Here is a 72,089-nt window from a genome sequence, read left to right on the forward strand (position 1 = left end):
TTTTTGAAAATGTTATCTAATGTGTGCACATATCTCTAATATATAATACAAAGAATATATAAAAGATTAGTTAATGATGTACATATTAATACAATTATAAACTCATTGAATCTTAGGAGTCCACATTGTGCATAGCATCCTGCTAGGAATACACACCTCCACATTTAAAAATTGTGTTACATAAAGTAGTCAGCCAAGTGCGGTAACTGGTCACATATTGAGCCTCTCCTTGGAGCCAGACCTGAGAGCATCCCTCATTGTTACCATAATCTAGCTGAGCTGCACTTCCCTTTACTGAAAAGTGTAAAGTAGATGGCTACTGTAATCATTTCAAGGATTAAATGGGGCTAATGCATGTGCCTGACACTTCATAGGTCCAATCTTGGTTGGCAAACCTTCCACGTGCAAAGGCCACACAGACACAAGAGTGGGTTTATCACAGGCAAACCAATACTTCAAAGAGCTCAATGAAACTGAAGAAGCTTGTGCACACAAAGGGGCAGTTTAGGTAACTGTGTTTAAATTTCAGTTTCCTTTAAAAGCAGATATATGTGGAATGCAAGGCCAGCAACTGACATAAATACCAATCAAGAGTGAGGAGAGGCTAAAGGAATGTGAGTATGTATTGACAGGAATGAAGTTTGCTGCCTCTGAAGTGCTTTGGTCTTAGCCACTAGCAGGATTGATCGATTGCAGTTAGCAAAGCATTTTCTGTGCAGCCAGTCCAGGCATCTGCTTCTGTACTTCTGTAAAACTGTTGTTCAAATTCACCCTTTTGAGTGAATCAACATCTTTGAAGAGCAAGAGAAACTCCACCCAACCACCCTAAGTATCCTAACACCTCCCAAGGCCTTTAAAGGAGGGTCCTTAACATTTCCATTTACCCCTGCCTGATTCAAACTTCAACTCCCAGGGTTCGCCCAAATCCCTCCCCTTGCTCTGTCATCTAATGAATATGCAAATATCACATAATTGCCAGCCAATGGTGTGGGTTCTGGTCACATGGTGCCGGTGGTAGGTGAGCGAACAGAAGTTATGTGTTGGTGAACGGAGACAGTTCTCAGTCTGGGGCGAGCGCTTGAGTGAGCTTGGACGGATGCTTGGGCAGTAGTCTGCGGCAGCGGTGGCATCGGCGGTGGCTGCAGTACTGGTGGCAGAAGAGAGGAAGGGGAAGGACCCCGAGGGCTACACACGCTCACACTTTCAAGTTCCCTGGGAAGGGGAGGCGGTGGGGCTGCAGAAAGAGGAGGCCAGGAGCAGTTTCATCCTCCCAGTCCCATCTCTTCTCTGGCTCCCTGAGCCCTGGTTCTGCTGGAGTTGAGGGTTCAGGTGGCAGTCGCAGCAGTGAGGGAAAGAGGGCCAGGAGAGTGGGGAGCGAAGCCAGGGGTAAAGGGGGAAGATGCCCATCCTGCTGTTCCTCATAGACACGTCCGCCTCTATGAACCAGCGCACTGACCTGGGCACATCCTATTTGGACATTGCCAAAGGCGCTGTGGAGTTATTTTTGAAGGTAAAAAGAGGGGAAGGAAGAGATGGGAAGAGCTTCTGTGGGAGGTGGGGGTGGATTTAGGTGCTTCTGTAACGTTTGTGTCGCCCCCTCCTCCTCTTCGTGGCCCCCTCCGTCATCCCTCGTCCCGCAGCTGCGCGCCAGGGACCCAGCCAGCCGCGGAGACAGGTACATGCTGGTCACCTACGATGAACCCCCGTACTGCATCAAGGTAAAGGGGCCATCAAGGGGGTGGGGTGGCCAGAAATAGGGAGCCAGTCGGCTAAAGCGGCTTCCCCTTCTTGTCCTGATCCGAGTGGTCCTGCATCGTCCAGAGGGGCGTGCGGGGCTGGAGGGCGCTGAGGGCTGGCGGAGCCGTGCAGAGAGTGGTTTCGAGTCGCTGCGGCGCTGGAGGTCAGGGGAGGGGCAGCCCTGGGGAGAAACCACAGGAGAGCTTGGCCAGTGGTGGCGACAACCACTGCGGCCTCTGAAGATGGCGGACATTTTGCTTTTGTATGAGCTAGAGAGGGAGACTGTGGGCGCTGCTGAGATGGAAAGGAGCGAGAAGAGGGAGGGGAAGAGACCCGCCCCTTCGGGGTACACCCCGGGGCTGCGGCCGAGGGGCAGGGCTAGCCTGCGACTCCGCCCAGGTGCTTAGGCCAGGCGCGGGCTTGCCTTTTGCCTCCGCTCCTCCTCTGGCTCCTCCTTCCACCCCTTCCCAGCTCACAGCCGCTTCTCCTCCCCACTTTCATCCTGCTTCTCCCGCCCCCTTCCTGCTTTGAGCGCGGCAGCGGCTGCCAAAGGCCCTCAAAGATTAGACTATTGCTTTTGCACTTCTGTGGTCTTTAACCCGCCCCCGCCCAATGGAAAATCTGTCCGCTGAGCAAGCCTCTCTACCCGCAGACCAGAGAAACTCTTTTCGTTTCTTCTTCAGAATTGGTTCGGCTGTCGGTTGCCTTAGCTACTGTTAGTGTTTCATTGGAGACAGCCACGGCAGGATGGGGCGGGGAGATGCCCAGTAAGAATCCACACGGGGCAGCACTTTTTATAGGAACCTGGCCTACCTATTTACATCTTAAGTTAGGTTTGTGTTAGCCTTGTAGGGATTTGTCCAGTGAAAAACAATGGAAGGAAGAGAGAACTTGATTATACAAAGTTACAATAATAAAATTGGATGATTTGATCCACAGGATTCAAACCTACAGGCGAAAAGTAGGGAGAACTTACCTCCATGGGGTGGTTAATTATGTTACTAATGGAGAGAAGATAAAGAACCTCTTTGCTGGCAGAGAACCGATGAAATAGAACTCAGACTATGAAATTAACCCGCGTAAGAGTCCTGCTTGCATATTAAACCTTAAAAATGTATATTACCATAATCCTTGAAGTCTTTTGCTAGAAGCCCTCATCTCATAATTATTTTAATAGTGCTGGGGAGGAGCCATCTGGATGTGTTGTAGTTCGTGTCAGCCAAGTAAGGTATTTAAAAGAATGGAACCTACCAAACTGAATAGTTGGTCCAAGAGAGCGTTCCTTCATAAAGAAAACCAAATGGGGGGGGGCACAAAAAAGGGGGAGGCTTTACCTTTGAAACTTGCAGTTTGAACAATTTGATTACTAGATTCTCCTTAAAACTTCTGGTTTTGATACTTTGTTTTCAGTTTTCAATTTGTCCATTTAGAAAAGTGGAGCAAGTAGACATCTTTCAAAATGCCATAATCTTTTTAAAAATGTCAATTTCCCAAAAGGGTGTGACCATTTCTTCCCCCTACAAGAGCAGATGTTTGCACATCCTAAGTCTAAAGGTCTACACCCCTTGAGTACTAATACAGATAAGAACCCATCATTTATACTGTGGGCATTTAAAGTCCTCCTTTATTTGAAATAGTAAAAAGGATAAACTACAAAGAGTGTGCCTTTTATTTTCTTTAAAGGAACCACTTATTAAGCATTTTTCTGAATGTAAAGACTCAATTTAAAAATGGGTTTTGAACAAACAAACTCAGATACAGACAACATTAAAAATTAATAAAAATGGGTTTAATCTATAAAAGTTTTATGGCAATATTTACAGAATTTGGGAGGAAAAGAAAGTTTCATCTGCCCCCATCAACCATTATTACATCTTTTTACCAAGCTTGGTAATCACAGTGTACATATTACTTGGTGTTCTGCTTTTTCCACCTATAATATCCCATGAATTTTTCTGGGCTGCCACATAATCCTTATACTAAAATTTTTAGTAGCTGTGTAATTTACCCATGATATTTTAGAGGCTCAAGATAGTTCTACAGAGGGGGAAACTTGAATATGGTTTTTAGGGGAAATTTCATCTGTTAGCTCTTCTTATTCTGCTGTCTTATACACTGCAGTCTTTCCTGAAGTAAAAAAAGAATTCTTCCCAATTGAGTTTAATTTTTTCCCTTTTGTAGTCCAGGTATGGGAAGATACTTTCTATAATGCCCTTAATTATTAATCATGTTACTTTCTTATTTAGTCTTTATGCTTTCCCAAGGTTATTCAGGTTTTTCATTTTAATCTCACATAATTACATGTGCAGGGCATGGTTAATGATCTTAACGATGTTCTTGTCATGCTGCAATCTATACTTGAATTACTAATGATATGCCATAATATGGGAGCATTTTCTTCTGAATTTTTCAGCTACTCCCTCCTGCTCACCCCAACCCTCCCCTCAGCATGTGGTAACTATTTGTTCTTTTGCTGTTAGGATCTAGCCATTTTGGAAGGTCTGAAATTTTAGAACAGCTGGTGAATTTTCCTTAAAATTTACTCTAGTTTTGCAATTGCTCATCTGAGTTCCTACTTAAGTCTTCACTCTTCATTAGCAGCCTCAAGTCCTTTCAGCAAAATGATGTTAGGGTTTGATTTGTAGCTTGTTTTTCTGCATAATAATGTGAAGTGTATTTTTCAATTTCTTTATGGGTGGAGGGCCTTTGTTTATTTTTTCTCAAAATAAATGCTTATTTCTTGAGTGTTGGTTATATCCAACTCTAAACACTCCAAATGAAAGGTTTTTTTTTTCTACTACACAATTCAGTGTTATTGGTGTTATAGCAGGAATAAGTGGTACATTTGGTTGGGAGGGTTTTTTTTTTTTCCACTAATAGGCATGGAACTATTCCCAGTATATCAACTTACATGCTCTGACAATAAATCTTGTTGTGAAAAGTTACTGTGACTGAAACTTTTCACTAATGTACACTGTTGAGTATATGAATATAGTATTTCACCTAGTACTTAGTAACTTCTTACTGCACATCCCTTAGGACATGGATATGTACTCTTTGAAAATTAGTCATATCTGTTACTTGCATTCAGTTTTGGATAAATGGAATTAAGTTTGATTTGGGGGCCATATAAAATTATACAAAATTCAAGCATTTTGTGCTACATCTGTTTCAAGTATTACTTTGCAGACAAGTTTTTTAAAAAGTTTTTATTTATTTATTTTGGAGAGGGGAAGGGAGGGAGAAAGAGGGCGAGAAACATCAATGTGTGGTTGCCTCACACATGGCCCCCACTAGGGACTTGGCCCACAGCCCAGGCATGTGCCCTGATTGGGAGTCGAACTGGTGACCCTTTGGTTTGCACCCCACACTCAACCCACTGAGCTACACCATCCAGGGCCAGACAAGTTTCATACACAGTGTCACAAGTGTTAACACTATATTTATACAATGGTATCTTTAGTGTACACTAACATGAAGCTATAATATTTTACAATTTCCATTCTATCCTTATAAGACTAAAACATTATTTTTAAAAGTGGGTGTTTTGGTATACTAGTTCTTAATAGTTTTGTCTGTGGTTCTGCTGTCTTGTGTGTTTTGTTTTGCTATAAATCAAAATTTCATCTTATTCAGTGAATAACAAAGGTAAGCTTGTCACTACTACTAACTCTGGGTAAATTAAGGGCATCAAGAAGAAAGTGAGCCATGAGATCGAGGTATATAATAATGGAAAGGTTCAAAGTAGTTTCATGTTTGAAGTTACTTTCTTAAAATGAATTTTTTGTTGAAGGAAATGCTTTTCAAACATAAAACCAAGGCACTTTTCCTCAAATAGCTGAAACACATGTATACATAGTGGACAGAAGGTTTTTTTTTTTAAATAAATAGGAAGAGGTGTTTCAAATAAACATCCCAAGTCTATAATTAGAAAAAAGTGAAAATTTCCCTTGAGTGTTGCTTTTTCACATTCTGTAGCTAACATTTTTTTTTTTTACTGTTATCTGCATGCTTTTGTCAGCATGTATCAGTAAAGGGTAACATTTTGGCATACATATTTAGGGAGTAAACTTATGCTTTTTTCAATTATCTGTGTTCCAAACATAACTTTTTCATGTGCCCATGAGTATATTTTATGGGCTTTATTTTTAAAATTTAGAATGACATTTAGGGGAGACTTGTATTGTGGTTGGAAGCTAAAGAAGTGGTTTTGAGTGAAACAGTAGCAACATGGCCTGTGAGAGCAGCCTAAGACAATAGAAGGGACATTTAAATTTAAAATTCAAAATGCTACAAAGGCAATGCAGTGACTTATGATGAATTATTTCTTCCATGACCTTATTTCCTTTTCACCTTCCTCTTTGGCCATGTGAGGCATATGATGATAGTTATTTTGAAATAAAAGGGGAGATAAGCCATCAAAAAAATTAAAAGGCCCTGGCTGGCATAGCTCAGTGGATTGAGTGCGGGCTGCGAACCAAAGTGTCGCAGGTTTGATTCCCAGTCAGGGCACATGCCTGGGTTGCAGGCCATGGCCCCCAGCAACCGTACATTGTGTTTCTCTCTTTTTCTCTTTCTCCCTCCCTTCCCTATCTAAAAAATAAATAAATAAAATCTTTAAAAAATAAAAAAATAAAAGGCAACCTACTGAATGAAAGAAAATATTTACAAATCATATCTCTGATGAGGGATTAATATTCAAAATATATAAAGAACTCATAAACTCAATGGCAAAAAAAAAAAACAAACACTCTGATTTTAAAAAATGGGCAAAGGATCTGAATAGACATTTTTAAAAGAAGATATATGGATGCCTAACAGGTACATGAAAAGATGCTCCACATCACTAATCATCACAGGCATGCAAATCAAAAAACCACAATGAGATATCATATCACATATGTTAGAAGGGCTACCATCAAAAAGAGCAGAGATGTGTTGGTGAGGATGTGGAGAAAAGGTGCCCCTGTGCATTGTTGGTGGGAAAGTAAATTGGTTCAGCCACTATGGAAAACAGTATGAAGCTTCCTCAAAAAATTAAAAACAAAACTACCGTACAACCCAGGATTTCCACTTTTGGGTATTTATCTGAAGAAAATGAAAACACTAACTTGAAATGTATTTGTACCCCCATGTTCACTGCAGCATTAATCACAATAAACCAAGATATGGAAACAACCTAAGTGTCTACTGGGGAGTAAATGGATAAAGAAAACTTAATTATATTAAAGTTCATCCATGTTTATGTCACTAGGTTGATCATTCTTTTTTTTAAGATTTTATTTATTTATTTTTAGAGAGGGAAGGGAGGGAGAAAGAGAGAGAGAGAAACATCAATGTGCGGTTGCTGGGGGCCATGGCCTGCAACCCAGGCATGTGCCCTGACTGGGAATCGAACCTGCGACACTTTGGTTCACAGTTCACACTCAATCCACTGAGCTATGCCAGCCAGGGCTTGATCATTCTTAAAATATAATAAAGTAAAGTAGAAAGTCACTCCCCTACTAAAAATTCTTCAGTGGCCTTCCATTACACTTCAGAATAAAAGCCAAACTCCTTAACCTGGCTTTCTAGGCCTTCATGATCTTTTATCAGACCTTTCCAACAATGTCTCCCTACTCTCTTCTCTTCTCCTAGACCTCAGGCTCCAGCCACAATGAGAAATTAGGCCATTTCTCCAGACTAAATCTACCCCTTGCTTCTGTGTCATTTCTGTTTTTTCCTCTGCCTGGGACACACTGGTTGGCCTGACATGCCTCACCTCTTCATTCCACATTCTCAGAAGTCATTCTGCTTCTCTGCCCCACCCCTACTCCAGTGTAAGAACTCCTATTGTGGTTTCTTAACACTTTGTCAGACCTTAACTATAGCAGTTAGCATGTTATGTGGTGATAGTGTTCATGTTGGCCTCCCTGATATGAGCTCTTTAAGGACACATATTTGAACTTCTCTTTATTTGACCCCAAGTACCTAAGGAAGTACCTGGATTTTACTAGGTGCTCAATAAATTAGGAGGGGGGAGATTTCAAGTAATGGGTAAATGTGAAATTACCCAGCCCCCCATTCCCCCCATTCCCATTTTCACTACTCTTCTCCAGACGGTGATGACCATTGAAAACTGCATATGTTTAATATTTATTACAGCTAGCATTTTCACTTAGATCCAGGTTTATAATATGGTAGAATCATACTTTTATGAGATCAATGTATTATGTGTCCCCATTCTTTTGTTATCAAAGTATAACTTATATAGTAAAATACATCAATCTGAATGACTTGATGCATTTTTACATCTTTGTACATTCATGAAACCACCACTTCAAGCCAAGATACAGAACATTTCTATCAACTCATAAAATGTCTCTTGCTTCTTTGGGCAATCCCTTTCTCCCCTACTGATAAGTGTTGATCTGACTTTTATCAGCAATGTAGCAATATGATCAAAATGGTGTTTCTGGAAGGTAAGTCTGACAGTGGATTACTACCACAGCAATGTAAGCATTCACTTACCATATGTTCACTGAGCACTCTTTCCGGACCAGGCTTCATTATAGGGGTCTAACGTGACATCAAGAAAGACCTGGCCCTGGAAGAGATCAGAATAGTAATATAGTTCTATTCATCAAGGGTCTTGAGAATACTCATTGCAGAAAGGTGACACGATGTGGATTAAGGTGGGGGAGATGTGAAGAATGGTGGACTTTATTAACCAACAGATTGGAAGTGGGGGAGGATGAGCAGGACCCAGTAAAAATTCAGCTTATCTAGTCAAAATTGTGACGAGCTTAGGACTGGATTACAAAAGGGCTTTGAAACCTACAAGCTATAGTTTGTGCACCTCTCTCGGGTTAAAAGCATTATGATGGATTTGAGGAGAAATAAGGCAAGGCTTGCTGTTTGTGTGCTTGTTTGGTTATTACATAGAAGCCTATGTTGTAGTGAGGTGGGGAGAGGGGATAATGAAATGTCGGGGAGACTCAAAAGATATAGTTGAAATTGTCTAGTTTTGCATTAGTGCTGGCCACTCACTTGAGAGCTTTTGGCCTTGAGTTTGGGATTGGGGTGGGAGGGGGATGGCAGAGGGTTCAAGGCCACACTAAGGAAAGGGAAAATATTGTACTTTTCAGTTTGCCTTTGGTTCAGGAAGATAATTAGAACTGCTCAGGAGATGGAGTTCTTTGTTTCAGGGTGACTAAACATTGCAGCTGTTTCACAACTCAGGGAGAAATGTGCTTTCCAGAGAAGGGCAGATTTGAAGGACCCTCTGTATGGGAGAAGGGAACAGGGATGAAGAAGGGAACCCACTGGTTTAAGTCCTTAAATGAAAAACTGGTAATAATGACTTTCGGTTCCCTTTCACTGAGTTTAAATGAGAGATCCAGGCAGTCCCTCTGTGTCCATACTGGAAGTTTGGAACGCACTCTCTTCTGGATACAGTGTTCTAAATGCTGATTAGGTTCCCAGACCTTCTTCCCCAGGAAAGCTTTTTTAACTCTTAATGTTAGTTAACCATAGAACTATTGTGTTTGTTTTTGTTTCTACTAAGGAATGGATTTGGGTTTCCAAGGTGATTGTTAAAAACACATGCTTCCCCCCTTCCTCCATCAAAGAGGGTGAAAGGTGAGATGGCAGTGAGGGTAGACATGGCTCTTCAAATATACCAGTCATTTATATTTTAGATTGGCTGTGTTTACACTGTTTGGTACAGCATCCACTAGACACGAGTGTTTATGGAACACTCAAAAATCAGTCTGAATCAGATATTCTGTAAGTGTAAATTAAATACCTGATTTTGAAGACTTAATACAAAACTATATAAAATATTGTTTTAACAATTTCTATATTGATCACAAGTTTAAATAATATTTTTATATATTGTGTTAAATAAAATATATTATTAATTTCACCTGTTTCTTTCTATTTTTTATTGTGGCTACTTGAAAATATAAAATTACCTATGTGGCTTGCATTATATTTCTGTTAGATGGACGTGTCAGTCTATGAAGAAGTTACTTCTGGAGAAGGATCCTTTCTCTCAAAGTTCTGTTTAAAATTAACAATGCCATATATACTCACTTGTGCATAAAAGGTTATCATACAGTTTAGAGTTGATGGGTTGATAACCATTAGCCCTGGGACAAAAATATGAAAGCATCCCCTTCTTATTTGTATTGAAAGCCAGTTTGGGTGCATAGACTTTGGAATGTAGTTGGTGGTCCAACTGGTTGGATTAGAATTTTTTTCCTGGGCTAAGTGCAATAGAAGATATATATGAACTCCTAATGTAATTACAGTAATTCAAGATTCTGTTTGTAATATGTGCTCACCAGTGGCACTAAATGTTTCATGACTTTAATGTTATTAGAAATATATAGCATATCCCTTATTAGTTTTGCATAGCTACTTGACTCAAGAATCGCTGGGAACAGTATTTATCAAGAAAAGTAGGCTAAAGGATAAATGATCTAGCCTGGCATAATGTAAAACCTAAAAAACAAAGGGGAGTTTGTACACTGCTGTTATTGAAGGCTTTCTTGATGTTCCCTAGCAGAGCCCTTGTCTTATATCATGGGAAGTCATCAGTTGCCTTAAAAGAATGAGAGAGGTTCAGATCCACACAACAGGAGGTCTCCCAGGATTATTACTTTCTCTAAGCTCAGTTCTCTTAATGGGAATTACAGAAGTGACCATGTTATTTTTTTGTTACTGTAATGGCTCCCATTTAAGGAATAATACTGATGTTTCTGAGGCTGGGTGAAAGCAGAGATGTTTTCATGAATAGCATGCATAAGAGGTGAGACCATTTTATAGCCCTAGTTTTGAGGCCTCCTAAGACCCTTCCTATAGTCAAAGGTATTATCTGGCTTTTATAGATATGGTTTGACTTATATCTACCTCCTTGAAATAATTAACAATAATATAATAGCTTTCTAATAATGGCAGCACCTGACATTTATGGAGTAATGCTTATGCATAGAGCAATGTGCCAATGAAAATAAAGTACTTTATTACATTCATCTTCCCAATAAGCCTAAGGTGTAGTTACTATTATTATCCCTATTTAACAGATAAGGAAGCCATGGCCCAGAGAGTTTACATAACACAGCTGAACAGTAACCCAGGTCTGTCTCTATTCCAGAATCTTAAGTAATGAGCCACTTCATTTTCCCCATCAATCATGATACAGCATTCCTTTAATAACATCTCACTGGTATTTTCTAATTATGATATATGCCTCGGAAATATGTTTTTTTAGACAGAATTGTCATGCTATTGTTTATAGTTGCCTTTGGTATAACAGTGCTTGGTATTGTAGCAAGCACTTAATAAATGAAAATTGCTAGCACCAGTGTTACCATTTTTTTATTATTCTCTGGTTACTTCTAGGTGAATATTATGGTGCATTTGTTTGTGAAACACTTTAGCCTTTGATGTCCCACAGTTATTCCCCTGCTCAGGGACAGATGTGGAATTATCGAGATTCTAAACTGATGGAGCTTGAGATAATATGTATATTTTGGGGTTGGAGTTTAAAGACTGGTGGCCTAAGCTAATAGGCCCTATAGGAAGAATGGTAGTAGGTTTAAAAAAGTGACAAAGTAGTCGTTGGCTATCACAGTGCCCCACAGAAACTGATTTGCCATCTTCATTATATCAATCTCTTGATAAATGTTTTTCTTGCATAGAAAAGAAAGACATTCAGTCTACTCCACAGTAACCATTGAGTTTCTCCTAATCTACAAACTGTGGGGGAAGCGGAAGTGGTTACATGAAAGGCCTGAATGCAACATACCATTTTTGCGGATGCTTTTATATAGCAGCTTGTGCCTAACGTAATTCTGTAGTCTTCACTTCATCCATATCTCCCATTCTCCTCAAGCCACACCCTTGCCATGGGCAGATAGCTTTTTTTCCTTCATGCTTAGTTAGATTGGTAAGGGGTGAATTTCAGAGAAGGAATGTAGATGTTGTCAAACCAACCACTGGGGGATAAACCAGAAAGAGTTATCTTAGACTTTTGTGTTGATGTGCCAGATGTTTATAGAAGAAAATAGAGTTCTGCCCTGGTTTGTGTGGCTCAGTGGATTGAGTGCCGGCCTGTGAACCAAAGGGTCATTGGTTCGATTCCCAGTCCAGGCATGTGCCTGGGTTGTGGGCCAGGTCCCCAGTAGGGGGGTGGAAAAGGGGCAACCACACCCTGATGTTTCTCTCCCTTTTTTTCTCCCTTCCTCTCTCTCTGCAAAAGAAATAAAATCTTAAAAAAAAGAAAAGGTAGAGTTCTGTATCTCAAACCATATTCACCTGATTAGATTATTCATTCGTGGCAGTTGCTCTTTCATTATTTATATCCTGCTCTGTAGGGTGAATTCAGTAAACTTAGTACCAAGAGCTAAACTCTGTACTTGAATGCTTTTGGACAAAAGATTTGAAACATTCATGTGTGTACAAATAAGGAATAGTACTAGTGAAAAAAAGAAAATACGATTTACTAAGGTTTTAAGATTAATTATATAGTTACTTGGGCCAATTTACTAATGTTTATTCTTTTTGTCCTTTATGACATTTGAAACTGTTAATTCTTCTGAAACTATTACTCCTTCCTTCGTTCCTTCCTTCCAGAAACTTATCACGTCCTCTATTTTGTTTTTCCATCCTTCTCTGATAAATTGTTCCCTGTCTTTCTGATAAATCCTTTCCCTGTTGAATGCATCCTACTTCATTCATGTTTCAAATAGTCTTTCTACACTGAAGCCTCTCCATCTTCAGCTTCTCACCCAGGCATTTCTAGCTCACTACAGAACATCTCCACCTGGCAATCTCTTCTGCCATCAGCTCATACATAGTTAACATGTCAAGACCACCTATGGCTCTAAAGCCTATCCCCTCTCCCATATTCCCCATCTTTTAGTCACCTAGGATCGAAAGGTAGGCATTATTTAGCATTCATCATGTCCTTCATCTTCTTCTAATACCCATTTATCATCCCTTTGAAATACTTCTTTTGGAGAGAAGGAAAGGGAAGGAGAGAGGGAGAGAAACATCAATGTGTGGTTGCCTCTTGCATGCCCGTTACTGGGGGCCTGGCCTACAAGCCAGGCAAGCGCCCTGACTGGGAATTGAACCAGCAACCCTTTGGTTCACAGGCCCGCACTCAATCCACTGAGCCACACCAGCCAGGGCCCTTTGAAATATTTCTTACATATGTTCCTTCAACACAATTTCTGCTATCACTTGAGTCTGGATCCTGACCTTTTATGCCTTGACCATTATAACAGCCTTATATGTGCTCCCCCAGATACCTCCGAAATTCCTACTCTCTACCCATACCAACAGTCCACTTTCTAAAAATGTTGGTTTCATCATATCACTTCCCTCTCCCAAGCCTTCAAAGACTCCCCGTGGCTATGAATGCCATTCTGAGCTCTCTTGGATCTACTCCATATGTCTATATAAACTTAGTTTCTATCATTTTCCTACAGGAGTCCTGTGCTTAAGCCAGGCCTGTCTCTCCCACCCCATTAGAGTATCAGGTAACATAAGGAAGAGGAGATAGAAAGTCTGGAGAGCTGGAGACCTGGGGGAGGAGAACAAGCAAATCAAAAGCATTCCTTTAAGGGTGTGGTTTGAGTGGGGTGCTATTTCAATGACAAGGAGTTGCAGAAAGAAGAGGGAGGGGCTGGTTATGACCTTTAGTGACTGATTAAACTGAACTACCCCAAAACATTTTGATAGTGATTGGACTGGAGGCACTTCTGCTTAATTAGAAGCCCCAGTCTCTCTTGCATTGTCTCTGCAGAAGGAAACCCACATAACTAGACAGTAGAAATAGGATTCTAGGGAGAGTATCTAAGCTGTAATGCAGCCCTGGCATTGGAAAGCTGGGAACCCCTCTTGTTTTATTTCTTGTAGGAGATTGCTAAAGATATGCGGAGCAAAGTTCTCCATTTTTCTTTCTTTTTTTTTTTGAGATTTTATTTATTTATTTTTAGACAGAGGGGAAGGGAGGGAGAAAGAAAGAGAGAGAAACATCAATGTGTGGTTGCCTCTCGGGTGCCCCTACTGGGGACCTGTCCCACAACCCAGGCATGTGCTCTGACTAGAAATCGAACTGGTGACCCTTTGGTCTGCAGGCCAGCACTTAATCCACTGAGCCACAGCAGCCAGTGCTCCATTTTTCTTAAAAGCTTACATATGCGTATAGACATTATAAACTCCATTTCAGGGTGATGCTTATGAGCTGTATGTCAGAAGTCTGTTTAAGTCTAGGTACTTTTATAAAAATCAAATTAAAAAAAAACTGGTCACAGTACTGCCTGTCTGGGAAATTACACCATCCACTGTCATGTAAAGCTGGCAATTTTTGTCACTTTAGCAGCTCTGTAAAGAATGTTGGGCTGGAAGGCAGGAGAACAGTGCTCTTAGCCAGTCTTCTACTAATCAGATATATACATGGCCCAGGGTAACTCACTTAGCCTTTTTTTAATTTATTGATTGATTTTTATTTATTGATGAGAGAAAGAGAAAAACATTGATCTGCTGTTCCGCCCATCCATGCATTCATTGGATGACTCCTGCATGTGCCCTGACCAGGGATCGAACCCACAACCTTGGTGTATCAGCACGGTGCTCCAACCAACTGAGCTACCCAGCTAGGACTTAATGTTTTTTAGATGTCAGTTTTCTTATCTTTAAAATGAAGGGATTAGACTAGATTATTAACACTATTTCTTCCAAAAAACACAAGAAAGAATTATATAACTGAAAAGCAGGAAGGGGAATAATTGAAGCATGGAGTTCAGAGTGATTTCAAAATTGGTTTAAAGTTTAAAAAATAGTTCCTTTACATGTGTAATGTACTACATCTCACACTGGTTAAATCAGTAAATATCACTCCATCTTATTAACATTTTTGTTTGTTTGTTTTCTGCCAACAGTTTAACATTCAGGACAGAATCCTAGCAATAGTTACCTCTGAAGGGTGGAGCTGAGAGTTTGGTGAAGAGATAGACTGACCTTGTATTTCTGTTGGAATTTTTAACAATGAATGTGTGTTACTTTTATCATATAAAAACAGCTCATAAAATTTTTGAGAGAGTTATTTTTAAAACCTAGCAGGAAGGAGATGCTATATAGTCTTTAGAAAGTAGTGAATGGCCTTTGTGCTATCTTTTATGTTCAGCTCCTTCTGCAATGTTTGGATGACTTAGTCTCATTCTTGTCCTTGTATATTTTTGCAAGACCACCTTTTAAAATTTTTATTTTGTGTGTGTGTTCGGAAAATTCCTTATCAGAGCCCAAAATCTGAATAATTGAACATGAGATCTTCACAATAGCATTTTTTTCTGATAATAGGTATTGGTCAATAGCTACTATTGAAATGGTCTGAGAATGAGAGAGGAAACTCGACATTTTTATCTGAGCAAGTTTGGCAAATTCTTTGCAACTCTAATATATTTTTTCCTGCAATAACAATGCAATTGATTCTAGAACAAAGGAGAATAGTTTCTAAAATTCAGTTTCTACATGTTAGCATTCTCTGGTGAGGATCAAATTTCTTCTTCCTTTTTTTTTGAGGAAAATCATCACTTTGTTCTAATTGATTTACAAACAGTCACATCACAAAAGTTGGTTTAAGAAGGCCACACAAACACTTGCCCAGCCCCAAACTCAGTATCACTTCAATGAACCTCTACACAGGACACTTTTTTCAATTGCAATCCTGATGCAAGGAAACTATTAATGATAGGAGTAGTTTTATACTTTCACTACCAATTATATCTTTATATTAAATTAACTTGGTCATGAGAGATGATTTTCCATTTCTTCAATATGAACTTCTTGATTAGGCTAATCCACTTGCAAAATCTGCAGTTTCAGCACCTCGCTGAAACCCTCACAAAGCTTAAGGTCACACTGTTTCTGTGGACACTCCAAAAACTGTTTCATCTCATAGTGATATGGGTGGGCCAAATTGCTGGTATGTCAGCTGAGTTCCCTGAGGCTCCTGATAAGTGATGTCAGGCCTTGAGGTCTCAGCATTACTTCCTCCACTGAAGCCCGCAGTGATGGCATGACCTAGTATGTGGCCAACAGCAGATCCCACAGCCACACCAGCTGCAGTGGTTGTTATCTGGGCCATGATACCTGGCTGCCAGGGGAAGCAGCAGGTGAACCCACAGCAGATGATGGAGCTGGCACTGGTGGCTGAGCTGCTGGTGCTGGCCTGGGCGCAGCTTTCCTCTGATGTACCCTGCTGTCCTGAGTGACCATGTGGGAGGTGCAGCTTTGGCTTCCACGTGGCAGTGCAACTGCAGCTCTGAGTCTACAAGTCAAATGTCTTTTGATCTTGTCATGCTTTCACAGAGAGATGTGTTATTTCATAATTTTATATTAATTCCCTATGATAAGAATGGAAAAATCATAAATATATTTTGCAGGTATTTTAGACAAATCCTTATGATTGTTTATACACTAAAAAATTCATAGTCATTATTTTAAAGAGACGGGTAACACAAAATAGTGAAATTTGTGTCAGTAGAATCAAATTGTGAATTATTTCTTTGCCAAGTTTATTTTATTTATTTATTTTTCAATTACAGTTGGCATACAATGTTATATTAACTCCAGGTTTCCCAGGTTATTTTAATATATGTGGTCATGAAAGTCTGCTGAGAAAAAAAATTCAGCAGACCACAGACTGTCAAGTAAGCTTTTGCAATATTATTAAGGGATCAATTTCTTAACAATCTTTTTAAAAGTATAAGACTCAGTTAAACCAGAATAATTTTATGTGCTCTTGACTGGTAGTATTTCCTAAAGTTTGTTCATGAAAATTTGTGGACCGAACCAAAGAGTGATAGCAATCCTAGTTCTCAGGGAGAGAATGGATGCAGTCATATAAAATGGACTTCGAGCATTTTAGCAAGTTCAGGACACTAGGAAGTGCCCCTGGGAAAGTAACTTTGAAAAATAAAAGGAACCCAAGAGAACTGGATATTTTTGAAACAAGTAATTTTATAGGAAAATGCTATCTTTGTATGAAATAAACACAGAATAAATAGAATTCCTCCTTTGAACCTAGAAGTGTATCAGTACCTGAGTCAAGTGAGAAAACCACAAAAAATTGAAATCAGACCAAATTGCTAGAGTATTAAGGGGAAAAACTGTATCAGGTAGGGTCAGAAAATATAATGCAAGAGAGTTTTAAAAGGAGATACAAGAAGCAAGATAGTTCCATTCTTTTAATGATACAGCATCTTCCTAAAGTGCACTTTGTAATTAAAAGAACTCCCTTTATAGGTGTGCTTCACAGATAGAGATCAGAATGACAACTCTAGGGATGGGGTGGGGTTGGGGAGTGGAGAGATTGAGCAAAAAGGAAAAAGGACCCATGGACACAAACAACAGTGTGGTGAGTGAGGAAGGGCAGAGGTGGAAGAGGGTGTAAGGGGGATATATGATAATGGAAAAAATACAAAAATACGATAAAAATGAACAACTAAAAATAAACTGCAACAATAACAAAAAGACATTTGAACATTTTAAGGTGATTCAGCTCTCACAGTGTTTTGTTTACCTGAGGGGGCAGGTAAACCTTGTCTTATATCTGTCAAAATTGGGGAAAAGAAAATTCTTGAAGTCAAAAAATTTTAACTCACACAAATATTCCATATAGTGTTAGGGGGAAGGACCAGGGGTAAAGACCAAGGGGAAAGTCATTTGTCTCCTTGGGAGATAGAGTTGATTGGAAAAGCAGGGATTCTTATTTTTCATCTCATTCTGTTTCACTGGTTAGTTTACCAACATAAGAACAGTTTGTGATGACAAAGATGATAGAATGTTAAATTGGAGAATAAAGTAATTTGGTTGAAAATCACTGTTGAAATTGATGTATTCAAATTGTCTGGTTTGTTGCAGAACAAGCTTTCCCCAACCTTGTAGAGAACAGATGGAAAAAGGAAAATAGTTTATCTTTCAACAAGAGAAATGATGGCCCTACTAAATTTAGACTATGACTTTAACTTGCAACATCTGGGAAAATACTCAGATCCTTTAATCATGTAGTTTGTAACCACCTAGAAGAGCCCAAGGTCCAGGATGGCCCTCTATATGGGATAACAAAGGGCAAATATTATCAGGCTGTTTCCTCTAATAAAAGATAAAAAGCCTTGTCAAGGAGAAGAAAGCAGCATGAATTGTCTCTCTGGGTTCCAGCAAGGCTTTTTATACATTGTGAAGGGCTTGCTAACAAGCTAGGAAGACTTGGACTTGAACTGAACTACTGTCCAAATAGGCTTTTGGGTGTGTGTGCCCCAAATAGGTCAGTGCAATGGCTCAGCACCAAGTGAGAGGGACATAGTAAGTGGTGCCTTGCAGTGAGAGGTTTTCTTGCTGTTGTAGAAGAGAGCCTTAGCTTGTCACTATCTAATACAGAAAGATTATTTTTTTAAAGATTTTATTTGTTTATTTTCAGAGAGAGAGGGAAAGGGAGGGAGAGAAACATCCACGTGAGAGAGAAACACCGATCAGTTGCCTCTCATAGGCACCCCGAGCTGGGACCAAACTCAAAACCCAGGCAGGTGCCCCGACGGGGGATGGAACCAGCAAGCTTTTGCTTTGCTGGAGGACAACCAACCAACTGAGCCACACCAGTCAGGTCTAGAAGGATTATTTTTGCTCTTCGAAAAGATTCACTGTCATTCCCTTTCAATAACTATCACCCTAGAGAATTTTAATTATTCTATTGATTTACAAATATCCAATCTACAGTTTTTAAGGGGCACTTCTCTTGTGGAAAGTTAGATGCAGCTACCCTAAAAATGTTTTTCAGTTACCTTGGATGGGGAAATTGATAGCATGTTCATTAAATATGCACATTATACAAAGTCTGACCAGGTCATGTGTGTTTTGGAAAAGGATTACAAATGACCTTTAGACATAGACCAGCGGTTTTCAGAAAGGGCTCTAACATTATTCCCACATCCCCTTCAAGGATAATTGATCTGCTTTTATCTCTTTTACCTGTTTATACTTCCTGGCAATATTTCAATGGAGGAAAGGATTCTTCTATTTAAAGAACATAATTAAAAATTACAGAATCAGAGAAATGATCCAGACAAAATAGGATAAAGTTCAGGAAGGACAAGTATTAGGATGTTGAGGTTTGGGGGACCAACTAAATAACACCCTCACCTTTCCCTCCTCCATTGAAACCAATGGAGAAATAAGACTCAGGAGCCAACCACACTTCCAAATAACAGCTTTATTCCTGTAACTGGACTGGAGGATATACCATAGATGTGTGTTCACAAAAAGCTTACAGATAGTTCGTGTATCAACAGACCTCTCATATAGGTCAGTTGAAAGGACAGAGTCTACCTCTTAACCACCATATAACAGAGAACATATCAGAAATTTACAAAAAGCTTCAGCAATAGGCCTAGAGGGAGCATGTCAGTTTCCTGTTGCCAAACCCACTCCTCAAATAAGATGGAAATAAGTGTGCAGGGGGTCAGAAACAGCCCCAATAAGGAGTAAATGACTTACTCTGCACCATTTGCTTTGCTAGTTACAGCCAGGAAGAGACTAGGGTCTTCCAAGTCCTAAGCCACTGCTCCCACCCCTAATTGGTCTGCATTTAGACAAGAAAATAGACTTAAACAAATTTGAAAATTCTGTTAAACTTGCAAACTTTTAAGCCAATATAACAAGACATATCTGTAAGGTGAATATGTGGAATATGTAGAAGAATGTCTAGTGTAGTGGTTTAAATTGGTAGGCGCTGAAATTGGGTTACCTGGGTTCAAATCCTGGCTGTATCATATACTAGCTCTTTGAGCTGGGCAAGTTGCTTATCCTCTCTGAGTCTCAGTGTGCTCAACTATAAAGTGGAAATAGTAATAGCACCTACTTTGTGGGGTGGTCATAAGGCTCAGATGAGAAGGAGGCATATAAAATGCTGTGCTTAACATAAATTCCTGACACATAAACATTGATAAATATTACCTGTTATTATTATTTATCATCACCATCATCATCATCATCATCATTTTACTGCTGGTAGACTTTTAAAACTTGACCAGTGAAGACAGTAAACTCTTTAGGATTTCACCCATCACGTGTTACTCCTTTGTCCTAAACCTCCATTCTTTAGGTCTCCCAGGCTAGAAGTTTTATATTCATCTTTTACTCTCAGTGTTTTAGGCCCATAATCTGTCGGTCACCAAGTCCTATCTTGTTTGTTTCAATTGTTTCTCAACCCCTTTCTCTTTATCCTATTCTAATTCAGGCCCTGATTCCTTCTGGGCTAGATTACTATTTAAGTCTCCTAGCTTATTTTTACTGACTATAACTTCTCCTTTTCCAGTCTGTTTTATATGTCACTGCCAGACTGACCTTCCTGAAACACTGCTTTCATCCTGTATCCCCCTGCCTTGGAATTTGTAATGAGCCTATTGTCTGCTAAAGCAAGTCCAAGGTTTCCTGACTGATCTTCAGGTCCTTCTAGAACATACCTGTCCCATAGATATATGATGTCAGCCTTACACAAAATTGAAAATGTTCTAGTAGCCACAATAACAAGTAAAAAGAAACAGGTGAAACTATAGTAATATATTTCATTTAACTGAAAATATTCAAAACATTGTTATTTCAACATGTAATCAACATAAAAATAAAATATATTTTCATTCTTTTTTCTTAGTTCCAACTCCTCAAAATCCCATGTATATTTTATACTTATATTACATCTCAAATAAGATTATCCATGTTTCAAGTGTTCAGTAGGCATATGTCATAAGGGCTACTGTAGTAGTGCAACTGTAGAGTATAACTTGCTACCACTGTCACCTCCATAAACAAGACATACCTAAATCAATCTTACTTCTTCCTGGTTTATTAAAAAAATAGGGATGGTAATACCATGCCAATTTTATTGGGCTGTCCTAAGCAAATGTGAAGTGTGAAAGTGCTTTGTAAGCTGTAAAGCTTGATGAGAATGTAGGGAAGTTATTATCAGGAGTAAAGATTTCACTGACGTGAGAGCAGGATATCTTTGGAGTAATTTGAAAGAAAAGACAGTGTTTAGAAGGCAAATAGGCTGTCTTGTATTCATTTGTGAAAAAAATCAACTCCAAGCAATGAAATAATATAAATGTATACTTTCTCTTACAAGCTCTTCGTAATGATCTTTTTGAAAGAAATTTGTCACATTAATAAGATTTGCTAAATATTTAAATTAATCTGTAAGCCTTTTTCCCCCCTTCAGTATTTTGAGGAATAGATTTAAAAGCATTTAATTCTTCTCTTGAAGGAGCTATACTGCTACCAAATAGTTTATTGCTTTGGGTAGTAAATGTAGCTCATATACTTTCTAATACTGAAGTAGAAGAAGCATTGGAATTAATTTGCTTCATTGCAAAGAATTGGAATTGACCTAAAAACAGAACACCAGTGATTCAGGTGGACAAATGATTTGTAAAATGTTTTCACCGATATTATAAGGGACATTTTAAAGAATAATTATTCTGACAGGTTGATTAGTAAGATTACACAATCAGAGAACACATTATTTCAAATATTGATGAGTTACGGGGTGTTTGTTTAAGTGGTACACAAATCTTATTCCAGCCCTTTGCCTATTAAGTAGTCCACTAATTTTTTAGTCATGCCTTGAAACTATTTTGTATCTCTCAGGAGTTCAACACTTGCTATAGATATAACTCTTAAGTTTACAGTGTGGGAAGTGAGATTTCTAAATGAAGTAACTCCAAGAAAAAAACTCAAATTTAAAAAGTGGCTTCTAGCTTTACAGGTTTGCCCCAGCCAGAAACCTCAACCTAATGTATGACCCTTTTACCCTCACCCTTCCCTCTAATTAGGTACTCAGTCCTTCTGACTCCATGTCTGAAATACTTCTTTTATCTACAACTTCCTCTCCATCCCCACTGCCCTCACTCAGGCTTTCATCGCTTTTCTTATAAGCTTTTGCAACAGTCCTCAAACCAGTTTTCCTGCCTCAAGCTTCAGCCTCCCCTCCACCCCATAATTTATTCTCCAACTCCCAGCAGAATGACCTTGGTAAAATACAGATCTGATCATGCCACTCCCCTAATTAAAAACCTCAAGTTATTCCCAGAGCCAGATAAGATCCAAACTACTGCGCACAATGTACAAAGCGCATTCCAGTCAGAGCCTGATTTATCAGCCTTGCCTTCTGCCATGTACCCTGAAAAATGATAATCAAATTACTCACAATTCCCCAGGAGGTCCTATCCTCTTATGAACTCTGTTATTTTCCCTTGGCCTGCCCCCTTCACTCTTCACTTCATTGTGGGGAGTCCCATGATGTTCATGTGCTCAGGCATCCTCAAATGCCCCATCTTCTGTGAGGAGCCTTCCTTAACTTTCTGACATTTCAGTCTCCATAACTGCATTCCTTATTCCTTTGTATCAGGAACTCCTCAAGGTTAATTCCTCTCTATATCCCCACCATATAACATTCTGCCCAACATATTATGGTTTGTCCATAAAAATTTGTTAAGTAAATGAAGGAAAGAATTGATGCCATCCTCCCAATGTCATTTCTCCCAACCCTACACCTTTCTCTTCTACCCTAACGAGGAAAGCCAATTGTTTAATTCAGTGTGATTTGCAATCACTTGCTGATATTTCTAAGTATTTGATGAGGCCAATTAAAATCATAATCCTTCCTTTTAGCTCAAGTTTAGACTGTATAGTTCAATAAGATTTTCCTTGGGCCACAAACAATTATTCTCATGTTCTACTTACCCCTGGTCCTTTAAAAACCATATACACAATCTGGTCAAGAGACTATCTGTGAAGGCTTTACCTTTAGATCCTTTGACACATATAATATGTTAGGACTATTTTTTTAAAGAACTAATCACATCTTTAATTATACAGAATCCCAGACTATTGAACTGGAATGGATCTTAATTAGGACCACTTTCACCTTGTATGGTTGTGCACATTGTGTATTGTTCAGCCTTAGGGAGCATCATTCTCATTCACTATTGCAATGTGAATGACTCTCCTCCAGGGTTGTATCATTCACAGCCTTACACAGTGTCCCTGTTTATCTAATCCTCTTCATTTTAAGGTATTGCAATTTAGGTTCTAAGAGCCAACAGGTTTGCTCAAGGTCACACAGATAGTTGATGGGAAGGTGTAGTTAATAATCTGCCCCTTTTTCTGCCTCTCACTCATTCTGATCCAAATTACTTCAGGAAACTGAAACTAGTAAAGATAGTATTTGCTATAGTTGTATGGATAGGGTCAGTATGCCTTCAGCTAAACATGAAATTTAAATCACTTTGTTTATCTCTGTATTTTATTTGCTCTTGCTTTCCACCTTCAGCTGTACTGCCCTAGTTGACATGACTAGCATTCAGAATATCACTGCTGCCCTTAGGGCTACCAAGACTCAAGTAGCTATTTTGTTCCAATAAGCTGCCAAACTGTGCTGTATGCTCTCTACCTTGCTGGCCTACTCCCCTGTGACCTACTGTTAGCTCCCTTCTTCTTTTGGCTTCTCTTCTTAGCATTTTGGGTTGTTTTGTTTTTATAGCCATCACTAACCAGTCAACATGATTCTTTGTTCTGTTATACAAACCATCCCCACATAGCATGTTGGCTGTTGACTTTGGGTCTTTGGTTCTTTTCTGCTGCTTATGGCTGCTGGGGGCGCATAAGGGATGCTGCTTCTTTGCCAAAACTTTTTTGTTTCTTTCCTTTCTTCCCTTATTCTAGATTTGGGGCCTTCTGAATGTTTGAAGATGCCAGAAGGGTTGTCTACAAATATTTGTGGCTCTATTTCTATAACCACCTCCCTCCTTTACTCTTGCTTGGGAGGAAGAATCTTGGTTAGAAAAGTTTATGTAGATCAGACACCCAGTAGCCAATTGTCTCTTTCAAGGACAATACATTAAAAAATATTCCTTCCTCTGTCCGTTACTCCATGTTCATCATTAGTGCCAAACTAAGGTAAATACTGAGGTGTTTTGGTAGGTCCATTTGAGCCTGAACAGAAAACTGGGATTCTTGAGCCAAAGCCCTGTGGCCATATGGACAATGAATTGTTTGCTTGCATCTTTGCTCTTGATCATTAATGTTGGAAGATACTTCTGAAACTAATTACTTGCCTTAGTTCCACTTAGTCCAGATATAGAATAGAATTAGATTAAGGAACTATTAATTTGTTAGTGGTTTGATACTTGCTTTTTAGTGGTTGTTTGAACTTTATATATTATTCACTGTATAATCAGGAATTTCTTTGTAAATGTTTGGTTTTCAGGCTGGTTGGAAGGAAAATCACGCAACATTCATGAGTGAACTAAAAAATCTTCAGGCTTCTGGACTGACTACTCTTGGTCAGGCTCTAAGATCCTCATTTGATTTGTTAAATCTCAATAGATTAATATCTGGAATAGACAATTATGGACAGGTAAAAATTTTTTGAGTGAGTACAGCTAATTTATTTTGGTGACTTGGGGTAAGAATTTAAAATTGGGCATTGTTACCAAGTTTTGTGCTACTTTTTGTAACTTGCAAAAAGAGGTCCATTTATCTTTTAAATGTATAGTTTTAAAATATCCCTCTTTTGGGGGGTCTTTTATGTGGCTTGATCATAAAGTAGTTAAAATTGTCTACCCATCAGATCATTAGATATCTGAGAACGAGATGAGGAAATTGCTGAGAAACACTGGGACAAGACAATTGAAGAGAAATTCCCAGTGTCCTGAACTCCCTCATCTCTTCCAATCCAATGAAAAGGCTCTAGCAAGGGTGCCCAACCTTTTGGCATCTCTGGGCCACACTGGAAGAAGAGTTGTCTTGGGCCACATATGAAATACACAAACACTAACAAAAACTAATGAGCAAAAAAATGCTTTAAGTAAATGTATGATTTTGTGTTGGGCCACATTCATAGCCCTCTCAGGCTGCATGTGGCCCGTGGATTGAACACCCCTGCTCTAGAGTGAGAAGGCAGAACAGCATTTGCTGTTGCTACCACTGTCCTTTCCTATTTTAAAAACTCTGCTCACAATAACCAGAGTCATTCTCCAGGGCAGAGCCTAAGTCACTAATGGTCTCCTATCTGTGCCAGGATTTTGACTCAGGTGAATGGTGTGGATGATGCTGCCATTATAATCTAATATCTTTCTCTTATGATTACTTGGAACACAGAGGGAGAGGAGTATTTGGATGTTAAAGTTTGGGAGTTCCTGAATTATAAGAATTCCTCAGTTTATTCTGAATGTTACCTCTTCAGGGATTATTTCGATGCCCATCTACTGAGTCCCTTAATCTTTTCCTTCTTATTTATCCAGGCAAATTTTATCACACTCTTAGGAGATCACTGGCAAGGCAAATGTAAAAGTTTAAATGCAATTTTATTATATCACATGGCTCTAATGCTTTTAAATGTATTTTAGGGGAGAAATCCGTTTTTTTTAGAACCATCTATTTTAATTACCATCACAGATGGGAACAAGTTAACAAGTACGGCTGGTGTTCAAGAAGAGGTAAGATTTCAGTTTTTAAATTTTGTTTAAATGGCAGAGAACATGAAGCTATTTCTGTGGGAGGCATATACTTCTGGTTAAGAATAAGTTTAATGAAACCTTCTATCTTGGTAATCCTTGAAAGATTGCTTAATTTTATTGAGTATGTGAAAGAAAAGTGAACCCTTTAATTCTTTAACTTTTTCTTTGGGTTTCTTTAACTTTTTGTATGGGTTGTTATGATGAAACTTTACAAATTTTGCCTTATCAGCTTCATCTTCCTTTGAATTCTCCTCTACCTGGGAGTGAACTAACCAAAGAACCTTTTCGTTGGGATCAAAGGTTATTTGCCCTGGTGTTGCGTTTGCCTGGATTGGCTTCTACTGAGCCAGAGCAACTAGGGAGTGTACCAACCGATGAATCTGCTATCACACAGATGTGTGAAGTCACTGGAGGTATTGACAATATTTAATATTTCTAAAGGAAGAATTCAAGGCAGCAGAGTATTTTTATTAAATGCTGTATCCAGTCTTTACTTGTTTTCCTTCAGAATTTTTAACTCTGCTGCTTAAAATCTTTATTAGTGTGATGTTTGCTGCCAAAGTAGTTATGATTATTTCAGGTTATATTTTAGAATTTCAAATGCTCCTATTGTGCCATAGTATTTTATTTGCTCAAACTTGTACTATTTGTTTTTCCTTCTGGTATAGGTCGCTCCTACTGTGTTAAAACACAAAGAATGTTGAATCAGTGTTTAGAATCTCTAGTTCAAAAAGTTCAAAGCGGTGTAGTTATTAACTTTGAGAAAACAGGACCAGATCCACTTCTTATTGGAGAAGGTATAGTATATAACTTTGTTTATACCCTACAGTGTTATTGAGGAGAGCCATCTGTGATTGGAAAAACATTAAACTAATCATAATAAACAGTCTTCATTGTCCACACGCATTTAAGGGGTTACAAACATCCATCCAAAGAGCTACCATTTGCTCATTTTCTATACATGCATGTCAGGTAGCCAAATTCTAGCAACTTTAATTCAATGTGAAATCTCCCTAAGAAAATTATTCTTTTTCCCTACCCATTTCATATTCCCTGTCCCAGTCCTGGCATGACACTGAATTATTTACCTCTCTATTCACAGAATATCTGGAGATTTACTATGGAGTGCCACTTAACTGATTTTGGTCTTGTAAGCATCCCAAATATGTATTCTGTAAGAGCCTACATCAGTATTTTCCCGGCAACTTTTTAACTACAGAAATTTTTCTCTTCAAATGAGATTTTTAATGAAAGTTCAACACCTCAAAGTAGATGAAAGCAGAGCTATTTTTGTATAGAGGAAGGAACTTATCCCTCAAATCATACCTGGTATCACAAGGCATCTCCTCATTGCATACAATTCACATACATACACACTTTTGTGTACCTCATTACCAAAGTGCTGATCTGATCTGATCCATACATTTCAATTGCCATGGCCCCAATCAGTGGTAGCTAGCTGCCTAGACAACAAAAAGGGTCAAGTGCACAGGGGCAGAAAGACATACATTTGTGTCTGAAGCAGTGGATCCTGTGGTAACTGATCTTTTTTTTTCTGTTTAGTTCCTGGAACCCTTTGAGAAACTGTTGGAAAAATAGTGTCCCCTCTCCCTAGAAAAATGAACATAGGCCACACACACAAAATTTTGTATTTAATTTCAGGTGTTTCTTGGACTCTAGTTTAAGAACACCAGCCATAGAAAACTGAGGTGTCACAGCCTATTTTAAATTAATTAAGCTAATCATAAAGGAAGCACATGTTATATTGCTAACAATTGACTTTTCAATCCACAGTTTTGTGTTCATTAGCTTCATATGAACTGGGAACTTTCATACTGAAAACCAATTAGTGTCATATAAATAGCTCAGGTTTTCTTTGTAGCTCCATTTACCCTTTGTCCAGACTTGTTAACCTTTAAGATTCTGATGAAGGCTGACTCTCTTCTCAGAAAAATGCACATCCCCAGAACTGTGAGCTCAACTTCAGAGAGGTTTCTTGTTTCCCTGAAGCAATTCCATGTATTCCCTAGAGCCTCATAGATGCCAATAAATCTGTTGGTCTAAAGTAGTTACTTCTTTAAAGTAACAAATAAGTAAATCAAATGACCTATAATTTTGGAAAAAATGAGACTCAAATAATGAAAACATATCTTTTAGAAATATAATTTAGATTGATGAATGATCTGTTTTGCTCTGTTTTTTTTCCAGAAGGGAGGCGAATGGAATATGCTAGTTTAAATCATTAAAATGCATTTATGCAGCATTATATAATATCTCCAATATCTGTATTTTCTTTGGAATTTTAATGGTTATGGGGAAGCTATCATGAATTAGTCCACTATAAACTTGATGCATTGGCTTTTTTTGCCCTCCCCCAACTCTGTACATAGAGTATATTGTCAGTAATTATTTTATCTTTAAGTGAGTTGGATAGTTTTTATTTTGCCTTTGTGGTCATTGGTTCTAACTGCTTAGTAAAGAATACTTTCGTCATCTAATTGAGTTTATAAAAAAATCTAAATGGAACTTATGACCTATTTTGTCAGAGACCTATTTTGCCATTTCCTGGTAGAACTATGCCAGGAAATGAACAACTTCATTTGCCTAATTTGGAAAAATAACTGTAGTGGTTTGATGTGTTTTTTTTGTCTAAAACTCAGATAATTTAAAACTAATTTTTCAATAGTTTTCCCTGTTCTGCCTATTTTGGTTGTAATTAAGGATGGGGATGGAATGTTGGGTTAGACGGGATGGATTAGATGAAAAGAATTGCTAGGGAGAACATTAAAAAATCCTAGTAGAATCTTTTTTTTTTTTGCTTCCATTTTTCATGAATCACTGTTTTGTTCTTGATTTTAGCTGAAAATTTTGTACCAGCAGATCAGTAGCTGCAAAAGAAATTCATGCTTTCATCTGTCTTTTGTTCAACTTTTAGATGGATTTATGGATTCATCTAGGTCAGGCAATTCATTTGCTGCTCAACCATGGCATAGTTGTCATAAGCTTATTTATGTACGACCTAACTCTAAAACTGGTGTTCCCGTTGGACACTGGCCCATTCCAGAATCTTTTTGGCCAGATCAGAATTTACCTTCGCTAGTAAGTATAAAACAAAAGGTAAACATCCTTCTGGATTTTCAATTTGCAGATTACAGTGAACCTTTTAAAATAGCTTTGAGGCTTCTAAGCCCTGCCTTCTACCTCTTGCCAGAAGTCTAGCTTATACCTAAAAACAAGGGAGGACTTTCTCTTCTGGCATTCTTTCTTTCAGTTGCCTTTGCCACTTGAACTGTCCCCTTTGGATGTTAAAGCATTGCTATTTTTGATGCTGTTGCAATCTGTGACTTGGTTCTTATTTCAGGGCAGCTGACTTGATTTACATGGTAAACAATGTCTAAGTCGTGTTGGCATTGATTTTCATGTGTACCCTAAAGAAATTAGGACTTATTCTAAACCTTTTTTTAAAAATATTTAATTTATTTATTTTTAGAGAGGGGAAGGGAGGGAGAAAGAGAGAGAGAAACATCAGTGTGTGGTTGTATCTCATGTGGCCCTCACTGGGGACCTGGCCCGCAACCCAGGCATGTGCCTGACTGAGAATCAAACCTGTGATCCCTTGGTTCGCAACCCACGCTCAATCCACTGAGCCACGCCAGCCAGGGCACCTAAACCTTGTATAGGTTCTAGAAACGCATTTAAATCATGACTTGGGGTGGTGAACGCACAATGCAATATACAGATGATGTAATATAGACTTGTATACCTAAAACCTATATAATTATATTAACCAATGTCAACCCAATAAATTCAATGAAAGTAAAAAATAAGGTTTAGAAACACACTCAAGTTAGAAGTCATTTTACTTCCTCTCAGGGAGTCATTAGACAGCTAGTGGAACTTTGTAGACCTACTTTTCATTTTTTTTTTATAATCATTGGACTTGTGTCCCTTGGCGACATTCCTTTCAATGAAGGGTGATTAATCAACATTTTAAAATTATCTCTAAGCAAGGATTTGCCTCTTTGTGCACTGCATTTGGTAGAAGGGGGGTTGATATTTTAGTTGTTCCTAGTACCTGATGAATTGGCTTTGGGGATAGGGGTGATGCATAATAAAAAGTGAAATTATATGAATTTAATTCTGCCTTTCATTTTCCTTCTTTCCTCCAGGAAGGGAGGGTGAGGGCCCCAAAAGGATCGCTGTTCTTCCAGTTTAGTACCTTTCTGATTAAACTGATCTGTAGTCTGTCTGAGTTTTAGAAATTTCTAGCATGAACTGCATATTTCCCTGGATCGCTATTTTTACACTCCTGCATATTTTTTTCAGGAGTGGACATGAAAGGCCTGAAGGTTCTTCAAATGGTTGAAGAACCATTTGAGCCTCTGCTGTGGGAGAGGGTAAATCTTTTTCCCCTTCCCTCAGGACTCTAAGGTGGCACACTGGTCAAATCTCAGTGCCCCTTTAAACCCCAGAGTAAATGGTTTAGTTACGAAGTTACTTCATTATTATCAATGACAGGGATTCACTCATGTCATTATTGCTTTCTTACAGGTTTACATCAATAAGACAAAATATTTCTCAAGTTTAATTAAAATTAAAGCCAGGAAAAAGTGAAGTAAAGAAACTCCAAGTAACTCACGCAAAGTTCATGTTACCATGCCTTTAGATTTAAAAGCACATTTGGGGGTTGTTTTTCTCAGCTCCCAAAACATCTTATAGGTTTGTAAATCATAAATGCAAGTGAGCAGGTTTTCCGCTTTCATAAAGGAAACAGATATTTTGTTATATTCATATTAGCCTTACAGTTCTCAGCAAGAATAGGGGAGCCATGTCTCATCCTTGTCCCTGGGACTTGCCCTATCTCCTTATCTCTCCATATTTCCCTTGCTGCCACTATTTCTCTCTCTGATGCCCTCCACTCCCACAGGCTGCACTCATTAATAAAATGGCTGCTCCATCAATCTGCTCTAGCTCCCCAGGCAAACAGGCCTTTGCAGCCCAGCCAAAAGCACCCCCAACTCTAGCTATTCAAAGCAAGTATGTGGGTGTGAGAAGTGCTGTAAAAAATCAACTAGAAAAAAACTCTACTGCGCCCTGGAGTTTTGACTGGCTCAGTTTTGGTCTACTCTAGTTTGCCTTTTCTATGCCTTTACAATTTTCATCTGGCTCATTAGTGGTTATCTAGCTCTATTATTACCTCCTTAGAAAGGTTCATGGATTTCTTCTTTAGCAGTGTCTGGACTATCTGTAACCTCATGGTACAAAAGAATGAAGGCCAGATAATGCTTGGAGGTTGCAAAATGGATCTGAAATCCAGGCTTCATCCTACAGATTGTAATGACTTCTTAAACATATTCAAAGTAGTTTTATTTTTTATTTTACTGAGATTGTACTTACAAGCATTATAATTTACCTTTCTTTATCCTGTTGCCAAATAGATAGTAGAGATAAAGAATCTGAGTGCTCTCCCCCTACTGAAGTCATTGGTGATGCCTAGAGATCAGCAGCCTTTTCCTCAAAACACTAGTCTGTATCTCAGTGATGGTTTATAAAAGGGGTTGCAGAATTATTAGAAATGTAAGCTCACTTATAACGGACCATGTTTTCCCCTCTTGTTTTTTTAGCCTCCAAGAACATCTCATCCTATTGTGAGGTTCTCCTGTATAGATTGTGAGCCAATGGTAATAGACAAACTTCCCTTTGATAAATATGAACTTGAACCTTCACCTTTAACTCAGTACATCCTGGAACGCAAGTCTCCCCATACCTGCTGGCAGGTACTCATCCTTACCTGTTAGACAAGTATCTATAACTACTCTTGGATATGGGAATTGTTTAAACAAGTTTCAAATGTTTATCTAGAAATAATTGGGCTGAGTCTATTAATAATATTTCTCAAAAATGTCATCAAATGGACAACAGGGCCAAGCAAATAATTTCACACTGATATGAATCATTAGCCTACTGTACATTGCCATTTAAGGTAGTCAAATCTGATGAAACCTGTATATCTGAGGATTTGGAGGATTCCCTTGAAACCTGTTCAGGGACCCCTCGTTAAGAATCCCTAACCTAAGGGATATAATTCTATTTAGCTGTGGCTTCTGCAGCTGAAGCAAAGTTCTCAACCCTTAGTGTGAACTTGACAGATTAGAAGTACAAGATATTTTGACAAAAAGCTGTAAGCCCTGAAACTACTTTCTGTATTAGTGTAATGTAATCAAACTCTTTTTGTGGTGCCAAGCATATTGGTGTGTGTAGTGTGGATTTTACTTAGATAAAGCAAATGCACATTCACTGGCTCTTGCGAGTGTGATCCTTCAACCAGAAGGTCTTGCTGATTTTTTACTAGATTCACTTTTGGATTTTAATTTGTAAAAATCCAGACACTGCAGTTACAGCCTCTTTATTTGGATGTGAGAAGGAAGTTGTACACTGTAAAGATGTTTGTTCTATTTCTAAACTATAGCATCATATAGCAATCAGTAATTGTTAGGTTCTATTTACGCAAGGAATGCTTTCAGACTGTCATCTGTTTCATACTAAAATATGTTTTATGCTATTTCTACTAGTTGTCTTTAAGCTACTTAAATCCTCCAAAGATGCTAAAACTGGGTAGAAAAAAGGAAACGGGCTTAAAGCAAGGATAGAAAAGTTCAAGAAGCAGAATAATCTCATAAATATAATATTGAACAAAAGAAGGCAGACATGAAAGGTCACATACTGTATGATTTTGCTTTATGTATATTCAAAAAGAGGACAAACTGATTTACTTCATTAGAAGTCAGGATAGTGGTTTCTCTCAAGGGTGCAGAGTAGTGACCAGAAGATGACATGAGGAGGCTTCTAGTCATGTTCTATTTCTTGAGCTGTGTGCTGATCAAACATGTGAATTCACTGTGTGAACATTCATTGAGCTACAATATATACTTACAATTCATGCACTATTTTGGATGTATGTTTATATTTCAATAAAATATACCCAAAAATGTACTAGAAATATAGAGATATGGGTAATAGAATGCTAACTTAAAGTCAATATAGGTCATTTGAATTTATGGGTTGAAAAAGATTTGCAAAAAAACAAATAAAATTATAAATTTCACCTTTTCCCTAAAATAAACCCTCTTTTCTATGTAGCACATTGCATGTGAGTGTTCTCCAAAGAAACTTAAATCCTGTCCTTGCTCCTTGTCCCACCCCTCAGATGTGCCATATGCTTTTCTCCTGTGCCTTATGTTACTTTGATTTAGAATAGTTTTAATGTGATTAATTAGTTAGTGGGTGTGAAAAAGAATTAGATGAATCAGGAGCCAGGATATTTGGCAAAACCATTATGGAGACTGGATTTTAACCCTGGCTGTGCCACCAACTATCTGGTTTTGAACCAGACACTTATTTTTTCTAGACTAGATGGTCTCTAATGATCACTTTGAACCCCAAAATGCTCTGAATCTGCAGGTGATAAGGAATTTGGAAAACTCAAGGAGCTCAAGAGGCTTATGGGAAATAAGGAAGGTAGGAAGGGAGGGAGGGAAGAGAGAGAAAGAAAGTGAGAAAGGAACAAAAGCAGTGCTTTTCCTTTCATGGGACTCACAGATTTAACCTTTGATGGCTGTGTGCAACGTCTTATATCCTTTATGATGATCCCCCAGCCCCTGCTTCTAGCATACACAATTAGGAAACAAGGGGAAATCCAACATGTTTTATTATTGTTTTCTGTTTCTATTAAGCTTCAAGTGAACATATGAAATCTAGTAGATGAGTCATGTTTTAGCACAACTCATTGTTTTGTGGAGTCATAAATTACATAGGAAGGATTTATTCTTAGCTATAACTAGGTATAGCAAGGGTTTAGTGAGCTGGCAGGTGATAGTGCTGGTACCAAGAATTAACAAGGTAAATGGATCCTGTTCACCATCAGGGTTTGACTTTTCTCTTAAATGATACTGTTGAAAGACTCATGAAACACAGAGAAAATGTGGTAGCTAGAGGACTCCAGCACAGCATATCAAGTGTATGGGACCTGATGATATAATATATATCAAATCAAGAATATCAATAAGGAATCAGATGATAATCATATGAAATAAAGATTAATGTTTTCATTGTTATTGAATGTTTGCTCTACCAGCATAGTTTACAAGATCAATGGCTTCCAGAATGAACCAAAGCATCTCCTTGCTGCCTCAAAATAATTAGCAGCAGTGCCTGGCTTATCAGTAAATATTTATTGTAAAAATGAAAAATGAATAGTAGGTAGGAGAATTGAGCATCAAAGGGAAGTTGAGCAAGATTTAATAGTAATACACATGAGGAGTGTTAGCATAATCTTTTTTTAGCATAATCCTTCAAATGGGCTTTGTTTTTCTAATTGCCTGCTCTAGGCATGGGGCTACATTCCATTTCCTAAAAGTCTTTACAGTGGTCACCATTTCTTCTTTTGAAAAGTCAATTTGTTTTAATGGCCAGTATCATTTAATTATATTTCAGCCTTATTTTCCATGTGTTATCCAAGTAAATATTTGGGTATTGGTGATGTAGACTACAAACTGAATGGTTATTGCATATTACAGTTTCGTTTATTTTTAAAATATTTTATTTATTGCCCTGGCTGGTGTAGCTCAGTGGATTGAGCGTGGGCTGCAAACCAAAGTGTCGCAGGTTCGATTCCCAGTCAGGGCACATGCCTGGGTTGCAGGCCATAGCCCCCAGCAACCGCACATTGATGTTTCTCTCTCTCTATCTATCTCCCTCCCTTCCCTCTCTAAAAAATCGTTTAAAAAATCTTTTTAAAAAGATTTTATTTATTTATTTTTACAGAGAGGGGAAGGAAAGGAGAAAGGGAGAGAGAAACAGTAATGTGTGGTTGCCTCTTGTGTGCCCCTTATTGGGGACCTGGCCTGCAACCCCGGCGTGTGTCCTGACTGGGAATCGAACTGGTGACTCTTTGGTTCACAGGCCAGCACTCAGTCCACTGAGCCACACCAGCCAGGGCAACAGTTTCATTTTTTTATTATAAGTTATGAAAGAATTGCAGTCTTAACATTCTTATTTAGTGTGATATATTTGACATAAACATAGGCTAAAAGCGCCATTCCCATTTTAAAATTACAATTAAGTTGTGCCATAGATGTGGCTATGGAGTGTTGCTATGCGTTTAGTTTTACATAAAATCCTTATCGTCATAACTGTGTATTATGTCATGTTATTCTCAGGTGTTTGTTACTAGCAGTGGAAAATATAATGAACTTGGATATCCATTTGGTTATTTAAAAGCTAGTACAACTTTAACTTGTGTAAACCTCTTTGTGATGCCGTACAACTACCCAGTTTTACTCCCTCTTTTAGGTAAGTAAAGTTTGTCCTATTTAATCATCTTTAGAATACAACAAAACAAAAAAATATATGATAGGCTAAGCACTTTACATATATCAAAGAGCAGCTGATATCTGAATATATATAAAATCTAAAATCTAAAAACTGATTTGGAAGGATAGAATTTGCACACTGTTTTCTGTTTTGTTTTTTGTTTCTTGTTTTCACATCAAACAGAAGAGACAGCTCTGGTGTGAGATTTTTATGCTCTTCTTTACATTGCAAGGTCCAGTGCTGTCATCCCCACCCTAACCCCAGTTTTAAGTGCACTTGCCTTTTCATAGACCAGTTTAGGCCAAAAAATACCATTGATTGGGATTAACGCTCCAAAAGTATGATGGTTTTCTTCAGAAAATAGGACTTCTGTAGCAGTATTGGCTCACACTAATTCCTCCACAAAAGAATATTCAATGCTCTTGAGGCATTTGTTTTAGGTACAAGAGTAAATTCTGCAATAATTGTAGTTGTAGAAGCTGTGGTTTCCATGGCAATATTCTAAAAGGATCAACTCCACAAGCTGTTATTCAGATATCACCAAAAACCTGTGTTGAGATTTTTTTCTCATTTAAAGAGCCACATCTGTTTAGAGTAATATAATACCATATGGTATCCTTCTAGTTGTAAAGTTGCGAGTATTTTTATTTGGTGGAGTTTCTTAATTTTTGCAAAGAGGACCAAACCTTTACTGAGTTTTAATATAATCATTAAAAGCATAATATTTTTATTATCAGTGAAATAATCCAGATATAGATAAATAGCATATGATTTCATGTATATGTGGAATCTAAAAAAATAAATGAGCAAAGCAGAGGCAAACTCACAGATATGGAGAACTTTTTGATGATTGCCAGATGGGAGGGGTTTAGGGGGTTGGGTGAAAAAGGAGAAGGGATTAAGTTGTGCAAATTGCCAGTTATAAAAACTGTACAAAAGCTATATACAAACTTACAATAGCCAAGTATAGCATAAGGAATATACCCAATAATATTGTAATAGCTATGTATGATATCAGATGAGTACATTAGGTTCCTCTTACAGGTGAGATCATATGGTGTTTATCTTTCACTGCCTGGCTTACTTCACTTAGCATAATGCTCTCCAGATCCATCCACACTGTAGCAAAGGGAAGAGACTCCTTCTGTTTTTTTGCTGTATAGTATTCCAGTGTGTCAATGTACCACAGATTTTGATCCACTCATTTAATGATGAGTACTTATGCTGTTTCCAGCACTTGGCTATTGTAAATTGCACTGTTATGAACATTGGGGTGCATAGGTTCTTTTGAATTGGTGTTTCAGGATTCTTAGGATATAATCCCAGCAGTGGAATTGCTGGGTCAAAAGGCAATTCCATTTTTAGTTTTTTGGGGGGGAAATTCCATACTGTGTTCCACAGTAGCTGCAACAGTCTGCATTCCCACCAACAGTGTACTAGGGTTTCCTATTCTCTGCAACCTCACCAGCACTTGTTATTTGTTGATTTGTTTATGATGGCCATTCCAACCAGTGTGAAGTGGTATCTCATTGTGGTTTTAATTTGCATCTCTCTGTTCGCTAGTGATGCTGAGCATCCTTTCATATGTGTCTGGGCCCTTTGTATGTCCTCCTTGGAGAAGTGTCTGTTAAGGTCCCTTGCCCATTTTTTTAATTGGATTGTTTGTCTTCCTGGTGTGGAGTTGTGAGTTCTTTATATATTTTGGAGATCAAACCCTTGTCTGAGATATAATTGGCAAATACATTTTTCCATACAATTGGTTCCCTTTTTGTTTTGCTACTGTTTTCTTTAGCTGTGCAGAAACTTTTTAATTTGATGAAGTCCCATTTGTTTATTATTTCCTTTATGTTCCTTGCTCTAGGAAACATATCTGTGAAAATATTCCTCCATGGAATATCTGAAATTTTCCTGTCTATGTTCTCCTCTAAGACTTTTATGGTGGTATGACTTATATTTGTATTTTATCCATCTTCTGTTTATTGAAAAGGAAAAGTTATTTTTAAAAACATAAGATTTATTTTGGTACTACAAATTATATATATATATATATAAAATGTACCAAAAAGGCAATTATTTTCAGTGTTCCATGTTGCATAATTTTTAATTGCATTTATATGGGTTTAAAAGTTCCAAGTTAAGGTTAAGAATGGGTCATCATAAATATACTAGCATGATTGTTCTGTAGAGTCTATTTTCTTTGTTTCTTAGTCTAAAAGTATCTTCTAGAAGGTGATTGTCACTGATGTATAATATAGGTTATGTCTCTGATTAATAAGTCTACCAACAAAAACTCCCTGTATTTTGTGGATTTACTTACCCCTTTTTCTTTTTTTTTACTTGTGTGTTTTGGTTTTTAATTCAATATAATAATTTTCAGTTTTCTTCTTTTTTGCTCATTCCAATTCCATGTTTTGATATCATACTTTGACCCTGAATCATTGATCAAGGTTTATAGTAGGAGAATAAAACTTATGTTCTGACAAAACAAGCTACCTTTATGACCCCAGTTTTCAGATTATACAATGAAGGATTACACTAGGTACTCTTTATTTAAACTGTAAATAGTATTATTTTTCTATTTTAAGTACACTTTATTCTGAGGAAATTGTAGATTTACATGCAGTTGTAAGAAATAAAAATAGACATGACACCAAAAACACAGAGAACAGAATAAAAAATAAACACATGGGACTTCATCAAACTTAAAACCTTTTGTACATCAAAGGACACAACCCATGGAGTGACAAGGCAACCAATGGAATGGGGAAAATTTGCAAATCATATATCTGGTCATTTTGTGGGGAGGTGTGTTTTCTGTTATGTATATTGGGTGATTTCTTTTTAAAAAAATATTTTCTTTTTTAAAAGATTTATATATTTATTTTTAGAGAGTAGAGAAGGGAAGGAGAAAGAGAGGGAGAGAAACATCAATGTGTGGTTGCCTCTTGCATGCCCCCTACTGGGGACCTGGCCTGGAACCCAGGCATGTACCTGGACTGGGAATCGAACCAATGAGCCTTTGGTTCACAGGCTGGCACTCAATCCACTGAGCCACATCATCCAGGGCCATATTGGATGATTTCTATTCTATTTTTCAGTTTACTATTTCCTCTGTATCCTCCATTCTGCCTTTGAGCCCACCCATTGTGATATTTTTTTGGTTATTGCTTTTTTCAATTCTGAGATTTCCATTTGGTTCTTCTTTATATCTTCAACTCTCACTTTCTATTTCTTTGCTGAATCTTTTAATTTTCTTTCATTTGTTTCAATTGTGTTTATAATTCGTTGTTGAAATATTTTTTTTTGTTATGGTTGGTCCTTTAAACCTAAACTGAATATTTTAATCATTTTTATTGTTATTCTGTTACAGTTGTCCTAATTTTTCACCCTTTGCCCTTTTCTTTTCCTGATTATTTTTTATTGTTGTTCAGTTACAGTTGTCCCCATTTTCCCCCTGTTGCTTTCCCCTGCCCTGTCCAATCTCCACTCCCAAAGACAATCTCCACCCCACTATCGTTGTTCATGGGTCCTTTATGCATGTTCCTTGACTTGACCCTTCCCCTTCTGTGATTTTGGTGTTAGTGTCTCTTGATTGCCATTTTGAATTTGTTTTGAGATCTTCCTGGTTCTTGGTATGGTGAATGATTTTTAATTGAAACCTGAACATTTCCAGTATTGTGAATCTCTGGATATTCTTTAAATCCAGTTTTAAATTTTCTGTTTTATCTTGTTTCTTCTTACACTTCTCAGGAAGAGATTTTGAGGTACTGCCTCATTAGTGCCAAGAGGGTAGAAGTCCAGGTTCCCCATTGGCCTCTGTTGACCCCCAGAAGGAGGGAGCTCCTTGTTATTGCTGTGCAGGGTTAGGAGTTCTGGATTCTCACTAGAATGATACTGTCCTGGTTGGGAGAAGTAGGGGTTCCTCATTTCTCATCCTCACATGGTCTCCACTGACACCATGGGGTAGAGATGCCCTCATTACTGCAGGGCAGTAGAAAAGTTCTTTAGAACTATTATGGGTTGAATTCCAGTATTTCATCTTTGTTCTAAACTCAGGTTACCTTCCAAATCATTATATGAAAATGCCCCTATGTAGAATAGCTGATCTTCAATCAGAAACTGAGATACATAGCACTTTATAATAGCAAGACCCACCCTCTAAAATTGGTCTTGGCTGGTCTTACAGGTAATAGAGGTCAGATGTGGACAGGACATAACAGTTAAGAGGAAGCATTCAGATCTTCCTTTGCCTCAAATCTTCTGTGCTTAAGTTGCCACATTCTCAGAGTCCCCAGTACTATGTAAGGTCAAATCCTGACACTGTCTTCCTGGTTACCTCTTAGTCTGTATCACTCTATTCCCTAAATGCCAAGTTTCCCTTCTCTCTGAAATGTCTTCTAACACCAGAGAGACATATGTGGCATTTAACCTGGTCCTCATTAACCTAAAACACTGAGAATCCAGTCCTACCTAAAGCATCATGATCCCTTTGCAAATACCCCAAACCAGAAACCTCTAAGGCATCTTTCATTCCTTCCCCCTCCCTAAACCCACATGTCAATTTCAGGGCCACCCGATCCTTGACTCAGTTCCCATTCTGCCCTTTAGCTTCATATACCTATCTCTAGGCTTTTCTATAACTTGTATATTCTAAGAAGCATGGAGTTTTCATAGCCTTTGAGGCTAGAGGTCCTTGTGCCCATGAATCTCAAACTTGGGTTTGATGTTGAGGTTCTGAAATAGACACTCTTTACATTTCTACCATTACTTCACTTTCTGGATTATGTAGCTTCCATAGTGCTTAAAAGTATGGACCGTAGAGCTTAGCTATGCTGGTATGAATCCTGGCTCTGCTGTTTCCTAGCTTTGTGACCATGGATAAGATACTTAACCTCTCTGTGCTTCAGTTATTTCATCTATGAAGTGAGAATAATGATAGTTACTACCTCAAAGGGATTGAGTTGGGATTAATTAATACAGTAAATTGCACAGAACTCACCTGGAAAATATTGCTTGATAATATTATTAGCTTCATTATTAATATTGTCATTATTAATAGCTATGTTATCTTAGTATCTATTGAAGGCACTCTTTTATCCTGAAGATATAATATAAAGATATAGGACAGTTTTGCAGTTTTAGTGGGCAGGGCATTTAGTAAAAAAAGCAAGTTAAGTCAATATACTACATAATGCCAGGAAGCATCGCTGCATAGTACACTACTGCATAGTACAATACTCGTCCATAAAGATGACTCCTGTTTCTTTACCAACTCAAGATTTCCATTGAAAGTAGTTAAAGGTTTAATTATTTAAGCATTAAAACTTACATGGGATAGATTGTGAAGTTTAATTGAATCAATGAACTACCAGAAGAATCATGTTAGTAGGATGGTAACCAGATTATCATAGTTGGCAAGAAGATTATCTCTCAGTTAGGAAACTAGGAAATTATTATTTGTTTTTGTTGAGGACCAATAGCTACAGAAATTAAGGCATCTATGACAACTTTTCTCTAACATACCACATTCAATTCACCTGTTTGTTTTTTTAAATGAAGAACTAGCTCCATATCGAAACCAGGAGAAGCAAGAGAAAATAATGGAAAGAGGATAACTTGATGTGTATTAACCACTATATATTCAGTTTCATTTTATACAGTGTTTTCATGTACATAATCTAGTTCTCAGAACAGTCTTGTGTGTAATGCAGTTATCATTAAACTGATTCTATAGATGGAATGGAGGCACAAAAAGATGAAGTAATTTCTCAAAGCTTACTCAGCTAACTATGTGGCTGACTTTCGGACCCATGTCTCCCTTCCTCTTTAAAGCAGTGAATGGGGAGAAAGGAACTGGAAGACAAAATGTCAGTAGTTTTTGAGGTGTTGGCAATATCATTTTAATCTCAGCCTACACTCACTTCCTTGTCTTTCAAATGTTGATTAGCTAATTGTTTATGACATCTTTACTATACCCTCCTAGAGACTCCGTGTGAATGGAAATTTAATACCATGGAAAGCATTTTCTGAGCTATAGAATTAGTGACTAAACTCTCTGTACCCTTAATTTAGACTGTGGAAGATTTTCTTTCTTTCTCCTACCCCTGTTTCAAAAAAAATACGACAAGAAATAATTAAACTAAATTGACTCCTAGGTGGATTATTGCAATCAGCAGTGTTAGAAATATTAAAACTATTATTGACTTTCATTATTTAATCTATTTATATCTAAATGTCTCTCCAATTCTTGTGGAATTTATCAGTTAGTTTCCAAAATCTGCCTAATTCCCAACAGACTTCACATAAAATACACAGTGTAACATGATATTTCCATCGTTTCTCATTCTTTTCTGTTAAGATACGAATGGTCTTTTTTTAATGGTCTTTAAAATACCTTGGTGCTACAATGAGCCAGCAGTCTCTTTAGATCTTTTTTCTTTGTTCTTTATACTCTGATTCAAAAGAACAAAAAAAAACTCCATTTTATGACGTCATAAATTTATTAAATTAGTTTCAGCAGGAGTGAGTAATTTATTTATAGAAGTAAAAGGAAGAAAATACACAGTTATTCCTTAACTAAAGTAATTCAGAATTTCAAAGAACAGCCCTATTTGTAAAGAAATTGTGCATATGGCATAGGAATTGCCTTGTCATTGGAAGTAAAAGCATTTGATTTTGGATAAGAACCAATGAAACCTGAAGAAACAAAATAGAGGATGAATTTATAAAAATCTTTGGTATTTATGGTAAGTGTGGCAGGTTCATGTTGATGTCTGTGGATGTCAATTTTGAATTATTACATTATGAAAGAATATTTTATCTTACCCTTGAAAGGAAATAATGAGATGTTTTAGAAATTTTCATGTGGTGTATAGAATGTATTTAAGTTATTAAAATAATGAATTATAGGTGTGAAAAGATAGGGGGATCTGCTTATTTAAGGGAAATATCTTTAGGTATATTAATGCACATGATATTCAAGAAACATAATTTAGTTGTGCAGAATTTAAACTTCAACATAACATTTCTACTTGCTTTTACTAGTGTCATCACCCAATCTTTTAAAATATTTTTTTTATTTTTCAGTTACAGTTGACATACAATATTATATTAATTTCAGAATATACAACCCAGTGATTATACATTATATAACTTACTAAGTGATCATCCCAATAAGTCTAGTACCCACCAAGCACCATACATAGTTATTACAGTATTATTGTCTGTATTCCCCATACGGTACTTTACATCCTGGTGACTATTCTTTAAGTCCTAATTTGTACTTCTTATTTCCTTATCCTTTTTTATCCATCTTCTCAATCCCACTCCCATCTGGTACTCAATTGTTAACTAATATTTGAGAGACTCAAAGTTTGGCTTAAAATGTCTGACCATTGAAATCAAATAAATAAAAAGGGGGAAATATGGCTAACAAAGTTTAGGCTGATTGTAGATAATTCGAAACATAATTTAGAGCTTGCCATCATTACCTAGAAATTAGAGGCTTAACTTTTGTGCTCATATACTTTGTACAGACTCTTACTTTTGTCTTTCAGCAAAAAGTATGACAGTATATTTGTTTGTTTATTTGTTATTGAAATATAATTGATATATAACATTATATCAGTTTTAGGTATATAACATAATGATTCAATATTTGTATATATTGTAAAATGATCACCACAGTAAGTCTAGTTAACATCCATTACCATACATAGTTACAATTTTTATCATACGATGAAAAGTTTTAAGATATACTATTAGCATCTTTCAGATATGCACTACAGTACTATTAACTATAGTCACTGTGCTGTACATAACATTCACATGACTTATTTGTAATTGGGAGTTTGTATTAATTGACTACCTTCAGTCATTTTGCCCATCTCCCACCCCATGCTTACTTCTGGCAACCACCAATCTGTTCTCGGTATGAGTTCAGTTTTGTTGTCGTTGTTGTTTTTCACATCCTCTATTTAGATAAAGGTAATATTCCATCAACCAGTGACCATGGATTCCTTGTCAAGTGAAAATCATGACAGTTGAGTTACCAATATGTAAAAGGTCAAAAATATTTCACATAGATCAGAGTTAGTGTTGTAATATTATATTTTATGTAGCCTCACAGGCAAAAGAGAAATATGTAACTTGAGAATTTATTTCATTTTCTAGAAAGATACCATATAGAACTTTGGTAAATAGTACCAAAAAAAGACAAATGAACTCCAATGAAAGGTTCATCTAATGTAATTAAAACTTGAGTTTTCCAGGAAATGATATAATAGAAGTGGGTTGCTTGATTTAGATCTTGATATTTGGGATCAGAATAATGTAATATTTTATTTGATTTTCTCTTACAGATGACTTGTTTAAAGTTCACAAGCTTAAGCCAAATCTGAAGTGGCGACAGGCTTTTGACAGCTACTTAAAAACTCTGCCTCCATATTACCTATTAGTATGTATTTATGTGTATATATGTATTAAATGTATCAGTGATGATTTTTGCCACAAGAAATATATATTGAATCAAAAACTTTACCCCTGGAATGAGACATTTTTTTTTTAATTTATAAATATTTGTCTTGCCATTGTCTTCTCAAATGTATAAGTGCTTAGAGATGTCATAGTAGAACAAAGAGAACTGTTTTGTTTATATTATTTCCTTTAACTGCCATGGTTATTTTTATAAAATGCATCTATATTTCTCTTATTAAAATAAACCTTATGAAATTATAATTTTGGAATTGAAGAAGAATAGGTCTGGATTCATGTATTATATTAACTTTCCTTTTTAACTCTAGAAATTCTCAATATGGAGTTTCCCTCTGAAAAAAATTCTGAAGACATATTTACTTATTGCCTGTTAAAATGTGTCCTAGACACAGCATGAAGTAGAAACACTTATGTAGGGGCAAAAGGTCGGGATCCAAAAAGAGTTAAAAGTTACTTGGCCTCATTTCAGTGTTTACCATTGAGATACATATTCCTGATGATTTTGAACTGGTCACATAATCTTAATCATGATTTATCAAATCATTTCAGAGGTGGATATGGTAAACTTGAAGTCAAGTTTCTAGAGGTGAAAAGGCAGAACCATGGTATCTGGTGTCACTGGGAGGAGAAATTGGGGTGTGTTAGTAATATTTACCATGGCAGGAATGGGGTGCACAATAAATTGCAATATGAAATAATTTTATGACTTGGAAATTAAGACTGAAAGAATTTACCTGTTTGAATTTGCTATTACTTGCTCTTCTTATCCCACTCTTTTCTGATTGTTTTACTTTCTGTTCCTTACTTCTCTGCTATTTTCATTGCCACTTTTTAATGTTCCATGTTTGGTTTTATGTGCAGCACCTTGACTTCTAAGAAATGAATCATATCCCTTTGCCCCTTATAACTGAACTTTGAGTATTTTAAGATTTATTCTATTCTTACTGTTGTGTATTTTGTTTCCTTATAGCCATTAAAGAAAGCACTAAGGATGATGGGAGCTCCAAATCTGATATCAGATAATTTAGATTGTGGACTTAGTTACAGTGTTATCTCTTACCTTAAAAAACTCAGCCAACAGGTAGTATTGGTAAAAACAAACAAACAAAAATCCTTTGCCCTCAGAAGTGCATTTCCTTATTCTCTAGTGTAATTGTAACTTTTCAAATTAAATGTGTATATATTTCTACACTTTATGGATTAGTACTAATGTGATTCTCTATGGCTTCTAGCTTCACCATTAAACTGCAGTTAAGGGTCTGTCAGTATCATCTGATGCTCTGCCATTTCTCCTTTCGCTTGCCAGTTTGTCCTACCCGCAAGCTGGTTGATATTTTGTGGCCTAAGAGGGACAGAGGCTATCCTCAACCTAGTTTTTCCTAAAATCACATTGGGCTAGAGCATCCCCTTGTATAGGTCAGCACATTGAGGCATGGTATGATTAAATGACTTGCCCGAAATTAGTTTTTAGGCAATAAATATCCATATGCTTTTTCTTGAAGAGGGGGAGATGAGACCAGTATTCCTCATACTAGAGGGTGATAGACCCAAGGGGACCTGAAGAGTGGAGTTCAATCTCCTCTCTTCTTGCCCTCCATCTGTTACTTTATACCCACACCTCATTTACCATTATTCACCTTGTCCCTTGCCTGCCCCTTTCTATTAGTACCTCATCCTCCACTCACCCCTACTTATCATACTTCTCACCTTTACCTAGCCCATTCTTGCAGGATGGAAATGTTTGAGAACTACTGAGTCAGAGCTTTACTGCCATACAAATGCATTATGTTATATGACAAATTTATGTAGCAGCTTTACTTTCTTATGCACAAATGTATTCCCAGGTAGGGAACAGTAGTAGCATTTTCAGTGACTAAAAGCTTTAATTTGGATATGTTTGGAAGTTGGGCCTTTAAAAAACATAGAGTAGTAACCAAGAAAGTGTAATATTTCACTAAAGACCCAAAATGCCTCCACAATGTGGGATGCTGACACACCTTGCTGAGGACTGACAAAAAACTTAAGTATGCTCTGGAGTTTAACAGCTCCCACCAGCCCAGAGTGGTCATAAATGCAAAGAAAGGAAAGGCAAACCCAGATTTTTGGCCTATCAAGTGTCTTCTTAACCCCCTTTTTTCTCTGCTGATATATTTTTGTTGTTAGTGTTTTCTTTTTGGTTATTGTTTATTTATTGATCTATTGATTTATATATTTTATTTGATGTTTACTTTAGGCCTGTAAGGCTGTGTCAGCAGGGTGTGGCCACAAGGAAGAATAGTGAACAGAGTTGAAACTCATGCAGGTTCTGGGACTTTCTGGGATACATTGCTTATATAATTTTATAAATGAGCTATCAGGACCATATATGGAAACAGACCCTTCATTTGTTCTTATCACTTATATCATGACTTGATTAAAAATATATAATAAACATACTTAATTCCAATAATTAGGGAAAATTAATGAATATCTCTAACCAAACCACAAAAAATTCAAAATTATTTTGAGCTTACTGGACATTGGTAGAATTCCACCTTTTAGAAAAAAAGAAAAGATAATTACTAATTTAAAATAGCTCTAATTACTAATTTAATAAGTATGTCACCAGTGTTTCTTGAACTGGTTCAGATGTATGTAAATCACAAAATATGCCCAATATGTTGTTACAATACACTTTTAAGCACTATTTATCAATATGGTATAATAGTGTTTAGTAAGAGCATTTTTTGTTATAAGTTAGTAAGAAACATTGGGCATATATAACATATTATTGGTAATACTTTTTAAGCATGAATTTTTGGATGGTTCAATATTAGAAACAAAAGTTTGATTTTAAAAATATAATACTAATCTACATAATCTGAATTTTAGCACAAGTTTACATTTATAAATATAGGGTCTTAAGCTTTTATGAATATGTAGACTAGATTTTACAGTAACAAAATGTGATTGTAAATGTTTATGAATTAATTCTTATCCCTGGTTTCCATTCCCTCCACAATTCAATCATAATTTTGAAACAGGACACGATAAAAAAACCATATGAAGTTATTTGTCTTTCTAGCCCCCCTACCCCTGTTTGCTGTGGTAGTACAGAGAAGCACAGTAAAATGTTTAATTACCCTTTTTTCTGTGATTTACAATTGAAAATTTTTCTGTGTGGTTCTTAAAGTATTATCTTTCTTAAGTAGTAAAAATGACAGTGATAATATAGATCTTTTTATAACATACTATGTACTTTCATTTTAGACCAAACTAGAGTCAGAACGAATTCTAGCATCAGTGGGGAAGAAACCTCCCCAGGAAACTGGAATCAAAGTGAAAAATCATTCTGGAGGTGGTGTGTCCTTGACTCACAGTAAAAATTTTAGAAAACTATTGAAAGAAATCATAGGGGAAACTTCACCAAGACTGACAGAATTGAATACCAAAGAATTTGCTGGCTTTCAAATAGGGCTCCTAAACAAGGTAAAGTATAACATAAATAGTTTGTGTTTGAACTTGTCTGATATATTTATGTCTTTCATATTACTTTAGTTTTTAAATAATTACAATCCTGTTTTGGACCTTATAGGTATGGACGGACCAGTTTAGGGATTATCCTGCCAGCAGATGCCAATATAGAATTAAATATACAAGATATGTTTAGGGGGTAATGTCTGTAAAAGATAAAGGGAGAGGGAGCAGGAGTAAGCAAGGAAGGCCTTCAGATTACACTGCTGATTTAGTATGCTCTGGAGTTTAAGGAGGGGGGTGCAAGGAAGGAGGAATGGTTATGAAGAGCCTCAAACATTGGTATAGCTGGGAGAAAATCTTGACCTGCCCAACAGGGACCTCTGGCACCAAGATTTCCCATAGAGGAGGTTCACATTGGGCAGAACTGGCCAGGCCAAAACACCCTTCCCCCACCATTCTCAGTCACTGGCAGGGAGCATCCTGGGGAGTGCATGGCCTTAGTTCAAGTGCTTAAGTAGATCCCTAAGTTCAGCAAACTGCACTCATCTCAAGATAAGCCATTGCTTTCTGAAGGGAGATTGCAGCAACTCACCTCCATGGTGCCAGAAAAACACATCTAGATTATAAGCAGTGGGCCCGCAAGGCAGGCACAAACATGATTCTCAGAATTTGGAGTTAAATGACATGCTTGAAAAAGTATATTCCCAGTGGCTTTAATACTTTGTGGGTATATTGGAATTCAGAACAAGGCCAGCAAAGTGTAAATTTCCCACTGGGAAAATTCTACTATAGTCAATTGTATTGAATGTAGAGTCCCTCACTAAGATTTTAAGAGGGTTAAGAATTGTATTTTTATATTAAAAGCTTCAGGAGTAACTGAAATTATTTTTTTCATTTCAAATAGGATTTGAAACCTCAGACATATAGAAATGCCTATGATGTTTCACGTAGAGGTCTTTTAGACCAGTTAACCAGAATGAGATCCAATATGCTGAAAACACACAAGTTTATTGTTGGACAAGATGAAGGTAAATAAACATAAAAATCATCTTTGTTGATTAAGAAAATGCCAAGTCTGATGTAAGTGGTGTTTATTATGTAATGACTAGGTTATTTTGTAATATTTTAATGTTTAGATGTCTGTTTTCACTAAATCCCTGTATCTATCCAGGCACAAGTTTATTATTCCCAGGTTTAAGGAAAAGTGTACATTAATCAGTGCATATATTACACAACCCATGCTTTAACTCCTACAAGCCTCAAAATAAACCCATGAAATAGATAATATTTTATGCCTATCTTATGATATGATAACTGAGAGTGAACATTTTAGTAGTTTGCCCAGGGTTAGTGAGCTGGAAAGTGGCAGAACCTCAGTCTGTCAGATTTTGGAAATTGCATGCACCAATACTGTATCCTTCAGCCCACTGTGGTGAATTCAGTTCATAATTCCTGTTACATGAAAAGAATGAACCTGATAGTGTCCAGGATAATTGGTGACAGTGTACAACTCCTCTATACTCCATTTCATTCATTTTAAATAGGGTCATTTTTTTCCATTAAAATGTACACATCTTAGCCTGGCCAACCTCCCAAAATTATACACCAAGGTTTGTGGGGAGAGGAGGACTTTTCTAGGAAAAGAGCTTGTAGCTTTAACCAAATTCTCCAAGAGGGTGAGACCCACTAACCAGGATTCTCTGGTTGATAACAGAAAACCATGGAGCTTAGGCTCTTCGAACAGAGCAAATATGGTGTTTTGGGTTGGGGTAGTAGTATAAGAGATGTCAGCCCATTTGTCAGACCTTGTTGGAAGGTTAACAGAGTTTTTTCTTGAAATGGTGATTTAAGCTTGTAGGCAGTAGTATTGGTAGACTGGTAATGAGTTGGGTGAAGAGAGATAATTTTAGGTCCCAGAATGCTAGATTTGAGGTTTTAGACTATCACATGTGAACACATAAGGTCTGTCCAGAAAAAGTCCAGCCTTAGTTAATATAATGAGAATGGTTTGTGCAATATCGATGTAACCTGGAAGCCAAGGAGAGTGGACTGGAATGCCCATGCATGAACAATGACAACTTGACTGTGCTAGTCAATGGGCACAGTAGATGCCATTGAGTGAGCATATGTACTGTGTGGCAGTCACATTCAAAATGACTGAGCGAGTAGAGCAACAAATCTGCATCAAATTTTGTGTTAAGCTTGAATATTCCCCTGTGGAAAATATCAGATGATTCAGAAGGCTTTCAGGGAGGATGCAATAAGTGCAGCACAAATAAAACTGTGGCACAAATGCTTCAAAGATGGTCAAGAATCTGTTGAAAATGATACATGTTCTAAAAGCTTGCAACAAGCAGAACATCTGAGAATATTAAATGTGTACGGGCTGCAAACAATAAAGTGGTTACTGACAGTGCAAGAACTAGAAGCTCATGTGGGTATTCCAAAAACTACTGTGTCTCAGATTTTGACTTAGGATCTTGGCATGAAACATGTGGCAAAATTCATCCCATGGCTTCTGCTACCAGAGCAGAAGGAGCATCGTGCTGCAGTTGCTAATGATTTGATTCAAACTGCTACCAATGAACCACATTTCTTCAGGAGGATTATAACTAGAGATGAATTGGGGGTCTATGTCTATGATTCAGAAATGAAGGCCCCATCATCCCAATGGAAGTTGCCTGGTTCTCCACACCCAAAGAAGCACAGCAAAGTTGCAGCAAGATCAAGACCATGCTAACTGTGTTTTTTGATTCACAAGGTATTGTCCATCATGCTTATGCTCCTCCAGGCCAAACATTTAATAAGGGGCACTACCTCAATGTTCTTTGTCGGTCAAGAGATGCGATATGATAAAAACAGCCACAGCTATGGGTAACTGGTGATTGGCAGCTTCATCATAACAATGCACCCGCTCACGCATCAAGTCTCATGCAGAGTTTTTTGGTGAAACATGAAATCACCCAGGTGACTCAGCTGCCCTACAGCCCAGATTTAGTGCCCTGCGACTACTGGCTTTTCCCCAAACTAAAATCACCTTTGAAAGGGTAGAGATTTCAGACCATCATTGAGATTCAGGAACATACAATGGGGCAGCTGACAGCAATTGGGAGAACTGTGTAAGGTCCCAAAGCACCTACTTTGAAGGGGATGGAGGTGTCATTGTCTTGTGTACAGTGTTTCTTGTATCTTGTATCAGCTTCAATAAATGTCTTTTTCATAGTGCATGACTGGATACTTTCTGGACAGACCTTGCATATATTATTAAGCAGACTATGATCATGTCCTCTCAAAAAGACCATACACTTAAGTTATATAGAATCTGTTTCTTTTCTGGTGATTTGGCAGATTCCCTTCACAGTGTTCCAGTCGCACAAATGGGTAACTATCAGGAATACCTAAAGACATTGGCTTCGCCACTTCGAGAGATTGATCCAGATCAACCCAAAAGACTGCATACCTTTGGCAATCCATTTAAACAAGATAAGAAGGTAAGATACCTATTTCTATGTCTTCCCAAATTGTGCTATTCTTGCTATAATTCATTTCTTCTTGGTAAGATGATTATAAATAAGATATTCTCATGTTTATTTAAAAGATAAAATATGACTCCAGGACACTTTGTGAATAGAAAGTGGGAGCTTCCTGATGCAGGATTGTCTTGGTTGAAGAAAATAATAGCTGATGTTTATTGAGTACCTAGTAGGAGTCGATGTCTGAAATGATCACATTTAATGTTCACAACCATTCTGCAGATGAGTATGACTATCTGCTCTTTAATAAAGAGAAATCAAAGTTCATAGTGGTAAAGTGATTTACCTCAAGTGACACAGCTAATAAGAGCCAGGATTTAAACCCATATCTTTGCACTTCCAGAGTCAGTATTCATTTCCACCTCCATGTACTAATTCATTTAATATTGAAATCACCATGTATTTCCTGTTTCCATTATTCAGAGGTCTAGTGCTCTATCTAGATAGTGGTGAAGTGCTCCTCTTGAAATATGAAGTATGAAGTGATGCTGCTTTATTTGGATTGTCCTACTACAGATCTAAATATAAGGAGGGGTGTGGGAGAGAGACAGACAGAGGGAGAGAGAGATACAAACACAGAGACAGAGAGAGACAGAAACTGGCTTGACCATTTAACCATGAAGACAAAGAAGATTATATCTGTACTCAAGGAGAAGACCATTAAGGTGCAGACCATGTAATAATGTCTTTTGTAACAAAACTAGACTGAAAGGTATTCCACTTCATCCCAATCCTCAATTAATTGGAGTTTTTCTGAATCTTGCTGTGTCTTGGTTTCCTAATTTGCAGCACTAGGGATAATTGTTACACCTAACTCATGGAGCTCTCTGGAGGATTGAGTTAGTACATCTATACCATTTAGAACATTACCTGACATGTAGTAAATGCTAGTGAATATGTTTTCCCTTTCTGTACTGTTTTGCTTTGAAAAATGCTTTGGAAAAATAATTTATCATGATTTTATTAAAATGATGCGAGTATATATTCTTGGGCTATCTTGGATGAGAACAGTTTTTAGCTAACCTTGTATATAAGAAGCTCTCATCTTTTATCTGCTCCAAGAATGAAAAGTTCCTCATCCTTGTCTAGCACCAAGGTAGACATATCTGAATCTCTGTAAGATTGCTGTTGGGGGAATTACATTTTTGTCTGTCTGCTCTTTATCATTTATATGCAGCACTCTGTACAGTGATAATCAATATTTCTTAATGGTGAGTATAAGGCACAAAAGCACACAAAAAGGGATAATTTCCCTTGTCAAGGGTTGATTCAGAATGTTTTGTACTTCTTCAAAGGTCACTGTGTTTATTCCCATTATGGTTGTGAAGAGTTGCTCATTCTTCAAGCTTTCTGGTTAATCATGATTGTATTATGTTTGATCTTGGGCAACACCTTATATTTTCATTTCTTCCTTGTTCCACTTAGACTGGATTAAAATTGAGTAGCATTTTCTGAGAACAGAGTTTGTGTGGGGCATGATAAATATTTGGCCCATGATTAAGACCAATGTTAATGATTTAATACATGATTGTGTATGCATATGAAGAGAGCTTCCAGTGTTGTCTTTAATGGAATATGTTCATTGATGTTTTTTAGGGAATGATGATTGATGAAGCAGATGATTTTGTAGCAGGGCCACAAAACAAAGTGAAACGTCCTGGAGAACCCAACAACCCTCTGTCATCTAAGAGAAGGCGGAGTATGTCCCCGCTGTTGAGGAAACCACAAACACCACCTACTGTAACTAACCATGTGGGCGGAAAGGGACCACCCTCAGCCTTGTGGTTCCCATCTTATCCAAACCTCATAAAGCCCACCCTTGTATATACAGGTATAGAGTAGTGGTTGTGATTTCCTTATGGCTCCTAGAGGACTAAGACACTAAACAATTTTGTTCCCTTTGTATCATTTCTTTTGTATTCACTTTTGTTTTCATTAAGTAAACCAATATGAAGTCATCAATGGGGTAGGTACAGAGGGTGTGGGGAAGGGGGGAAGCAGAGACCCTGTTTCAAAGATCTCAATTTCTATGAGGAGAGAAAGATCCATACTTATATAGTAATTAACACAAAATGGAGAAGCGGAGAGATATGAGCCTGTTTTCCTGCTCAGGGCAAGGCATAATAATGTGCAAACATCTGGAATTGCTATTCAAGTCACAGTGATAGAGCAGGTTCCTGAGGGAGTAGGAGCAAATGGGCTCAATAAGATCAGTCTGCACTAGCTCTCTATGGCCTCATCTCCTCTTTATGCTTTAACCCAGTGCAGTCTGGTTCTGCCTCCCCCACTCCACTGAAAGATGTCTAATCAAGGGCCCTACTGTCTGCTGTAGATTGCCATTACTTAGCATCATTTGACACACTTGTTCACTGCCTCCTGCATGGAAACATTCTTGGGTTCCCTGAAACCACAAACTCCTGTTTTGTTTTGTTTTTTCCATTTCATAGCAACTCTTTTTCATTATCTTTTATGGTACCCCCCCCTTTTTCCCACCTCTTAATAGTGTAAGGACCCAAAGCTCAATTCTGGACCCTCTCCTCTTCATTGCATTCTTTCCCTAGGTGATCGTATGCAGTCTTAGGGCTTTAAATAAGATTTATATTTCAACAACTCAGATCTTTATACCTCTAGTTTACAACTTGTTTCAAACTCGACTCAAATTTAACTATGGACACAGCATCTACATTCAGCTAACAGACGTATAAAACTCAGTAGGTTTCATTTGTTTCAAGTAAACTCATAACATTGACTCTTGGAAACAGCTCTGCTTACAGCCTTCCTCAGTGCAGTTGATGACACCAACAAGCAGTGTGCTGGTAAAGCTGTGAGAGCCAGCTGTCCATAGGTACAAGGGTTGGGAGGGTGGAGAAGCCATGGATCATAGTGTTTGCAGATTTCCACAGTGTAAACAATGCCAACATTATCAACATCAAGGTTTCAATGTGAGGTCACTGAACCAGATCAGGAAGAAGTGCACACAATCCACTCTTGTGAGCAGTTGTGCACCAGTACCTGCATATCACTGGCTCTATTTACCCAGCGGTTCAGGTGAAAAACCATAGCCACCATGATTTCTCTTTTACTCTCCTCTCACTTCCATACATGGACTAATCTAGGCAAATTCATGACCAGTATAATCACTGCATCCCACATTTCTCTGCATCTCTCAGTCTATGATGCCATCATCTATCTGTCACCAAGCTATGACAGTAGCTTCTTATTTGATTATCAGGCTGCCCATCTTCTCCTCATCCAACCTATTTCTGCCCTGCTGCCAGAGTGATCACGTCAACACAGAAATCAGATCATACCGTGTCCATACTGAAAACCCATCATGAACTTTCCTATACACTCACAACAAAATCTAAACTCCCAATTCTAGTCAACAAGATCTGCACAACCTGGCCCTGCCATTCTCATTCTATCTCTCTCCCACTCCCACCTTCCCTCCCTCCCTTAAATTTTTATTGAATTTATTGGGGTGACATTGGTTAATAAAATTATGTAGGTTTCAGTGGTACAGTTTCATAACACATCATCTATATATTGTATTGTGCACTCACCACCCCAAGTCAAGTCTCCTTCCATCACTGTTTATCCTCCTTTACCCTCTTCCTGCCATTTTCTCTTAGCATGTGTCTTGTCTGTCTCCTCCTTGTTCTCTCTGTCTCTGTCATTTACTCTATGGTCATGGCTTGAAGCCTCCTAGGGGTCCTGTACTTGCCCTTACTGCAGCCTGGAACTTCCTCTGCATGTGCACAGGTCAGGCTCTTTTTCCTCCTTCAGGTCCTGCCCAACCACTTCAACCATTGAGGATCCCCCTTCTGCTGTCTGTCACATTCCTGCTTACTTTTCACTCACATAAATTCAAACTGTCATTATTTCATTTGCTCATTGTGCCCTTACTGTCTGACCTCACCATTAGAATGTAAGTTCAGTGATGGTTGGGATTGTTTCTATCTATCTTGTTCACTGCTGATCCCTATCTACTGGCACAGTGCCTGGCACAGATGAGGATGAGAAAATGAAGTAGGGTGTCAGACTTGGAGTAAGAAAGAAATTCACTTTCCTGAGACTGAAAAGGTAGATGAGGAAGATCATATATGGGGTGGGATTTTTGATTATGGAGTGCACATAGAGTCTTCACACCTAATGGCCACCTCTGTTCTTTCAGAACTTTTGAAGTAGGTCTGGTCTGAAGCTTAGAAAAGCATGACATTTTATAGGTCAATTACAGAAATCATGACATCAAGTGAGACTTGCTGTTTTTCATCTTGTAAAGCACAGCTGCCACTAAGCCATGAATGCCAGGGATCTGAGAATATTTATTAGTTGCACTGTCCTACTTAGTTTCTATATGTATTCATAATTCCATGAGGAAAAGAAAGTGGTTTTATTTGTATTATCTTCCTAAGCTCAGTTTGAGGGATCTCAGACTCCATCTGGTAACATCTTCTTGCTTTATGAAACAACTAATTTCCTCAAAACTGAGGAGCACTGGGATCTACCTGTGGAGCTGATATAACACACCTGCCTCACAGCTCAGCTTCTAAATTTTGTCTCCAGATGCTACTGTCACTCACGATGTCCATGAGGAAAAGATGGAAAATGGTCAAATCCCACCTGATGTCTTCTTGTCAAAACCTGCTGCACCAGAACTTATTAATATAACAGGAGATGGTATTCCACCCAACCAATTGGATTCTCTGTCTGATGACTTCACTAATCTAAGGAAAGATGGCCTGATTCACAAATCCAGTAGTAATGCATTTGTTGGAGGAACCAAAAACTGCAGTGTCCCTGCATATGATCGAAAAGTCTCAGTAACATCCACATTCAGAACTGTGCCAAATGCGTTGCAAATAACTCCTGCTATGGCACAAGGAATCAATGCTGATATAAAACATCAGTTAATGAAGGAAGTTCGAAAATTTGGACGAAGTAAGTAGTGAAAAAACATTTATGAATCATAATGGGAGGTCACCCTGTATAATTCAGAGTAGATTCAAGCTCTCTCTTGACATGAATTTTGGGGAAGCATTGCTTGTCCACATAGTTTAAAGTGACTCCTCTGGCTTTATCTGAAAAAATCCAATATACCTTTCTCTCTTTTTTCCCCTTATTCAATGTAATGGTTTCCTTTTTGCTGCTGTAACAAGTTACCACAAACTTTGTGGCTTAAAACAATATTATCTTATAGTAGAGAAGTCAGAATTCTGAAATTATTTTCACTGGATTAACACAAAGGTGTTGAAAGGCCAGCATTTCTTCCAGGGGGTCTGGAGAGAATCTACTTTCTTGCCTTTTCCAACTTCTACAAGCTGTCTGCATTTCTTAGATCATGGCCCCTTCCACTTTTAAATCATAATGTTAGCGATATCTCTCCTCTCTAACCTCAGCTGCCATCTGTACATCTTTTTCTCTTATTCTAACTCTGCCACCTTCCTTTTAGAAGGATATCTGTGATTATTTGGGCCTACATGCACAAACCTGGGCAATCTCCCCATCTTAAGACCCATAACTTAATTATATTTTCAAAGTAAAGTCCCTTTTGCCATTTAAAATAACATATTCACAGGTTTTAGAATTAGGACATGAACAGTGTTTGGAACTATTATTCAGCCTCCCACATTTGATTAGAATTTATTGCATTTCCTTAGTAGGTATGCACAGATGTTTTTATTTGAGTGTTTAAAATACAAACTAACTTTCCACCTCATGAAGAATGATTACTGAGGATGTATAAAGCTTGAGTTTTATTTCCCATCCATATTTTTTAAAATACTAAAGTTTTTTTTAATATCTTCAGAATATGAAAGAATTTTCATTTTGCTCGAAGGCGTGCAAGGACCTCTTGCAGTCAAGAAACAATTTGTTGAATTTACCATCAAGGAAGCTGCAAGGTGGGTGTCAATAGGAGCTTTTTGTCCTTTTTTAAGCAGTAGTGCCCAATGTGGGACAGGGGGAAAAAGTCTCTGCCGTGCTTTTCTCAAACCCTGACCCTCACTCACAGTTAAAGCTGTCGTCAGAAACATTTAGAATTATCTGAGTCCAATTCATTAATCAACTCTATGGAGCCTTGTAGGCTCCCCACAGTCTGAGGTGGACACTTAGTATTTGCTAAACTGTCTTTACATGAGGATACATTTCTATTCTATGTTGATTGTTAGTTCCATTTGTACTGTGTACAGCATGCTGCATTTCACAGTCCTTTAAGTATCTCTTTTAAAAAGATTTTTCATTTATTCATTTTTAGAAAGAGGGGGAAGGAGAGACGGAGAGAAGCATCAGTTGGTTGCCTCTCAAACATCTCTGACTGGAGAACTGGCCCACAACCCAGACATGTGCCCTGACTGGGAATCAAACTAGGGACCTTTTGGTCTGCAGGCTGGCACTCGAGCCCATGAGCCACAATAGGCAGTGCTGCTTTAAGTATCTTTTAGTTAATAAAATTTTCCTTTATTTTTAGGTTTAAAAGACGAGTCTTAATTCAGTACCTTGAGAAGGTACTAGAAAAAATAGATTCCCACCACCTTCTCAACAACGTTAATCACATCAACAGCAAATCATCATGTTAATGCAAAGACCAAGGAGAACAAGGAGAACAAAAGGACAAATTTTCTGTGCTGTACTATGGAACAGAATATTGTTGAAACTCCCTAGAATGTTTTAGTCACGGGAATTGCCTTCCAGAAGCTAAGAAAAAACAGTGGAGATTTTTTAATTTTATGATTCTCTGGCAGTAAAAGCTGGCTTTTGCCCTAAGAATTTTCTCTGAAAGATTAAATTGTTATTTCTTTTCCCAGTTGAGGAAGGTAATGCAGCAGATTAAATTCAGCACACACTGTCACCCCTACCACAGGTGATAAGGGTTCACTCATGTGAACTTTGCTGTTCTGGGCATTTCCAGAGTGACTAGAGCCCACCTGCAAGTGGAGCACTACTTGGTGCTCTTACTATGTCCTTTAGAAAGAATAGATGTTCAGAACCCAATTAGTAATCTTGTGTGTGCCGAGCAAAGTTTTCAACAATTTCCAGCTGTGCCTTTTAAATCATGATATATTCAGGACAGCTTGAATCAAAGAGTAAGAAAGCTGCTATTTGGGTAATTTATTTCTCTATGGGGGGGCAGGGAGAGTCACCAAACAATCTACCTCCAACTCTCTTCTATTTTGTCTAGAGACATTACAAAGTGCACCTGAGGCTGCCCCAACCCCTGACATTTGTTCTTGCATGTGATAACAGAATTTTCAGGTGGACTTGTACATTTTGTGCTTTGAAAGCACTAGAGTAAAAAATGATGTATACATTTCCTTTAATGTTTATACAAAGGTTTATATGGAGCAGTATTGTTATGTTTGTATTAATTGGAAAAATATGTATACAAAGAGATTTTGACTTTGAATATATGAAATAAATAATTTTATTGATTTTCACAAGTTTATTAATGCTGGAGAAATTCCTAGTTTTGTCTTTCTTATGTTATGATTAATTATTCCTTTCAGAAAAAAAAAGGAAACACTATTCAATTAAGATGCTAATATAATGATTTAAACTTCAAAATGTCACTCACAGAACTGAGTGATGGTTAAAATTGTGGAGTAAGATACTCTGGAGGTCCCTCTCCAGAAAAACTGAAAATACTGGGAAGACACTGTCAGAATCAAGTTTATTTGAACTCTGGAAGATAATCAAAAGTTCATAGCAACCAATAGCGAGAGAGAAGACTTATAACCTCAGAGAGACAGAAGAATCAGCTTTAGCACAACTTGATTGCACCTGCACAACAGCATACAAGATATGGTGGGCAGAGTGACCCTTAGACAACCAGCTGGAGAGAAGGACCCACCAAAAAGTAACCCAACACCACTCAAAACCCAATTACATCCAGAGAGCCAACATAAATGGCATAAAGGGCATTCCAAGACCATCAAGTTCAGGAGATACCAGAGACTGCACTACTGAATCCCACAGGTCTCCTAGCATAGAAGTTCACTCCACAAACTCAGGGAGTCACAGAAGATCAATTTGTCAACAGAAGCAAACAAAAAGAGTCTCACAAATAATGGGAAGACAAAGAAACAACCCTCAATTAAAAGGAAAGGAGGAATCCTCAGAAAGAATGCTAAATGAAATAGTTCAAGTCAACAATCAGATATTGAGTTCAAAGCAATGGTTATAAGGAAGCTCAATGAGCTCAGTGAAAATTGCAAAGAGCTGCAGGGAAACTATGAGGAACTTACTGCAAACTATCAGCATGAAGAAAGAACATAGAAACTATCAACAAGAGCCAAAAGGAAATGAAGAATGCAATTTCTGAATGGAAGAACACAGTAGAAGGAATCAAAAACAGGCTAGATGAAGCAGAGGATAGAATCAGTGAGCTGGAGGACAAGGTAGGAAAAAAAAGTCCCAGAAAGAGCAAGAAAAGGAAAAAAAGACTCAAAAATAATGAAGAGGAGTTAAGGAAACTGCAACACAACATGAAACGTAATAACATCTGTATAATCGAGACACCAGAAGGAAAAGAAGAGGAGCAAGGAATAGAAAACCTGTTTGAAAAAGTAATGATGGAAAACTCCCCTAATTTGACAAGAGAAAAAGTCACAAATACAGGAAGCACAGAGGGTCCCAATTAAGAGGAATACAAAGAGGCCCATTCCAAGACACAGCATAATTAACATGGCAAAATTCAAAGACAGAGAGAATCTTAAAGGCAGCAAGGGAGAAACAGGGAATAACATACAAAGGAGCCTCTATAAGTCTAGTGACTTATTTCTCAACACTACAAGCCAGAAGGGAATGGCAAGGAATATTCCAAGTAATGGAAAACAAAGGCCTGCAACCAAAACTACTCTGCTCAGCAAGGTTCTCAATTAAAATTGAAAGCAAAATAAGGAGTTTCCCAAACAAAAGAAGGCTGAAAGAACACACCTCCACCAAATGAGCACTGCAAGATATCCTAAAGGGACTGCTTTAATGTGAAGAAGAAAAAGAGAAAGAGAGAGGAACACAGGTCCAAAGGAGGTAAAAAGGCAATGAATAAGTACCTATCAATAATAACCTTAAATGTAAATTGATTAAATGCTGCAATCAAAAGACATAAAGTAGCTGCATAGATAAGGAAACATGACCTGCACATATGCTGCCTGCAAGAGACCCACCTCAGAACAGAAGACTTACACAGACTAAAGTGAAGGGTTGGAAAAAAGATTCCAAGCAAATGCACAGGACAAAAAAGCCAGGGTTGTAATGTTTATAATAAAAAATAGACGTAAAAACAAAGGCCAGAAAAAAGAGACACTGAAGGACTCTTCATAATACTCAAGGGAAGACTCCATCAAGAAGGTATAAACATTATAAACATGTATGCACCCAACACAGGAGCACCCAAATATATAAGGAAAATTTTGGAAGACTTCAAGAAAGATATAGATAGCAACACACTTATACTAGGAGATTTTAACACCCCGCTGTCAAATATGGATAGATCTTCCAAACAAAATATCAACAAGGATATTGCAGCATTGAACAATGCCATAGACTAAATGGACTTCAAAGATATATATAGAACCTTTCATCCCAAAGAAGCAAAATACACATTCTTCTCAAATGCACATGGAATATATTCAAAGATAGACCACATGACAGGACACAAAACAAGCCTCAAAAAATCAAGAAAATTGAAATTATAACAAGCATTTTCTCAGACCACAAGGGCCTGAAACTGGAAACCAACCTCAAGGAATAAATTGAAAAACACAAATTCATGGAGATTGAAGAGCATGCTATTAAATAATGAATGGGTTAACAATGAGATCAAGGAAGAAATCAAAAATTTCTAAAAACAAATGAAAATGAACCCACAACAGTCCAAAACCTATGGGACACAGCAAAGGCAGTACTGATGGAAGTTCATAGCGATACAGGCCTACCTAAAAAAAAGATAGAAACATTTCTAATAAACCACCTAATCCTACATCTACAAGAACTGGAGGGTCAACAACAAAGACAGCCCAGAGCAAGCAGAAAGAAGTAAATAACCAAGATCAGAGCGGAATTAAATGACATAGAGACTAAAAGAACAATTCAACAGATTGATAAACCCAGGAGATAGTTGTTTGAAAAGATAAAATCAAGAAGCCTTTAATCAGACCCATCAAGAAAAAAAGAGGACCCAAATAAACAAAATCAAAAATGAAAGAGGAGAGATTACAACTGATACCACAGAAATACAAAAGATTGTAAGAAATTATTACGAACAACATTATGCCAAGAAATTTGAAAACCTGGGTGAAATGGACAAATTTCTACAAAAATATAATCTTCCAAAACTAAATGAAGAAGAAGCAGAAACCATGAACCGACTGATAACAGATGATAAAATTGAGGAAGTAATTTAAAAACTCCCAGCGCACAAAAGCCCTGGACCAGACAGTTTCACAGGAGAATTTTACAAAATGTTTAAGAGCTAACCCCTACCCTTCACAGACTATTCCAATAAATCCAAGAGGAGGGAAGGCTCTCAAACTCTTATTATGAAGCCAGCATCATCCTAATCCCAGAACCAGATAAAGAAATAACAAAGAAAGAAAACTCCAGGCCAATATTGCTGATGAACAAAGATACTAAAATCCATATATATATATATTCATCCCAGGGATGCAAGGATGGTAGAACATTTGCAAATCAATGCACATAATGCATCACATAAACAAAAGGAAAGACAAAAACCACACAATCATATCAGTAGATGTGGGAAAAGCATTTGAGAAGGTACAGCACCCATTTATGATAAAAACACTAAGCAAAATGGGAGTAGAAAGGGCATACCTCAACATAATAAAGGCCATATATGGGAGACCTACAGCCAACATCATACTCAGTCGGAAAACCTAAAAGCTTTCCCACTAAAATCAGGAACAAGACAAGAATGTCTGCTTTTACCAGTTCTGTTCAACATAATATTAGAATTCCTAGCCACAGCAATCAGACAAGAAAAAAAAAAAATAAAAGGCATCCAAATTGGAAAAGAGGAAGCAAAACTGTCACTGTCTGCAGATGACATGATAGTGTGCATAGAATATCCTATAGACTCCACCAAAAAACTACTTGACCTAATAAGTGAAGTTGGTAAAGCAGCAGGATACAAAGTCAATATTCAGAAATCAAAGACATTTTTGTACAACAATAATGAAATATCAAGAACAGAGGGGAGGGGGGAGGAGATAATTGGGGGGAAAGGGTGAAGGGTTTTCAGGAACAATTATAAAGGACACATGGACAAAAGCAAGGCAGGGTGGAATCAGGGTGGAATCAGGGGAGGGAGGTAGGGATGGCTGGGGGTGGGGGAAAGAGATGGAGGGAACGGCAGACAGCTGTACTTGAAAAACAATACAATGTAAAAATATGAAAAAAGAAATCAGGAACAAAATCAAATTTACTATAGCAACAAGAAAAATAAAACAGCTAGGAATAAACCTAACCAAGGAAGTAAAAGACCTGTACTCAGAAAACTACACAACACTGAAAAGAAAATTAAACAAGACACAAACAAATGGAACCACATACCATGTTCATGGATTGGAAGAATTGACATCATCAACATGTCCTTACTACCCAAAGCAAGTTATAGATTCAATGCAATCCCTATTAAAATACCAATGACATATTTCATATTTCACAGATATAGAAGAACATTTAAAAATTTATATGGAACCATAAACAACTCTGAATAGCTGCAGTAAATTTGAGAAAGAAGAACAAAGTAGGTGGGATCACGATACCCGGCACCAAACTATATTACAAAGCCACGATCATCAAAAGAGTCTGGTACTGGCATAAGAAGAGACACAGATCAATGGAACAGAATAGAGAGCCCAGAAATAAACCCAAGTGTCTGTGCTCAGCTAATATTTGAGAAAGTGGTCAAAAGCATAAAATAGAGTAAAAATAGCCCCCTCAACAAATGGTTTTGGGAGATCTGGACATATACATGCAAAAAATAAATAAACTTAACCACCAACTTACACCATACACAAAAATAAACTCAAGATGGATAAAAAACTTAAATATAGGTTGTGACACCATAAAAGTCCTAGAGGAGAACATATGCAGGAAAATCTCAGATATTCTATGCAGCAATATTTTTTACTGATACGGCCCCTAGAGCACGGGGCATAAAGGAAAGAATAAACAAATGGAACTTCATTAAAATAAAAAGCTTCTGCAGGGCTAAAGAAAACATCAACAAAATGAAAAGAGAACTAACCATATGGGAAAATATATCTGTCAATGATACCTCAGACAAGGGCTTGATCTCTAAAGTATATAAAGAACTCACATGACTCCACACCAGGAAGACAAACAACCCAATTAAAAAATGGGCAAGGGACCTGAACAGACACTTCTCCAAGGAGGACACACAGAGAGCTCAGGCACATATGAGAGGGTGCTCAGCATCACTAGCCATCAGAGAGATGCAAATTAAAACCACAATGAGATACCAATTCACAGTGGTCAGAATGACCATCATAAACAAATCAACAGACAACAAGTGCTGGCAAGGTTGTGGAGAAAAGGGAACACTAGTGCTGTGTTAGTGGGAATGCAGATTGGTGCAGCCACTGTGGAAAACAGTATGGAATTTCCTCAAGAAACTAAAAGTGGAATTGCCTTTTGACCTGGCAGTTCCACTGCTGGGATTATACCCTAAGAATCCTGAAATACCAATCCAAAAGAACCTATGCACCCCAGTTTTCATAGCAGCACAATTTACAGTAGCCAAGTGCTAGAAACAGCCTAAGTGCCCATCAGTAAATGAGTGGGTCAAAAAACTATGGTACATTTACCCAATAGAATACCATGCAGCAGAAAGAAAGAAGGAGCCTCTACCGTTTGCTACAGCATGGATGGATGTGGAGAGCATTATGCTAAGTGAAGTAATGCAGGCAGTAAAAGACAAACACCATATGATCTCACCTATGAGTGGAATCTAATCAACAAAACAATCAAGCAAAATGTAACCAGAGACATTGAAATAAAAATCAAACTGACAGTGACCAGAAGGGAGGGGGTGGGGGTAATGGGGTGGAGAAGGGGAAGGGTTATCAAGGAACATGTATAAAAGACACATGGACAAAGTCAAAGGGGAAGTAGGATCAATGATGGGAGGTAGGAATGGGTGGGGCTGGGTAGGAGTGATGGGAGGGGACATTGAGACAACTGTACTTGAACAACAATAGAAACATTTTAAAGAAATGTTCATAGCAACCATGTGAATACTGAATCCAGAGAAATGTCATTGAAACAAAATAGAGAGTTTTGTGGCATTTTAACTTATTCTTGCCCTTATTCCCCTTCCTGGCATATCAGTGGTGTTGAATATGGCAGTCTTCATTCCAAGTGTGGGCTACTGGTTTTGGATGGAGGAGAGTAGACTGATTCCCAAGGAATTGTTTTTGTGTCTTTAAACCTGTTTGGGGGCTCCCTGAAGGTCTGACACAAGAGGATTGATTGGTTTTATCTCACCTAACTCCAAACTCTCCTAGAGTGGAAAATAGGCCATGTGGAGAATGGTCCTCAAAAATATTGAAATATATTTTTTTGTGTATATATATATATATATATATATATATATATATATATATATATTGTTAACAGCCTGTTTCTGTGTGTGAAAAACAGTGGACATGCCAACATCTTGGGAGCAAAAAACTGGGGAGTGAAATACTTTGGAGTATAAAGCCTTTGAAATACTGCCATGTATACCTGAGGGTCTAGAAAACCATGTGCATGTCCTGGGAAGGACTCAGAGTCAGAGGGACCTGAGAAGACCGTAAAATTTCCTCTCTGACTCATCTTTAGTCTTAGTACAATGACAGATAGAACAACTAGTCAGAAGATCAATAAGCAAATGAGGATTTGAACAACACTGTAAACTAATTACATCTAATAGACACCTACAAAACACCCTAGCCAACAACATCAGAGTACATTCTTCTCAAGTGCTCATAGAGTATTCTCAAGAATTGACCATATATTGATTCACAAAACAAGTCTTAATAACTTTCCAAAGATTGAAACCATGCAAAGTAATTTCTTTGCTGTGGTAGAGTCAAACTAGAAATCAGTAACCGTGGTTATTGAAATCACTCAGTGGTTATTGAAATAATCAGTGGTTATTGAGGGCTCACCTTATACCATATAAAATTTTTATTTATTTTTTAAAATTAATTAATTATTTTTAGACAGAGGGGAAGGGAGAGAGCGAGGGAGAGAAACATCAACATGTGGTTGCCTCTTGCATGCCCTCGGCTGGGAACCTGGCCTGCAACCCAGGCATGAGATCTGACTGGGAGTCAAACTGGTGACCCTTTGGTTCACAGGCCAGCACTCAGTCCACTGAACCATACCAGCCAGGGCCCAAATATAGAAATTTTAAATGATCAAATACCTAAATATATATGAGCTAAAATCACAAAAATCTTAGAAGGAAACTTTGGAGTAAACCTTCATTATCTTGGATTTAGCAATAATTTCTTTTTTTAATTTTTTTAATTTTTGAAAGACTTTATTTATTTTTAGAGAGGGGGAAGGGTGGGAGAAAGAGAAGGAGACAAACATCAGTGTGTGGTTGCCTCTCATGTGCCCCCTACTGGGGAGCTGGCCTGCAACCCAGGCCTGTGCCCTGACTGAGAATCGAACCAGTGACCCTTTGGTTTGCAGGCCAGTACTGAATCCACTGAGTCACATCAGCCAGGGCAATAATTTATTAAATATGACACAAAACCACAAGAAACAAAAGAAAAAACAATTTGACTTCATCAAAATTAAAAGGTTTTGTACATCCAATAACAATCAGAGAATGGAAAAACAACCCATAGGATGGGAGAAAATATTTGCAATGCATACGTTGATATGAGTCTAGTGTCCATAATATGAAAAGAATTTGAAAAGACACATCACCAAAAAACAAGCACAAATGGCCAACAACCACATGAAAAGATGCTCAATATCATTAGTCATTAGGGACAAGTAACTCAAAGCCACAAGATACTTCACACCTACTAGGATGGAAATAATAAAAAGAAATAGAGAAATAACTAGTTTGGAGGTTGCAGAGAAATTGGAACCCTCGCATATTGCTTGGAATGGAGTGTTGATACATGCTATGACATGCATGAACATCAAAAAACATTATGCTAAGTGAAGGAAGCCAACCAAAACAGGGCACATGTTGTAAGATTCCATTTATATGTAATATTAATGACTGGCTGGTCCATAGAGTCAGAAAGTAGATAACTGGTTGCAAGGGGCTGGGGAGAGGAGGAAATGGGGAATGACTGCTAATGGAGTTTCCTTTTAAGATTATGAGAATGTTCTAGAACCAGGTAGTTTTGTTGTGACTGCACAACACTATGAATGTACTATGAATGTTTATTGAATTGTATATTTCTGGTAGGTAATATTTCTGGTTTCTAGTTTTGTTGTGACTGCACAACACTATGAATGTACTATGAATGTTTATTGAATTGTATATTTCTGGTAGGTAAAAGGTAAATTTTATGTTATTTATAATAATAAAATGCTCCAGAGCAATCCAGCTGCCATCTGATGCCACCTTATGCCACGTGGAGCAGAATGATTACCACCTCAGCCTTGCTCAAATCCCTGACATACAAAATTATGAGATGTAATAATATTCTTTTAAATCACTGACTTAGAGTTTCCAGTACCACATGTAAAGAGCTTGGACATCTCTGCTCCATCTCAACAATAAGTAAAAGGCTGAACAGACTGAAAAATCAACTCTTCTTGTATCTGTAAGAGAAGAGAGGCACAGGGTAAACCACTGCCCCTGATATTGGAGAGACAAACAGGAAAATAACAGGGAGTTATGGCTTACTGGAGAGATGACTTGTGACCAGAAATTACCATGAGAACCAGTGTTGGGGTAGGAAAACCTGGACTACCATTGACAAATTGCTGGATTCTCGGTGTGGACAAGTCTGGGACTGGAACTCCAGCTTTGGGTTGTCACAATGTCTGTTCTTCCCAAGTTGATCTATAGATTCAATACAGTCCCAATAAAAATCCCAGCAAATTTTCTTCTGGATACCAATAAAGTGGTTCTAACATTTATATAGAGAAGCAAAAGATGCAGAATATCCAACACACTATTGAAGGAAAAGAACAAAGTTGGAGGACTGACACTACCCAACTTCAAGACTTACTACTAAAGTTATAGTAATCAAGACAGTGTGGTATTGGCAAGATAATAGACAAACAGAAAAATGGAACAGAACAGAGAACACAGAAATAGACTCACATAAAAGAGTCAACTGATCTTTGACAAAAAAAGCAAAGGAAATACAATGGAGCAAAAATACTCTCTTAAGCAAATAGTGCTGGAACAACTAAGGCAAATACATGCAACCCCCCCCCCAAAAAAAAACAAATGTAGACACAAACCTTACACTTTTCACAAAAATTAACACAAAATTTTTCATAGGCCTAAATGTAAAATTCAAAAGTATAAAACTTCTATAATATAACATAGGAGAAAACATACAGCATCTTGGGTTGGTGATAAATTTTTAGATATGACACCAAAGGCACAATTCAAAATCTATGAAGAAAAATTGATAAGCTGGACATCATTAAAATTTAAAAATAGCTACTCTGAAAAAGACAATGTCAAGAGAATAGGAAGTCAAGCCACAGACTGGACAAAATATTTGCAAAAGACATATGTGATAAAGGACTATTCTCCAAAACATTCAAAGAACCCTTAAAACTGTATAATAAAAAAAAGCCTGACTAAAGAAAAATGGGCCAAAAACAACAGATATCTCACCAAAGATGAAACAAAGATAGCAAATAAGTATGAAAGCATACTCCACATCATATGTCATCAAGGCAAATTAAAACAACAATGAAATATCACTGCACTCCTGTTAGAATGGACCAAATCCAGAACACTGATAACATCAAATGTTGGTGAGGATGTAGAGCAACAGGGAATCTTATTCTTGCTTGTGTGAACAGCCAACAAGAAATCAAGGACTTTAGTCCCATGTGGCAAGGAACTGAATTATGCCAATAATCTGAATAAAATTGGAAGCACATTCCTACATCTTCCAGATGAGACCTCAGTTTGGCTAAAATCTTGATTTCAACCTTTTAATACCTGAAGCAGAGAACCAGCTCAACACTGTTCAGGCTTCTAAACTACAGAACTGTGAAATTAAAAATGGGTGTTGTTTTAAGTCACTAAATTTGGGGTAATTTTTAAGCTACTAAATTTGGGTAATGTGTTATACAAAATAAAAAAAACTAATGCACTCCCTGAATCTGTACCCATATCATGTGGACTTCACTAAAACCAGTTGGCTAGAGAAGCAATATGTGAGACCTTTCTTTAGGTGTTTCTTTACAATATGCAGATAACTGCCTATGTTAATTTTCTTCCAGAACAAAAAAGAGAAACAATATAAATAATTTAGTCTGATTTATACTTAATTTAAATGTATATATAAAGAATTACTTCTGGATTGGTGGAGTAAAGACCTTTGAAAATCCACTCCAGCATGAAAGCAATGTCAAATATTGCCAAAATAAACATTTTCAGAACTCTCAAAATTAACCAAAGGTCTGTAACAACCAGAAGAGTGCTATTCAAGAAAAATGGCTAGAATGCAATACAGTGAGCACTGGGATGTTGTAACTTGCACTATTCTTACCTTCCTCTCCTTAGCTCCATGGTAGCCTTGAAACCAATGACCTTTATCCTAGAGAAATCTTGAACCCAAGATACCTATCAGCCACTGGAGGGGACAAAACTGACTGGAGCTCCCCAGGATCTCTATTCCCAGACAACTGTCACTGCTTGATATACCTGGTGACTCCATGAAAAGCACCATTCTCAGGATTTGTCCATAATTCAACAGTCTGGGAGCTGACTCTGTGAGGACAGCCCTATTTGCTACCTGAACATACAAGGTAGGAATCCCTATAATGCATTGTTGAACTGAAGGGGTGGCAGTGGACATCCTTGTCGTATTTTGTTTTATCTTACACGGAGTATTCCTAATTTTTCACCTAGGAATACTGTATGCTATAGATTTCTGGTATATATCCTTAAATGTTTTTAGATTCTTTTACATAGTTGCTGCCTTATATCCCACGTGTTTTCTGAACTCATTGGGATGATCATGTGATTTTCCTCTTTGAGTCTGTTAATAAAGTGTGCTGATTACATTGTCTGAAACTCCAAATTCACTCTTTTTTCCTGCTCTGTGAGTATGTTCTTGGCCCTAGCTCTGGTGGGTGTGGCTCAGTTGGTTGGAGCATCCTCCAATAAACAGAAAGGTTGGTTCAATTCCTAGTCAGGGCAGGAGTCTGTGTTGCAGGATGTTCCGTCCCCAGGGGCGTGTATGAAAGGCAACCAATAGATGTTTCCACCTCACGTGGGTGTTTTTGTCCCTCTCCCTCCCCCTTCCCCTCTCTCTAAAATCAATAAACATGTACTAGGGTGAGGATTAAGAAAAGAAGAAAAGAAAATGTTCTGGGTCCTTTACATTTTTTATAGTCGCAGTGGTTACTAAAGTTTCTCACTAGAGGGCGGCAGAGACAGTGAAAGGGGAAAGTTTTGCTTCCTAGTTCAGATATGCCGGCACAACAGATTCCTGCTGTGCGCCAGGCTTCTCCAGCACCAGGATCTGCATCTCATGTAGCTTCTCCAGAGTTTTGCTGGGGCAAGGCACGGTGAAAATCATCACTTCATGGCCATCAGCTTTCCTTTCCTTGGGCAGTAACGTATACAAGTACTTTAGGTGAGACACCTGCTTATGTGCAACATTCCCAGACACTTTAGAGGCAGATTTCCAGCAACTCCCAGAGCACAGATTTCTAGAACGTTCCACTGATGCGGCACAATGACAACCTTATTGACATTCTGTAAGTTTTTGCTAGGCTCCTCCAGCAAAGAGAGAATTTCAACACTGGGGGTGGGGATACTTTTCCTTGAGTGCTCTATCTCCTGTGTGGGTTACTTAGGTACTTTATTTCAGGCTTGCGGCGAGGAGCTCTCTCCAAGGCACTCCATCTCAACCATGTTTTGGAAGAGATTTTCCTTGGGAGAACTCTCTCAGCCATGGGCAAAGGGATTCTTCTCGGCATGATTTATCTCTAATTGCAGACGGTGAATTTCCAGAAATTTCCCCCGGTGTGACACCTCAAAAATTCTTTGCCATCTGTTAAATCACACCTCGGCCTTTCTAGCAAGATCTAGACTTCACCCTTTAGTGGAGGGTTGGGGGCGGAGGGGTCCTTGTATGCTTGCTCTAAGCCTATGGAGAACTTCCATTGGTCATCAAGTTCAACCTGACTATGGTGACTCTTCCTGGAAGAAGACTCTTCCCAGGAAGACTCATTACTTCAACCCTGTGGTGGTTTGTTTCTCATGGGTTCTGTCTCCTCCCTGTCGGGTGGAGCTTTTTCTGAGGTGCTCCATCTCAGCCCTAGAAAGGAACTTTCTATAGGTGGTCTCTTTCAGTCCTAAGAGATGACATTATCTTGGCCACTTAATCTCAGCCCTGGGGAGGGATCTTCAGGTGCATAATTTCATCTCTGGAGGGTTGTCTAACTGGGATGTGTATTAGGTTTAGTTGTACAACATAATGGTTAGACATTTATAAAACTTATGAAGTGGTCCCCCATAGAAGTCTGGTACCCACCTGGCGCCACCCATATTACACACTATATTCCCAATGCTGTATTTTACATCCCCATGACTATATTGTAACTGCCAATTTATACTTCTTATCCCTTCATCTTTTTCACCCAGTCCTCCAACACCCTCTCCCATCTGTATATATAAATTTGTTTCCATTTTGTTTATGAATTTAATTTGTTTTGGATTTCACATGTAAATTAAATCATATGGCATTTGTCTTTATCTGCCTAATTTCACTTGGCTCCATCCATGTTGTTGCAGAGGGTAAGATTTCATTCTTTTTTTTATAGCCGAGAGGTATTCCATCGCATATATGTACTAGTTCTTTATCCACTCATCTACTGATGGACACTTAGGTTGCTTCCATATCTCAGCTATGGTAAAGTATCTGCAAATAACTTAGTGATGTTGAACATATTTTTTTAAAGATTTTATTTATTTATTTCTTAGAGAGGGAAGGGATGGAGAGAGAGAGAGAGAGAGAGAGAGAGAGAGAGAGAGAGAGAGAGAGAGAGGGAGAGAAACATCAATGTGCAGTTGCTGGGGACTGTGGCCTGCAACCCAGACATGTGCCCTGACTGGGAATCGAACCTGCGACACTTTGGTTCGCAGCCTGCGCTCAATCCACTGAGCTATGCCAGCCAGGGCTGTAATATTTGTTGAACATATTTTTGTATGTCTCTGTCTTCTCCTTATGGTACCTTTATAATAAATATGTTACATTTCATGTTTTCCCAAAAGTCCCTTAAACTATCCTCATTTAAAAAAAATTGCTGCTCTTATTGGTTGTTTTCTGCTACCTTGTTTTCCAAATCACTGATTAAATCCTCTGCTTCATCTAACCTAATGTTGATTACTTCTAGTATATTCTTTATTTCAGATAATGCATTCTTCATTTCTGACTGTTTTTATGGTTTTGGTATCTTTTTTATGCTACTAAAATTCTCACTAAGTTTCTTGAACATCCTTATAACCATTGTCTTGAACTCTATACTTAGTAAATTGCTTGCCTCCATTTCATTTCATTCTTTTTTATTGTATTTTTGTTTTTCTTTCATTTGGGACATATTTATCTCCTCATTTTGGCTGCTTCTTTGTGTTTGTTTCTATGTATTAGGTAGATCTGCTATGTCTCCAAGTCTTAGTAGGCTTACCTTATGTAGTGGGGCTCAGTGACGCAGTCTTCCTGATCACCTGAGCTTGGTGCTCCAGGAATTTTGTGTGTGGGTTATGTGAGTCCTCCTGTTTTAATTGAGTCTTGATTTCTGTTGGCCCTTCTGTGGGTTGGGTTGCCCCTCAAATTGACTGATTGTGAGGATTGACCCTGACCACAGTGTACAAGCTCCTGTGCAAGGGCTGACCCCATGATGTGGAATTGACCCCAGCAGGGTCTGGTGTCTGCTGAGATCTCCCTCGTGAAACAAATGAGATCATGCTCTGATGTGATCTAAAGTCAGCCACTAGACACCATCCAGAATGCAACATGTGCTTTGTCCAATGTGGTTCAGTTGGTTGGGCATCATCCTGCAAACTGAAAGGTCACCAGTTCAATTCCCAGTCAGGGCACGTGCCTGGGTTGTAGGTTTGGTCCCCAGTTGGGGCACATACAAGAGACAGTCAATCAATATTTCTCTCATGCATTGATGTTTCTCTCCCTCCCTCTATCCCTCCTTTGCCATCTCTCTTAAAATAAATAAATAAAATCTTTTTTAAAAGAGTGCAATGTGTAAGGCTGTTATTTTATGACATCCCTTTCAACTTACCTATTTTTCTTATATGGAAACAGACAAGAATGACAGCTGATTATAATAATCCAATCACATAAACGTTCAAATTGTAGCTGCTATTCTACATGTGGCTTTGTTGTTTTAGCAATCAACACATCCCCAGGCACTGGTATACAGTATTGACTGAGAAAATGCTTTCCCCCCTTATCAATAAACATCACCAGAAAGAGTTTGCCTTCAGCTGAAAAGATCAACAATGCCCATCACTTTTTCCCTGAGGCTTATATCAACTCTCTTAGGCTTATGTCATATTCTAGTTTGTGGAGACTTGTATCACCTTTCCCTTGTACTAGATATGGCACTTTTTTGCATTGATGGCACTATTCTGTTTGAGAAATAGCAACTAATATAGCTATATTGATGACACACTTGACAAAGATGTTAAATAATTCCCACACAAAATCAG

At 37.8% G+C, this 72,089-nt stretch overlaps 1 protein-coding gene and 1 pseudogene across 5 annotated transcripts; one reads left to right on the forward strand and one right to left on the reverse strand.

Annotated features, from left to right (window-relative positions):
* The first annotated feature begins 1,028 nt into the window (after nucleotides 1–1,028).
* Nucleotides 1,029–57,594, forward strand: LOC114504539 (integrator complex subunit 6-like). Of its 5 annotated transcripts, none has more exons than XM_028522210.2 (18): nucleotides 1,029–1,510; nucleotides 1,641–1,718; nucleotides 24,053–24,202; nucleotides 25,194–25,283; nucleotides 25,534–25,717; nucleotides 25,973–26,101; nucleotides 28,240–28,403; nucleotides 30,929–31,081; nucleotides 34,523–34,655; nucleotides 43,037–43,131; nucleotides 44,140–44,250; nucleotides 46,419–46,637; nucleotides 47,530–47,653; nucleotides 49,974–50,116; nucleotides 51,755–51,989; nucleotides 54,725–55,099; nucleotides 55,968–56,061; nucleotides 56,628–57,594. In XM_028522210.2, exons 1-18 carry the CDS (start codon nucleotides 1,400–1,402, stop codon nucleotides 56,734–56,736), a joined length of 2,697 nt encoding a protein of 898 aa, XP_028378011.1. In that variant the 5' UTR covers nucleotides 1,029–1,399; the 3' UTR covers nucleotides 56,737–57,594. The 5 variants fall into 5 exon arrangements, with proteins under 5 accessions (XP_028378011.1, XP_035872793.1, XP_028378012.1 ...); XM_036016900.1 differs by having other exon boundaries at nucleotides 1,030–1,510; nucleotides 51,755–51,857; XM_028522211.2 differs by lacking the exon at nucleotides 44,140–44,250 and having other exon boundaries at nucleotides 1,030–1,510.
* LOC118498557 lies at nucleotides 15,508–16,095 on the reverse strand (annotated as a pseudogene).
* Nucleotides 57,595–72,089: the final 14,495 nt, after the last annotated feature.

This window comes from Phyllostomus discolor, chromosome X, assembly GCF_004126475.2.
Source record: "Phyllostomus discolor isolate MPI-MPIP mPhyDis1 chromosome X, mPhyDis1.pri.v3, whole genome shotgun sequence".
NCBI classification, from domain to species: Eukaryota; Metazoa; Chordata; class Mammalia; order Chiroptera; family Phyllostomidae; genus Phyllostomus; species Phyllostomus discolor.

Excerpts from the sequence above, each read along its gene's own strand:
- LOC114504539 (XM_028522210.2), top strand. The coding sequence starts at position 1,400 with ATGCCCATCCTGCTGTTCCTCATAGACACGTCCGCCTCTATGAACCAG. Across the intron at positions 28,404-30,928 it reads ATCAGAATTTACCTTCGCTA|CCTCCAAGAACATCTCATCC; the intron begins GTAAGTATAAAA and ends TTGTTTTTTTAG. Across the intron at positions 50,117-51,754 it reads CATTTAAACAAGATAAGAAG|GGAATGATGATTGATGAAGC; the intron begins GTAAGATACCTA and ends GATGTTTTTTAG.